The 72089-nt window shown below is 37.0% G+C and overlaps 1 long non-coding RNA gene and 1 other non-coding gene across 2 annotated transcripts; both read right to left on the minus strand.

The window, feature by feature from the left end:
* Positions 1-15668: 15668 nt before the first annotated feature.
* LOC112209383 (U1 spliceosomal RNA) lies at positions 15669-15830 on the minus strand. Its single transcript, XR_002944118.1, has one exon. It is a non-coding gene; the product is annotated as a U1 spliceosomal RNA (small nuclear RNA).
* Positions 15831-17727: 1897 nt separating this feature from the next.
* Positions 17728-44749, minus strand: LOC129144141 (uncharacterized). The gene is made up of 4 exons (XR_008548318.1): positions 44660-44749; positions 43543-43664; positions 18341-18415; positions 17728-18014 (listed from the first exon to the last, which is right to left on the minus strand). It is a non-coding gene; the product is annotated as an uncharacterized LOC129144141 (long non-coding RNA).
* Between the last annotated feature and the right edge of the window lie 27340 nt (positions 44750-72089).

The following is a 72089-nucleotide window of genomic DNA, read 5'->3' on the forward strand; positions in this document are numbered from 1 at the left end:
TGTTCTGGTAATTTGTAGCAAGCCCGAAGAGCTGAGGGCCAAGGTACCTTGCTATTGCTGTTTTTACCCTTCTGCAGATGTGGAATTGAGGAAGATAAATTCCTGGAATTGCTTCAGCTCACAGAGCAGTTCAGCAAAACAACTGGAATCAGGACAAACTGTCCTTGCATTCTCCCTTTCTCCTTTCTGAAGGGGAATGAATTTCTCACACATGTTCAGAGCTTGATTGGATTGGGCATGACAGAGGGTGGTTAAGCACACTTTTTCCCAGGTATGACGTATATCTGCAGCTACTCAATATTAATGTTCTTTCTGAGAATTTACTTCATGCTCTGTAATTTCAGGTCCAAGTAGTTAACATCTCCTTTTACCTTCTTGAGTTTGTCTTAGCACAGTCATAACAATTAAGCTCTTAAATAACAAGAAACTTTAGGAGATTGAAATACAGATTAAAGGTGTTTCCCGGAATTTCATGTGCCAATGGGCAAGAGGCTCCAAGTTCTTTAGTTACGGTGACTAGCAAAGGAGTATCCTGTGGACATAATTATTCAGCTTTCACAATTATGAGAACCATTTACTGTGGCTTCTTTAGCAGCATCTTTGCTATTGTTCTTATCCCCGATGTGTGACACATCACGGGGCATGGCATGGTCTAGCTGTGCCATGTGCTGGAACACTCTGCTAGGCATTCATTTTGATTGGTAGCAACAGTTTATGAAATAATTGCAAGTAGTTTACCTGAATTTCCATTACTGTTTTTGAAGTAACTTTTGCAGATATTTATGTTTATTATATGAATATCTTCAAATGTTGATACCCTGACACCTGACACTTAACTAACCCAAACCTACACTAATTCCCACCCAAAAATCTGTTCTCATAAACCTGATAATTACGGTATAGCGTGTTTTCTTAGTCAGAGTGTCTGAAACTTAACATCATCTTTGAATTCTCTTCTTTCTCAGGCAATCAAATACTATGTTTTGTTGTTTCTGCCTTCTCAATAGTTCTATAATGCTGTGTTTCCCAAATTCAGGTGCATGGAATACTAGTATCCAGTGAGATGTTAACAGGCTTTCCATGTGATCAAATGAATTTGGAAAATGGTGCATTAAAGAATGTTAAATATGCTTCTTTATGGCAAGATTTCTCAGGTCTTCAATATGTTTGTATGCATTTCAAATGTTTAACAGGATAATGTAATAGATGACATTTCTAAAGTTTGATCAAACACAATCCCTCCAACTTGCCATAATATAAATATTAATAATAATGTTGACACTAATAAATATTTAAAGATGTTTATTGGTAAATAATAGTGTTCTGTTGAATATAGTTTGGGAAATACTGCTGAATCCACTCTTTATTTTCTTGACAATTTTCTACTTGAACCTAGTCATCTTGCTATAGGTTTCTGGAGTGGACACTTAACAGTTATCCTTATTTCTAACCTCTTGTCTCTAAATCTGGTGTTTTCGCTGGTAATACCTTTTCTCTTTCCAATAAATAGGTCAAATTATGTTTTCCTTTTCCTGAAAGCTATTTAATTTTTTCTAATGTCTCTAGAATAAATTATTTATATAATAAACTCTTTGGTACACATTCAAAGTCATTGCTGATCAAGCCATAGTACATTTTCTGTTCGATCTCTAAACAAATCTATATTCCTTGCTGATGGTACCCATTAACCTGAAGCAAACTTATATTCCTTTTTAAGATTCTTCTCATGCATCTGTAACCCAAGTATTATCTGGACTAAACTGTTCCAATATGACTTGCCTTCTCCACCTCTAAACATAGAAGATGATGGCACTAATTTTGAGCATTCTGCCTCACTAGATACACATTTCAAAGGAAATATAAAAATCAAGTGCAAGAAAATAGGAATCACACACAATCCTGTCACTTAGTAATAACTGTAGTTATAACTTGCCATATAGATTTATAGTAATATATATTTATATATCCATGTCTGTCTGTATATTTATATCTATACCTATGTTTATCTATAACCATCTTCACACACTTGCACACACACTGACACACATACACACATGAAGGTCATGCTGTACTGTTTTTTCAATTAATGTACATATTAGATGACAAAATCAAAATCCCAAAGGGAGTTTGGAGCATTGTGTTGAATTTAAAAAAATGCATTTAAAAATTGGTATATATAAATGTGTGCAAGTGAACTAAAAATACACAAAACAGAGGGTGCTTTGTAACAATATGTGTAGAAAAGACTTAAAGGTTTTAGTTCAGAGGAGGTAATGTGTATCCAAACGGGTAAAGTGTTAAGTGACTATCAAAAAGTTGATGGGACTTTAGCATTACTGAAAATTTTGTATCAAATAAGAAAGAAACGTCAGTCTTAGTCTAGTTTGCTTTGTCAAAATATACAGACAGCCATGTGTTTTATTCTGGGCCCCAACAGTTAAAGAGATATAAACCAAAAAAGAATTTGTTCATAGGAAAGTGATCAGGGTGGTGCAGAAAAACAGATGAAGGCACTACCAAGGGCAGAGAAGTCCCAAAAGGATGTGAAAACAAACTCTCTTTTAATTTCTGAGGAGCTGCCATGTGAAGGAGACATTAGATTTACTCCGAGTGTTCTAAAAACATAGCGTTTTGGTCAAGTACAGGAAATACTATTAAAATTTAACACACTTAATTTGCATTAATTCAAAGATTCTCATATTTTGCTCTATGTTGAATACCAAAATCAAATAACATATTTCTTCCCCTAACATATTGAATATGTGATATTTCATAGTATTGTTTTGTCTTATTATTGTTTTAATAATATCTTAACATTATATATATTTTTTCAAAATGATTATTACAAATTTACCCTTATAAACACATTCCTCTTGCTCCGTATGATTGCCAAACTTTGATATAGATACTCCTTTTGCTTTTGGCCATTCAGAAGGGTATCAACTGATGTCTGAAAGTGGTTATAATTTGCATTTCTTTGAATATATTTTAATATGTTTACTGCCTATTTGAATTTCCTCTTTTTTGAAGGGCCCATTCAAATCTTGTCCATTTTTAAAAATAGGCTTTTTCTTATTAATTTGAAGGAGTCTTTTATATGTTCTCAATACAGACAAAAGGCAGATAACAACCTCAGAAAGTACCTAAGATTTGATTTTTCTAAAAGCAAGAGGCTTTCTATGGAAGAGTCTAATGGTTTGCTGGTACCTGGGAACCTCTGTACCACTGGGAGTGGCTTTTGTCTATGTGGCTGTCTGTGGCCCTCCTGGTACTTATGACTCTGTCTATGTAGCCAGTCGGGTGTCCTAGACGAAGAGCTGGAGAGACTTCTTAGTGCCATTGCTCATTTCACTTGAGGGTCTGGGACCCTTGACCATGCCTCATCTCTCAGATCTAATCTCCCAGCTAAGATTTTGGGATGTGAAAGGGAGAAGAGATGGGGCTAGGGTTCAACAAAACCAGTATTTTCCTCTGTTTTTGGCTGATGTGTATCTCTACCAAATTCACATGTTGAAGCCCTAATCCCCATTACCTCAGAATGTGAGTATATTTGGAGACAAGGCCTTTAAAGAGGTGATTACATTAACATGAGGTCATTAGGATGGGCCCTAATCCAGCCTAATCTGTGTCTTTATAAAAACGGGAAATTTGGACACACAGAAAGACACTAGGAGTGTGTGAGTACAGAAGAAAGATCATGTGAGAAAAAAAAAAAACAAGAAGGTGATCATCTGCAAGCCAAAGAGAGGGGCCTCAGGAGAAACCAATTCTGCTGACATCTTGATCTTGGACTTCCAGCCTCCGGAACTGTGGGAAAAAAAAATTTCTGTTGTTTAGCCACCCAGTTTGTGGCATTTTCTTATGTCAGCTCTGGCAAACTAATATATCCTCTGATCACTTTCCATGCATATTTTACTACTCTCCATTACCACCTTTTCCTCCATTTCTCCTCTCTCCCTTCCTTCCAGAGATGTTGGGAAAGCACCTTACTCTGTGCATGCCCTATCCTAGGCCCTGGGATCAGAGCAATCCTGCACATTCCTGATGGCTGCACTGTGGGAGGCTACACTGCAGCCATGATCAGCTATGTGCTATGGCCAGAGCCAGTCTAGACATTACTGTGAATGGCCGTTGCTTCCTCCTCATGTGAAACTCTGGTCTTGCCTCTCATCTGCTGGAGATTTACAACTCGGTTCTACCATTTTTTCTCACCTATTGCAGATGACAAAATTCACCCCAAGTGTACCAGCGGATGAGGGGTACTTAGAATGAAGATGCCAACGTCAAAGAATTTTCCTTTCCCACTATTGTGATTTTACTCCCGCTTTCTTCTTCAAAGACATCACGGGAAAATGCTAAGCCCACATCTATTCAGGTCTAAAGAAACCAACAGCAAGCTATCCTATTTTTCAGCTACTGAGAGAACTGGGCGAATTTGGGGGTACGGAGTGGTGGGTGGAGGGTGGGTGATCACTGCTTAGTGAGCAATTTTCAGTACCAGCCTACAACCTTCAAGTCACCCAGTTTGCTGGGAACCTGAAAAAAGTCCCATTTCTTTGACACCAGCAACCCAGGCCACACTCCCAGTGTCGTAGGAGCCACTAAATCATGTCCTACAGCTCTCAGGCTCCCAACACTGAAAATCAGTCATAAATCACGTGAGTGGTTCTGGGTGGATGGAGATCACTCTTTGCCACGACTGATACAGAATATTATCTAAAGGCTTGTTTGACGTTTGTTTCTCTTTCTCTCAGGAGTTTACCTTAGGATCCAGGGTTCTTAGCATGGATTTTATAAATTGGCTTCACAAGTTCTTAAGCCTCCAGAATTCTGTGCATGTGTAGGTCTATTTTTTTTTTCTCTAGAAGAAGATTCTGATTCTTAAAGGGGTTCAGAGACTACCACAATAGTAAGGGTTGTTAATTTTTGATACCCACATAGATTTGACTTAAGCAGAAAATTTTGTACCTGTTTCTCTCCTTTTTCTAGGAGCGTGGGGTAGAGAGTCTGTTTTTACAAAGTTATTCTTGGTAAAACACATGTGGAGTTGCCACATTTGAGTTAAATATTTTGATATTACCACATATGTTTCAAATCATTAACATAACAAATTAAGGACTATAATTTTTTCGGCATTTGTTATTTTAAAATAGTTCCCATAGATCTCCAAATTATCTTTTGATGAATTTTAGTTTCATAATATAAAAAAGATAGTGTTTTCTTAACAGTATTTTTTGATATGATTCCAGGCCCATTACCAAAAAGAAGAGCTTGTCTGAGTCATTCCAGGAGAGGCTGACCAATTTTTTTCATAAGAGTTTTTAGAGTATTTTTAAATTTTCAATTTTATATTTAGCTTTTCTGTTCATTCTCTGCTTATACAACAACTGACTCCAATTAGATTTTATAGAGATTTATAAAGCAGACATGTATTTTTCGTTTTTTGTCTTCTGATATGTATTATCCACTATATACTTCAAATTATTTTTTAACCAAACGAAACACTGACTGCAGAGTCCTGCCAATTATTTCATTTTCTCATAATGCTTCAGAGCACATACAGAATATTTAAATAAAATTAAAAGTAGCAATTTATTTATTTATTTGAGACAGAGTCTTGCTGTGTTGCCCAGGCTGGAGTACAGTGGCACCATCTTGGCTCGCTGCAACCTCTGCCTCCTGGGTTCAAGTGATTTTAGTGCCTTGGCCTCCCAAAATGCTGGGATTACAGGTGTGAGCCATTATACCCTGCCAGAAGTAGCAATTTAGTTGCAATAGGAGACATTGAAAAAATTTCAGATGGTTGTTAGGACTTTGTGTAGCTTTCATAAAACAAAAATTCTTCAAACTGTGTTAAAGGCAGCTTCAAATTAAACACTAGATTATTTAACCAATTTTTGTATTGAAACTACTAGCATCTTTTATGGACCTGCAGTAACCTTTTGACATATTATGCTAACTTTTGTTTTTTTTGGCTTGATTTCAACAGTACATAATTACATTAATGTGGGTAATAAATTATGTGAGAAATATAAAAGAGATTGGAATACATTTTTAACCTAAGTCATCTTTCTAATTTAGTTTTCTTCATTAAATACAACTTTTGCTCTCCTGTTCTTATGTAAAGGAGGAAAAAGTTGGGTTGTGTAAGGCAACTAGAGTGGAGAATTTAGTGTGGTTGGATGTTCATTGGGTTTTCTTAATAACTTCTTCTTTCCCAATTTACGAGTGTCCATTAGTTCAGGAATTGAGCAACCTCTCAGGGGAAGAAAGTCGGGGAAATTATTAAAAGTGATGATCCCTTCTCCTTCCCTTGGCATGACAGTCATTTCCTTTCCACACAGTGTGTTCAAATGACCAACTATGGAAAGTATGTTTAAATAGCCGACTGCTCCCTGTTGAGTCCTGTAAAAAGGGAGAAAGTGTTATCTAAATGGAGCGTTTCTTTATTTAACTGTCAATTATGGATGGGAAGTGGATAAGAGAGAGAGGCAGGGATAACAACTGTGGAGAAAGTGCTCTGCTAGGTTCTTCTAACCCAAACCAGCAGTGCTGCAGGTGTCCAGCATGCCTCCTTCCTCCCTCAGTCTGGATAGGCATAGCTCCTTCCCTGTTAACATCATTAGGCCTCTCCATTGCTCACTGGAATAGCAGAATCTAGGTATGTTTGCACCATCTCTTTGGTTTTCTCTTTTACCTGCCTATGCTTCACCCCTGTTTACTTCCAGAGTTCTCTTTTCCAGTCACTCATTCTAACTCTAAATTCTTGCCAATTTCCCCTCCTCACTGACTTGGGTTTTCCCTTTTTGCAGCATTCATCACTTTCTGGGGAAGTCTTGTAAAAGACTTTGGGGGAACATTTGAGGTTCAGGTAGCAAGAAGCCCAGCAAGGGGAGAGTGTGTCTGTCAACAGAGAGATGACAGATGAAAACCATCTCACTAGCTGTGGGGCATTAACACAGACCAAATAAAACAATGTGCTGTCTGGCTGAGCCTGGTCCATGAGCAGAGCCTGAGCTAAGCCAATTTAAATGACTTGATCTATATTCCTGAATACTTACCAAAGGTGGCAGATTGAAGGTGAGAATCAACAGCTATAGATTTGGCATAATGTAGGATGAATTTGCAAGATTACCTGTTCATTGAAAGTCATTGACTAGGAGACCCAGATTGCATTCTGGCTGGTTCCAGATAAATTTTCCCATTGTGGGCTTTAATTTCCTAACCATAAAACAAAGGCTATAGGGAGAGGTAAAAGCGCTGGTTTCTAAAGTTCTTTTTTTAAAATTTAATTTAATTTTAAATTTTCAAAAATTTTAGGCAAATTTCATTTGGATGGTTTCTAAAGTTCTGAGCTCTAAAATTTCATGATTTTAGGACAATTTTGTCAAAATTTTCTGTTTTGTTAGCTTGCCTCTGTATTTAAAATTCCACATTCAGAGGTGATTTTGTAAAACTTATGTTGGGGAGGGACAATAAATTATGGCAGTATTAGCAGAGGAGTAATTTTTATCAGGAAGCTAGCTACAGAATGCAGCAACGTGCAGGTGAAGCTTGGAAAAAAATTGAGCTCATAAAGTACAGTGGCAGGGGATGATTTCTCTATAATAACCTGAGCCTCAAGGTGCTGGGTGTTGAGAAATGAGTAGAAGGCTGAGAGATGGAAGTCCCCAAGGCCAAACCTATATTTATGTTTTTTCAAAAAGCAGTGTGATGCTGCAAGGAAATGGAACTTCCAGACAAAGTTGCTGTGGCTTAGATGACTCACTTCAAAGGTACAACGATCAGTTTCCCCAGGATTTATGCTACTTCTCGGAAGAGAGAGAATTTGTAGAAAAAAAGCTGATGAAAATTTAGAGATCTGTTCTATAAACCTAAGAGAGGAAGGAAGCAAAAGATGCTTATGATTTCATACTACCTTCTGTAGGTTTCACAGATTTGAAATTTGAATCTACATCAAAGAAGCTGAAAAGAAAAAATTAGTCAAGGCAGATGAGCAGATCATACCACACCTCTGCCAGCAGCACCAGAAAATGAGGAACATTCAAAGTGATACTTGGGCCCAGGAAGAAATCACTTCAGTGGGGGTCAAAGAGGAGAGGCTGTACAGGCAAGGGGCCTGGGCCTGGTATCAGATAGATTGGAAATGAAACCTCGCTCTCCCCTCTTAACTGTGCATTTAGGCAAGGGGCTTCACTTCTGTAAGTTTCAATTTTGTTCTCTGTAAGATAGGGGTTGCTATGTACTCCTTAAAGTTGGGAAGTGAAATGAAATAACTTGAGAAGAACGAGATATCACTTGTTTTCAAAGAGTTGTTACTCATATCATTAGCAGGAAGACCCTGTCCTTAGGTGGACACGTTACATTTGAAAAATGAAAAAGTTATTCCCAATAATACTGGTTAGTGTGAGACTAACACCTCAAGATTGGCTTTGCTAGCTTCAGTTCCCTCTCACTGCCCTCTTGACAGAGGAAGAAGTGAGCCATGAGCAGGATTTGCCAGTGTCTAACGTTCAGGCATGGAGAATTCCACGTAAGGGCCCAGGATCTCTAAGTTTCCAGAAAGTTCTGGGAGATATTTCACAATCTCAACATGATCCCTTGGGCACAGGATTCTCTCTCCCTTTACATGCGTTAGTGAAGTCCAAATTGTGGTCTAATATCACATACATAGGAAATCCCATCATGTGAGTTTTTAAAATGTGAAGGGGCAGAATTCTGAAGAATTATATCTTAGACTATGCACACTTCAGTATGAGTGAGTCGCATGTGACAATGTGCTGACAGTGATGACCTTCCATTTGTGTGCTAAAGTGACTTCCTGTGCATTAGCAAGGTTGGAATTAGATTATTTGAGTTGCACTTTCTAAAGTTCTTTATGTCTTACACATGAATTGATTGTGCTTTCCTATACTTCTGAAGCCATTTACCCTACCCAAAAAATAATTTAAGCCAAGTGTTACTGTCTCTTATTGCAAACAGAACATACGATTTGCACAATGAGATTTTATTGCTTGGCGTACATGACTTTAGCGTGCTTTAGTGTGAAGTAAGTTTTCCAAGCCTAGAGGATTTGGCATGTATAAGAGATTGAAGTTTTCATTTTAGGTACCCCCTCCCCCAAGTGTCTCCAAAGATGAGGGAGATGATTGATACACTAACAGATGTTTTGTTAACGTCACATTTCCAGAACTCTTCTTACTCAGGCTAATAGCATTGCATCTGGTTAGCTGTACTTACCCTTTTCAGCTTGTAATTTTCCTTTCGCTAAATTATTATTGACATCAACAAGAGGCAGACTTCCTCAGCGTTGTGTAGAACACTGAAGCATGCCTAAAACAACACAGGGCATAGAGATATCTTTTCTATTTATTTAAATTTCAATCTCTTTTGACACGAGGTCTCACCTTCAATCCAAAACACTTCAGCCTTCCTGGCTAAGAGGGCTAAATGTGCCCAAGGCAAAGAAGCTGCTGTTTTCTTCTCTTCCGTGTTTCTCACTTCCTTCCCCTCTTTGATTCTATAGTGGGCTTAATGGTAGCCACAGAAAGCTGTGTCTGTGTTTTATGTCTTAATTCCTGGAACCTGTGAATGTGACCTTATTTGGTAAAATGGTCTTTGCAGATGTCATTAAATTAAGGATCCTGGGAGAGGGAGCTTATCCTGGGCTATTCAATCACATGTATCTTTTAGGGTACAGGTGCATAGGAGACACACATGGAAGAGGAGGAGGCAATGGGACTGCAGAGGCAGAGAGGACAGTGATGAGGCCAGAAATCAAGGATTGTCAAGATCAATCAGAAACTTGAAGAGGCAAGGGGAGGATTCTGCCCTAGAGCTTTTGGAAGAAGCATAGCTTTGCTGAGAGCTTGATGGTGGGCTTCTGCCTCCAGAACTGAGAGAGAATGCATTTCTGTTGTTTTAGGCTTCCCAGTTTGTGTAATGGGTTGCAAAGGATAGTAGTATAGCTCCTTTTCACTTTCTTTTCTGCCTCATTTCAGTTTTTCTATCCTTTTCTGCATTTGTCCATTTATCTGTCTCTCTCTCTCTCCCTCTGTCTTGTTGTACCATTGCCAAGACAAAGTACATAACAATAATTAATGCATGTGGGTATGATTGGACTTTTTTGCAAAGTTGATTTTGACTGTTAAGCCAACTGACCATGTTTTCAATATTAATGAAAATACAAATTACTTGGCAGTTTTGTTAAAAATGCAGAATCCCAATGTCCACCCTAACACATTTCTGATTTTACTGGTCTGATATGTGACCTGTGAACCAGTATTTTTTAACAAGAATCTGGGGGATTCTTTTATAGATGGCCAACAATCCATACTTAGGAAAGATTAAAGTAAGGCATGGTTCCCTTTGTCTGCTATCAAGAACTGATGTATATTTGTGGTATAGGGTTGTCAGTCTAAAATCCCATTACAATCCAGGAAGTAGTGCCTATAGAATACCAAATCCCAGGCCTCTGTAAAAATATAAGTAACCTGAAAAAGATTTAGTTAGACTCACATTTAACAATTCACAGTGGCTAATTCAAGGAAATGAGGGTGGTTCCTTAACCTTTGAGTAGAAAGCTTGGTTGGGGAGGGGTAGCATAACATTTCCCAGCATGTTCCTTATTGCCACTGACTGGGAGTGGATTCTAGACAGGCCTGGCAGGCCCACGTTCCCACACACTGGGCCAATTTTTGTTCCTGGCTCAGGGCTGTGCTTACTTAGAGGGGTAATGGCTTTGTCTGTTTTGCTCCTCAGTGGGATACATCTCCCATCTATTTTGTTTAGGAACTCTAAACACAGTCCAAAGGGAAGCTCAGCTGTGGAACTCTGAATAGGATCTGGCTAGAAGCAGCCCCAACACACTTTTTTTTTTTCACTCTTCTCATAGTCGTTTTCAGACCTGGGAGGTTTTTCAGAAGACTTGGTGCTGCAGGCTGTTGCCTGAAACCACTCATCAAGGAGCATGTCCACCTCTTACTTCTTGGCTGGCTGTAAACTCTCGTACATTCAGCACAGAAAGTGGAGGCTGAAGAGGGTCATCAATTTGTGCCTAAAGGAGGCCATTGTTTACCCCTTATGAAAGCAATGGGAAGCAGAGTCTTTTTCTCCTACTTCCCAGAAACAGAGTAAGCATACCCTTATGAATGAGAAATGCTGGTGTGTTAGGCAAGTTTCTTATAAGAACCCCATTTCATCTTGTCTTTACTCTTTCTGGATGCCTTCAGCTTATACTGCCCTTATCTCTTCCCTACCTCCTGATAGCTCTCCTCAGATATTTGACATGGTTTCCTGATGATGGCCTGTCTTGACTCATTGTTTAATTGCTGTGCAGTGCTCAAACTTCTCCTTCAGGCAAACAGAGTAAACACACAGCACATTCTTTACAAATTGATTTAAAGTCTTGGTCTCTATAAACATGCGTGTGCAAGTATCTTTTTTGCATAATGACATATTTTTCTCTGGGTAGATACCCAGTAGTGGGATTGTTGGATCAAATGTTAGTTCTACTTTTAGTTCTTTAAGACGTCTCCACAATGTTTTTCATAGTGGTTGTAATTCACAATTGCAAAAATATAGAACCAACCTGAATGCCCATCAATCAATGAGTGGATAAAGAAACTTTGGTGTATATATATGATATATATATCATATATATATATTACATAGGCTACCAATAAGTGTCTGCTGTCCCCCTAAATTATACAATTACCCTTTTAATTCCTACAAAATAAAGTTCATATACCTACTAGGATATATATATATATGATATATATATAACACATATATATGATATATATATAACACATATATATGATATATATATCATATATATATGATGGAATATTACTCAGCCATAAAAAGGAATGAATTGTATTCACAGCAACCTGCATGGGATTGGAGACTATTATCCTAAGTGAAATAACTCAGGAATGAAAATGAAACATAGTATGTTCTCACTCATAAGTGGGAGCTAAGCTATGAGGATGCAAAGGCATAAGAAGGGCACAAGGGACTTTGGGGACTCAGTGGGAAAGAGTGGGAAGGGGGTGAGGGATAAAAGACTACAAATTGGGTTCAGTGTATACTTCTTGGGTGATAGGTGCACCAAGTTCTCAAAAATCACCACTTACTCATGGAACCAAATACCACCCGTTCCCCAAAAACCTATGGAAATAAAAAATTTAAAAATAAATAAAGTCTTTGGTCTCTTAAGAAGCTGAACTTTAAAGTATGGTGTTTCCTACCTATTCATTAAACAGTGTTTCTCAAACTTTATCGGAAAGATTTGTTATAACAGATATCACTGAGTCACACTCCCTGAGTTTCTGATTATGATTCTGCTAGAATTTGCATTTCTAACAAGTTCCCAGCAGCTGCTGCCAACCGTGGAACCACCCTTGGAAAATCACTGCTTTAGGGAATCTGTCTTTTTTACTTTGCTTTATACTTTCTGATACAAAAGCTTGTATTTTATATCCTTTGAGAAATAAAGATGTCTTTGTTTGCAACTCAATTACCCAGAGTGCAAAATGGGTGATAAGCCAAGCAAATGTGATAAGTACTTCTCTAAGTGTAATGATGCTTTAAAAACAGCCAACCATGACTGAGTGCTCACTTGCAAATGGTGGTTCCTTTGCAACTCGGTAGGCTGCCTCAGGTGTCATGCTCAGCTTTCCATCTCCTGCTTTTTGGCCTACAACTATTTTCCTATGGGCAGGCCCTCAATCTCAAGTTACATGTTCTGACCACATTCCATTTTGTTTTACTCCAATCCTCAGGGAGCTATCTTCAGCATACCATACCTAAGGACTCTCACGGATTTGAGAAAATTTAAAAATCGTCTCTCTTCCTCCCAGTGTCAACTTTAAAACACATGAGTATCATGTGCTTTAAAGTATAATGTATATATACTCATATAGTATAATGAGTGTCTTAATGTGTATTGTGCACTTTTAATTCCAGGCAAGACTCTTCAGGTTAACATTACCTTCTTATTCCTATCCTCATAAGTGTTTGTGAGCTAGATTGCAGAAAACTTGACATTCAAAAGCCCTTGCTCTTTGAAAGAGAAAACGTATTGTGAGAAAATATACATTCATTTTGATGAATGAAGCAGAATTGGATGAGATCAAAAGTTTTGGTTAATCCGTACTATTGTGGGACATAAGTACAACCCTCAAAGTTTCTACTATTTCCAAGTCTTTGTTCCTTGTTAGGCTTCTCAGGGCAAGTTTGATCCCTGGATGAACCTGTCCCCTCAACTTCAATGTTATCTGCTTAATAGATCAGACATTATAAAGTTTCTTCTTTTTCCTGAATTTCTATTGAATCTAATGCCTTTGTCACTCATTGTGCAATGTCTGGCTCTTCATTCTTTGCATGTGGAGACTGACTGGCCTACCTCTCTGCACATAGTAGGCTTCACAGGTATAAATTTGCAAATGTTTAGTTTTTTTTCCCTATCATAAGATTAAAATGATCAAATAATGAGACTAAAAGAAAACAGAGAACTAACAAAGAGAAAGACTAATATTGTAATTAGTAAGCAGAAAAGAAGCAAGAGTCTTTAAAAAAGACATCTTGCTTGGAATAGGTTGTGAAAACAGCTGCTCCAGAAACTACCACTCATATGTCCAGAACTAATAAAACTATTCTTCAGCTGTTTTTCATTGAAAAAAATGAGAAGAGGAGATTGCAAAACAAAAACAAAAACAAAAACAAAAAACTGTGCACAAGTAACTACTCCAGACGAAGCTCCGGGCATTCTAAATTCTTTGAAAGAAATACACCCTAAAAATGTCATAAACGAAATCTCAGCTCCTCTTCCTTCTCTCAAATCCTTTACATCTCAAGATAAAGTAATACAAATTTCAGACTTGTAATGCAGGTTTTATTTTTATTTCTAATCATTTGTAATTAGGGAGATTTTTTTGTTTAGTACAATCTGTCCGGCCAGTAACTTCCATGTGCCAAGCATAGAGTGGCGTCCTTGGGCCTGTAAAAGGGAGTAGTAATTAGAACTGGATGAATCCCATTTGACAGAATGGTCCGATGTCAGGTCCACACCCTTGTTCTTGAAATTCAGAGAAAAGTTAAATTGGTACAAAAATAAATTCTCTTGAAACATTTCCTCCCTGGACTTGACATTTTGGTGCTCGGGTTCTTTTGATGTTTAGCACCGAACATTGAGGAGTAAATAACAATGGGAACCCTTCTGAGAACACCACATAAACATGGTAATTTATAAAGCAGATGCTGCTAAATGCCCAGCAGTCTGACATTTTAGACTGTTGTTGGAGGTTGGAGTGTTCTTTATGCTCTTGGTTTGCAACTGCAATGTTCATCACCTGCTCTGTTAACTGAGGGTCTGGAGTAGTAAAGACATATCCCGTCAAATGTGAAGGCTATCTTACATTTGGCACTGGTTGCACAGTTCACTAACAGAGAGATTTAAACTGTATATGTTTGTATGCCGCGTGTATATAGCTTAAAAATAACAATTACAAATATAATGTGCTTGAGGTCTTCAGAAAAAAAATATTTAAAAAGGAAAGAATGCCAGAGCTGGAACGCTCTTAGAGTTCATGCTTTTTTTTTTTTTTTTTTTTCAGCCAGTCATTATAGGTTAAAAAAAACTGATGTCAAGAAAAGGAAATGATTTGTTCAGGGCCTCACAGTTTTCTGCCACTTTCTATTTAGAACCCCAATGAGATATCAGTGACTTTCATTCTCTGCTGTATCATTGCCAACACTTTTTAAAAATGAGGCAGAAAAGAGGGCCATGAATCAGGCTGAAGAGTCCAGATGAAGAGGATTAGTTGTTGCAGAAAGAGCTGCATGTATCAGAAAGAACGCCTGTAGTAGTGGCACAAGGGTGCCTGCCCCATCCTGCTCAGCTGGAGCCACCACCAGCGATTGCTGGTAGAAACAATCTGCACTGTGTCCAGGGAAGCATTTCTCCTTCATCTCAACCTTATGCTTGTTCCCATTTACCAAGATATCTAAAGTTGTTTTTCCCTCCCCAGGGTCAGAAATGCTTACTCCCATTTAAGATGAGTTTTTAAAAGTTGACAACTCCATGTCCAAGACTAGATAACAAAACTCTTTCCCAAAGGTCAAAATCCAACAGAGCAAATCTTGCTCATGGCACAAGGTGGGATTCTGATTACTTTTTCAAAGACAGTGAACCAAGAGTGAAATGGAGGGAGGAGTCGTGCAAACCAAATGCAGACACCCAAAAAAATAACCAGACTGTCAGAACCACAATGTGGACCTAGAGCTTCATTCAGCACTTTTCTCAGTCTCTCAAACCTTTGACATTTTTTTTTTTTCTGACCAAATGTAGGAAAATAAGTCTCCCAGAACAGAGAGCAGAATATATTTTCCAAAACATTAGATTAGGCAGGCTGACTGGGGATCAAAGCAGCTCTTAATGGGATATGGGATTAATGATAAGGCTCTCTAGTAAAGAAAAAAAAATTAGCTGAAGTTGAATTCAAGGTCAAGATAACCTAACATTATCCTAGAAAAAGTTAACTTCCTCAATCAGTCTTTGTCTGAAAGGTTTTGAATAAAAATAATAGCATGCAATTAGTAAATAGATATTTTAGGAATCCCCAAAGATTTGAAGACATGAAGTTTCTTTTTTATATAAAAAACATTAGGGTAGAGTGCAAACTCAGGCCCCCACTACCATAAATTATGCACTCCAGCATCTCACATTTGGGGGAATATCAGGAATCAGCACCTCGGAGGCAATGGTTAAGCCTCACTCTGGGAAAACCACCTTTGTGATCATGGGATCTCTCCTGCCAGGTAAATATTACACATGAGGTGCCTTGAAAAAAGAAAATTTAAGAAATGAATGGAATCAAGTACCTTATCTCGTAAAAAACTATAATACTATTGAGTGGGAGGAGGACAAGAACTGTGTAGAAAAAACATTCTTAAGTTGGGAATATTTTAGTATGATGGCAAAATATGAATGAAACTTAACCTTGATAAAGAAAATGAAACTACGATAAAAGAAAATATTTTATTTTTCTAGGGTTAGAGTTCACAGAATATAGCAGGCATCTGGGAATATCTTCCAGTAAGAGAGTTCATGGGAAGTATGTATGCAAAGTGATGGAAGTTCCCATTTACTGGCACTTGCTGTGGGTCAGACTCTGGGTTACGAGTTTACAAATGATACCTAATTTAATCCTTAAAACAACCCAGTGAGTCAGGTGTTTTCACTTGTATTTTACAGGTAAAGAAAATAGAGGTTTAGAAAGGTGAAATAACATGTCTAAAATATTACAGCTAGCGAGTATAGGAGCTAGAATTCTAGTTCTTATCTGTCTAGCTCCAAACTTTTTACTTTAACTGCTGGGTTGCTGTGTCTGTATCCCTCGTCTTCTTTAACCATTTCTTCTTTAACCAAGTTCAATCCAAACACCTATCAGAAATATCTGTAAATCTGGAAAGTTAAACCAATTCTTTATTTTATTTTATTTTTGAGACAGAGTCTCACTCTGTTGCTCATGCTGGAGTGCAGTGATGGGCAACACTGCAGCCTTCACCTCCTGGGCTCAAGTGATTCTCCCACCTCTGTTTCCTGAGTCGTTGGGACTACAGGTGCACCCCAATATGCCTGGGTATTTTTCAGAACTTTTTTTTTTTTTTTGGAGAAACAGGATCTCACTATGTTGCCTAGGCTGGCCTTGAACTTTTCAGCCCAACTGATCCTCCTGCCTTGGCCTTCCAAAGTACTGGGATTAGAGATGTGAGCCACCATACCCAGCTAAACCAATTCTTTTACATTTCTCTGGGCTGGATTTGATAGTTACTAATCAAAACACTGTAACCCTGAAATAGATTGAGATTTAAAATACATTTAAATTACACAATGTTTTGCATATATATGTAAAAATATGCATAGCTTACCATTTAAAAAATACAATCCATCTAAATTTTAAAATTTTCTAGCATAAGCATATTTATATGAGATTACTGTTTTTAAAACTATGTCATGCTTTTCATCCAGCTTTAGTGTTTGCTAGCATAAGCATATTCATATTAGATTAACATTCCATTGGGTTCAAACACTTGCTTCAGCTTCAGTAAATGCCTGTTAGTCACATTAGAAATCTGTTTTTGACATTTGCTATTTAACAAGCCCATTATTTGGCAAGTATTTTCTTAAAAGTGGCCAGTTAAAGAACGTCTGTGATTTGGGTAGCTTGTCTGAATAAATGAGGTTATGATATTGCCCATAATCAGCTCAAAACTAAGCTTATATTTTATTTACAAGTTGGCAGTTGACACCAGTCTGATGAGAAAAATGCTTCCATTGGAAAAATGTGGGCCAAATATTGAAGAGAAGCAGTTTTTTGTACATCTCATTTGGATACAGCTTGAACTAAAGGGCTCTCATTTGGCTCTGGTGATGGGGGTTCATGGTTCACCTTTAAAACTGATATGGTCCTTACCAACCTCATATTCTTTACAAAATCTTTGATCAGTTTGCAATCCCACTGCATACTCAAACACATTGGTAAGCTGACTATCATGCAAGTACATCATAGTATTAGAAAGATGGGTGATGATTTGGTCCACAGCAGCGGGTAACTGTGTCCCCTGATAGGTACTGGGTAAAGGATTACAGAAAAGGTGTTATGTGCTCTGGGTTTGAAGGCTTTGGAACACGCATCAGGAGAGCAAAGCCATGCATCAGAATTTACTTTTGAGCAATTTTAATTACGGTTTTTGTTTACTTTTCCAGTAGAAATTAACTGTTATTTGTCCTTTCCACACAGAAAACATTTTATCCACTTTCCCCACTTATAGAATGTATGTTGGGCATCCCCGGGCCTTGTCTCTCAGGCTTTTCATTCTTCAGACATTCCAAGCTGCTGGAGACTTGACTGAGGACCAGGCAGGATGAATGATCTGTGCCAGGAGGCAACATCTTCTTTTCACATGGCCTGATTTCAGGAGAAAAAGCAGATTCTGAAGAACTGGCCCTGGAAGTCAGCATACTGCAAGTGAGAATGATATTGTTAAATCCACTGACAACAACTTAGCTCTCTTTCCATTCCTCAAGTCACTTCTTATCCCTAATGAGCTCACCATAGCCATGAAGCTAGACTGTGGGTACTAGATTATCATGTTTAGCTTGATTAAGCCTCAGAGCCTAATGATGACTGCATACTTCTACCCCACCACTACTGGCAAGGGAGATCCTGTGGGCACATCCATACTCATTGTATTAGTCAGGGTTCTCTAGAGGGCAGGGTTAACAGTATAGATGTATATATGAAAGGTAGTTTATTAAGGTGTATTGACTCACACAATCACAAGTTGAAGTTCCACAATAGGCCATCTGCAAGCTGAGGAGCAGGGAAACCAGTCCGAGTCTCAAAACCTCAAAAGTAGGGAAATCGACAGTGCAACCTTCAGTCTGTGGCCAAAGGCCTGAGAGCCCCTGGCAAACCATTAGCATCGGTCCAAGAGTCCAAAAGCTGAAGGACTTTCAGTCCAATGTTCAATGGCAGGAAGCATCCAGCATGGGAGAAAGATGGAGGCCAGAAGTCTTAGCCAGTCTAGTCCTTCTACGTTCTTCTGCTTTTATTCCAGCTGAGCTGGCAGCTGATTAGATTGTGCCCACCCAGATTGAGGGTGGGTCTGCCTCTCCGAGTCCACTGACTCAAATGTTAATCTCCTTTGGCAACACCCCCACAGAAACACCCAGGATCAACACTTTGCATCCTTCCATTCAATCAAGTTGACACTCAATATTAACCATCACACTCATCTTGTAGATTAGAAGGGCACACTAAGTTCTGGATTATGGTTTGAGAGAAAGATCACTGTTATCCTATTAGGTATATGAACTTTATTTTGTAAGAATTAAAAGGGTAATTGTATAATTTAGGGGGACAGCAGACACTTATTGGTAGCCTATGTAATAAGTTTACAATTTGATTTTGTGATGGAGGGAAAAACATTTTCCAGTTGGGCTTGCTTTTCCTGGCAGGACTACGCTAAGGGATCTCAAAGCAGTTGAGATTTACCTAACAACTGTGGTTCTTTGCCTTTTTTCTACTGTAATACATATGCTCACATATGAAACCATTTCATAGGTGAATGTGGATTTAGACAGTTAAATTACTGTTGGAATAAAATAGATTTTGGATAATGCATAAATGACATCCCCTAGCTTCTAATTTTTTTTTTTCCAAAATTCCTTTGTCACACACCTGTGTATCTCAACTTCCCAGATGAGGAGAGATAAATGTAAAACAGTAATGGTCTTTTTCTTTGCCCACATAGTGTTTCTGGCCTAGTCTGACACAAATTAAAAGATCAAGGACAGATGTCCAGTGACGTAAGTGGAGGAGATAGAGTGGGGAGGACACATTAGTCAGTATGTGTTTTCTTCTTGGGATGAAAGTTTTTGAGAAACTAAAATGTGAGTTGGAGGGTATATTGAATGATGCCTCTTGCTAGGTGTACCCATGGAATTCTTATTGTACATATTTACATATGAGGTGTAGCAGAATAAAAAAGGTGGAAAATTACTATTAAATGGATTTGCTTTACAATGACCATAATCTCAAGTAGTGATGTTACAGTTTTGTCTTTCTGGATTTGTGACAATTTGGGCTTGTCTTTAGTAAACTATTGATGGGTCTGACTTGGTCTTGTGACTGGCATCTGGAGAACAACGTAATTTCAGACATTCATGAGAAAAGAAAAGATGTTGGAATTATACCTAAAAGCAGCCTGAGAGTTTGACATTCTTTTTTCCTGTTAGTACATGGAAGCATAATTATTTGAAGAACAATATTTCAAATATATGGTCCTTTGAGTAGGAATGCTACTGTGTTACCCATAATTTTTGAGATTTTTTAAAGCTAAAATTAGCAAAGCTTTTTGGTTTTTGTTTTCAGCTACTCTGAAGACAAGCTAATTTTTCTCTTTCAACATATATTGCATGTTTACAAAGGCCTTACCTAGTATTGCATAAATATGATGAGAATTGGAGTTGAGAGTCATGAAACCTGAATTTTATCATTAATTTATTTATCAATTATTTATTAAGCCCCTATTATATGTTCTGTATTGAGAAACAAGGATGGATTAGACTAGTTTCTGTCATCAAAAGTAGTAAAACCTTGTGGATTATAATTATCTATAATTGTGAGACATCTGCCCACCTCATATAATAAATAAATATGCATAGGTATGGGTTCATAAACGCAGTTTTGTTTTGTTTTAAGCTTATATAAATAGTATTCTGAATTTATCATTTTGAAATTTTGTTTTTGTACTTATTTTAAATTGCTGTTATTGTTTGTTGTTTAATTATTGTGAATTATCCCCTTATAAAAATATATAAATATATATTTATTTCTTTTTTGATTAGTCGGAATTTTGATTGTTCCAGTTTTTGCTGTTATCAACAAAGATGTCGTGAATATTCTTGTCCATGTCCCTTATGCCTATGTGTGTTAAAGTTTCCAGGAAGAAACTTACGTGGTCATAGGAAAAATGCATTTTCAACTTTATCAGCTAATGCCAAATCCAAATTGTTTACCAAAGAGCATGTACCAATTCACGCTAATCAGTAGCGTAAGAGAAGTAAAATAGCCTCTTATTGTCAGACTTCTAAATTTTTTGTCAGTTGAATGAAAATCAACTAGTGTCATATGATTGTTTTAGTGGTAATTGTCCTGAATTCTTTAAGTTTGAGTTGCGTTTAACATATTTATTAATACTTTTAGTTTCCTCCCCATGAATAATACTGACCTTTTGGTCATTTTATTTGCTTTAGATCACTCTTTTATTACTTATTGATTTGATCCTTATTCTTTATATAGTAATCTAAGTATTAATTCTTTGCAATTTGTGGATAAATATCTTTTCCTGGTTTATTATTTGTCTTTTATTTTTGTTTATAGTTCCCTATCCTACTCGATTCAGTATATTTGAATTTATCAATCATTCTCCTTTGTTTTGTTCTTTTTTCTCATCCAAAAAATATGTTACTACTCCAATTCATAAATTATGTTCTCCTATATATGCTTCTGAAATCTTTAGAATTTTAGTTTATATATTTGTTAATAACTCACCTGTAATATTTTTAATGTTTGGTTTTTATGCTACTTTTTTCATATGTTTTACTTCTACACATATTACAAACTACATAATGGATTATTATTTTTGCTTTAAGTGGGTAATTATTTTTTAAAGAAATTATTAACTAAAGTCTTTCATACTTGCCATTTCTAATGCTCTTCAGTTCTTTCTGCAGACCTGTGTTTCTATCTGGTATCATAACTTAAAGCTGAAGTACTCTCTTCACCAATTTTTATAGTGCCAATCTGCTGGCAATGAAGTCTATCAGCTTTGTTAGTCTGAAAATGTTTTTACTTCACCTTCATATTTGAAGGCTATTCTACTGAATATAGACTTTTAGGTTAGCAGTGACTAAAAAAATTTTTTTTTAGCTCTTTAAAAATACTGTTTCATTGTCTTGTGGGATGCATTACTCCTCATATGAAGTCAGCATTCATTCTTATTTGTATTTTTCCCCTTTGGTGCATTCTCTCTCTCTCTCTCTCTCTCTCTCTCTCTCTCTGTCTCTCTCTCTCTCTCTCTCTCTCTCTCTCTGTCTCTCTCTCTCTCTCTCTATATATATATATATGTTACACACACACACACACACACACACACACACACACACACAGAAAAGCCAATGGTGTAGCTCTGGTATGAGTCTGAACATTTGACAATTAGTTGTGCTGATGGTGTAAGTCCCAGTCTAAGGGCAGGAGAAGACTGATGTAGTAGTTCAAGCAGTCAGGTGTAGAAAGAAAATTCTCTCTTCCTCTACCTTTGTGTGCTATCCAGGCCCTCAGTGGATTGGATGATGCCTATCCACCTGGAGAGGGATATCTGCTTTACTCAGCATACTGATTCAAACATGAATCTCTTCTAGAAATACTCTCACAGACACACCTGAAATACTATTTAACCAAATATCTGGGCATCTTGTGATCCAGTGAAGTTGACACATGAAATTAGCCATAACACATACCCGTTCTCTTTTTCTTCTCTTTGGTTATATTTGAGGGTTTCCTCTTTCCCATATCCAATCTAAATCCCTTCCTTCTTTCCTTCCTTCCTTCCTTCCTTCTTCCCTCCCTCCCTTCTTCTCTCTCTCCTTCCTTCCTTCCCCCTTCTTTCTCTCTCTCTTTCTTTTCTTTCTTTCCATCCTTCTTTTTCTTTCTTTCTTTTTCTTTCTTTTCCTACCTTCCTTCCTTCCTTCCCTCCTTCTTTCTTTCTTTTCTTTCTTTCTTTCTTCCTTTTCTTTCTTTTCTTTCTTTTTTCTTTCTTTCTTTTCTTTCTTTTCCTACCTTCCTTCCTTCCCTCCTTCTTTCTTTCTTTTCTTTCTTTCTTTCTTTTGTTCTTTCTTTCTTTCCTTCTTTCTTTTCCCTCCTTCCTTCCTTCCTCTTCTTTCCCTCCCTCCCTCTCTCTCTCTTTCTTTCTTTCTCTATTTCTTTCTTTTTTCATCTTCTGTCTTTCAAAGGAATTTACCCTGTTGGTTATATTGCTTTTCTTTGAGAATTAACACTTTATTTATTTTATTTATAATTAATTAACACATAATAATTATATATATTTACTAGATACAATGTGATGTTTCAATGCAAATACACATAGTATAATGACCAAATTGGGGTAATTACCACATCCATCACTTTTAACATTTATTATTTATTTTTTGTGACAATATTCAAAATCTCTTCTAGCTATATGAAATAGGCACTGCATTGTTATAGTAACCCTGTTGTATTTCTTAATGATATTCTTACTGGCAGCAATTAAATATCCTCAGATCTATTCAACTCTTTAAAAAACACATTTTACCCCACCACCTCTTCCCTCTGTTATCTTAGTTTTCTCTCATTTCCTAGCATATCTTTCAAGAGAGTTGTATCTACTTGCAGTTGCTATTTCCTCAACCCTCCACTCACTCCTTAACCTATTCCAACCTGACTGGCTAAAGTCACCAACCACCTCCATGCTACCAAATGCAATGGAGATTTAAAATTATTTATAAGTGTCTCAGCACAATATGACATCATCGAATACACCTCATTTATTTAAATGATCTCTTTATTGGTTACTGAAATAATATATCTTTCTGGTTTCCTTTCCTACCTCTTTGGCATTTAGTCTCTTGTCTTCACTGGGGGCACATTCTCTTCATATTGGCCATTAATTACTGGAATTATTTGAATTTCATTTGTAGATCTTTTTTCTTTTCATACTCTTTACTTTTATATTAGAAAATCTCATCTTTTGTTTGTTTGTTTTTTGAGAAGAATCTCGCTCTGTTGCCCAGGCTGGAGTGCAGTGGCACCATCTTGGCTCACTGCAACATCTGCCTCCGGGGTTCAAGCGATTCTTTTGCCTCTGCCACTGGAGTACCTGGGATTAAAGGCAGGCACCACTGCACCCGGCTAATTTTTGTATTTTTAGTAGAGATGGGGTTTCACCATGTTGGCTGGGCTTGTCTTGAACTTCTGACCTCAAGTGATTCGCCTGCCTCAGCCTCCCAATGTGGTGGGATTACAGGCGTGAGCCACTGCACCCAGCTGGGAAATTTTATCTTTAACTATAGCTTCGATTACCATGTACTTATTTTTTATAGCTCTTGGATTTTTTTTCTCCAGTACAGAATTCTTTTCTGAACTCCAGACACATATTGGACTATACACTCAATATTGTCTCTCAGATATCTGAAAATATTCTCAAACTTCAAAGGTACGATATCAGTCTCATGATTTTGTTACATCAAATATAATCCTTTTCAATTATTTTTTATATGATGAATGGGACCATTATTCATCCATTCTGTCACGTCCAAAATCTAGGGGTCTACTTTTATCTTCCCCCTACCCTTCAACATAAATCAAATTTATTACCTAGTTAATTTTAAAATAGATATTCAAACTATAATATCTTTCTGTCCAAGTCTATTTATATCAACAGAAGCTTAGTTCAAGTTGCCATTTTTCCTTGTCTGGACCACTATAATTATTCCCTGACTGTTATCATCTATATGTTTAACAGTATGTACATTGAGACTTTTAATTGTTTCAGAATTTTTGCCATAGCTCCAAAGCTGAGAACAGTAGGTAAAAGATACCCCTTAATTGTGATGTGCTGCTAGTCATCTTTGTAATTTATTAGATAAACAAATTTATGATTCCATATGGCTTATAAAAGAGAATTCTGGAGTTTACTGAGAAAATTTAGAGAAGAAGAGAATGTTTCCAAGGCCCTGGTACCTTCAATAAGGGGACATTTCCTATAGATTTTAGGGTTGATGAATTCTCAGTACATTTAATCTGGCAGGGACACTGCAGATTTTTAAATGACATTGTGGTTATTGTAGAGCTAGTTTTATTTGCTTACCTCTTTCCTGAGACTCTTGCCCTTTCCTTTGACGTTAGGCTTTATCTGACACTTAAAGTAGAGATTTTGCTGAGTTTCAGCTTCTGAATTGTCAGACATTTCTGTACAGAGATTAGCATAACTTTACAGGCAAAATTCTGTAGCCCTTTTTCACACAAAAGTTCCCGTATCTTCCAGAAATAATTTCAAGTATTCTCCCTCCAACTATAACAGATATGTACGGTTATGAAAGGAACTAAGGGAAGAAATCCCTTTCAATGTTTCAATTCCCTTGTACATGAGCTGTCTGGCACTTTGCCTATGGGAACTGCCAACGCAGCTTGTTTGCTGACAAAATATAACTTTGCAGAATTATCACACAGTTTCATGGTTTAAAAGTCAGATTGAAATACATCTCTTCTGTACCTAATTGCATTCTTGTTGTGGTTACTGATCGTTTGACAATATTAGCAAATTTTTCTGTCATCCATATTTCCAGCAGGGCCTCCAATGTGAAGCTAGATTCTTAATTCCACAAAACTCTCCCAGATAAAAAGGGTAATGGTCCAAAACTACAATTACTTTTGCACCAATCTAATATAATAGAATACAAAAGACCTACACTTTAGCAACCCCCTACACTTTATGTTATAAATGAAATAATTAACATCTGTTTTATGTATATCTGTTAACAAATTTTGTATTTATAGTTATTCTTAATACTTTTGTCTTTTGCTTTTATACTAAAATTAAAAGCAATTTACATACCAACAACAACAACAACAAAAAGGGCAAAATGAGATACGCCAAGCAAGAACAAAAAGATAGAAAATTAATGCTGATTCTTTCAGATAGCCTGTTCTTTTTTTATCATCTCTACTAAGCCAAGTGATATTTTGTGTCAGAATTTTTCAGAAAGCGCTAGTATCAAAGACATCTACAGATGTGGGAGTCTGTAACATGATTGTAAGTGTAACTTTTTCCATCCGTAGAATTGTTCATAAAGTGTAATAAAATACCTCATGGAGTGTATTTTGCTGAAACATGTCACTTTTATAAGGGTCTGTTTTATATTTATTTATTTATTTATTTATTTATTATTATTATTTTTTTGAGACAAGAGTCTTGCTCTGTAGCCCAGGCTGGAGTGCAATGGTGCGATCTCTGCTCACTGCAAGCTCTGCCTTCCGGGTTCACGCCATTCTCCTGCCACAGCCTCCCAAGTAGCTGGGACTACAGGCACCTGCCACCACACCCGACTAATTTTTTTTTGTATTTTTAGTGGAGACGGGGTTTCACCGTGTTAGCCAGGATGGTCTTGATCTCCTGACCTCATGATCCACCCGCCTCGGCCTCCCAAAGTGCTGGGATTACAGGCGTGAGCCACTGCGCCCTGCCTAAAAGGGTCTGCTTTATAAATTAGACCACGTCAAGTACTTTGGGAGAGACAATGGAGAATGCATTTCAAGTGTTATTTTGGCTACCCAAAGGTATTGTTGAAAGCATACAAAACCAAAAACTCTTAAGAAATTATTTTTGTCTTCCAAGAAACTTATGTGATGTGTCAGAACAGAGCAAAAAGGCAAACAAAAGAATGTATGGATCCATTTCACTGCCACAAGAGGTGTTGCCTGAAGAAGATGAATCACATTACAAATTATCTAATTTAAAGCAATTCAGAGATACATCAGTGTGAAATTTAGTATATTTATAAATTTGACAAATGATTTATTATGAAGTCTCTCATTAATTAAAATAGTGCCAATTGAAATTAGAATACTGGATGTTTTTTGGGAAAAAGACATAATTTCATCAGCTAGGTTTTGCTTCTAATGAAGAAACAACTATGTAAATAATTTCTATTAATATTTTAAAATAGCTTTTATATTCTTGTTTTTGTAACTGCAAAAGAATCATACTTCATACTCAATTTCTATTAAGTCTTTAGCTCATGCTAGGTGCACAGTAAACTATTAACTAGAGATTTTAGGCAGCATAATTAGAATAATAATTTGTATCTAGAAGGGGAGGGAAAAACACTTTTCTTATCAATCATCAAGGAAATTTAAATATTTTTTAAACCTGAATCAAGACAGTTGGGGAATTTAAAACTGATCATAGGACTTTAGTGAAAATAACAGATTAAAGATTTTTGAAAATTCTCTCTTCCATAAAAGCAAGGAGAAAATTGGCAAAAACTTGTTAAAATCAAAACTTCCAGAACTCTAAAAACTAACAAAAGGCTTGCAGCAACATGAAGTGCATTCCCCGCCCCCCTACCCCACCCCAGGAAAAGTGACAGAATCTCAATAAGAACAGAAAGCTTTGCGACATTTTAATTTATCATAGTTCCACTTTCTAGCATCCAGCTCTGTGGTAGCCTTGAAAACTGACAGTCTGCATCAGAGTGAAAACCGGCAGCCTGGCTGCAACTGGAAGTAGAAAGGGTTTGGAGCTTCTTCAAAGACCCTTGCCAGAGCATTGCCATTACTTGTCCTGTTTGATGGTTTACTTAAGACCTCACTTGCAAGGCTGTCTTTATTTGACCTCAGTCAGAGCTACCAGTGCAAAAAGCCTCTTCTCTGAGGGTGTTTGCCAAAAACAATCACAGGAAATTGCTTAACTTCATGTCTGACTGAAGCCATGAATGACTGTTGAGGCAAACAGTAGACAAACCATGAAGCTAAAAGGAAAAATCAGGTAAACAAAAATTCAGTAGGAGTTTTGGAAAAGCCCTAAGATATTTCTGGGATTTTAAAACACTACAGGCATGCATGTGACTGTAAGCATACTCAGAAAAAAAGTGAAAAGTCCTTAAGCTCTTACTTCTCATTGATTTTGCGACTCTGTGCAAACAGAAAATGAAGACTAAGAAGGGGTGATCAACTATATGACCAAGTATTGAAAAATGTTATGGGAACCTAGTGAGAATTAGAGCCATAAAGAAGGTGCCACCTGAGGAGAGCTTTAACCTCCCTTTAGCCAAACCTAGCAGGAAGCCAGCTGGTAAGGGGACCTAGGATTGATGCAAAATCTAAGAAAAGAGAACCCAGAGAAGTAGGTCTAGCTCTTGCCTTGAGAGTAGTTATTTATCAAGAGAAAATAGTGGCAAAACTTCTACTGGAAGATTGTCAGGGCCCAGGGAAAAATAATAAACATTTCCAGAGAAATAAAATGATCAGTGGTTTCCAGGGGCTCGAGGGTAGGAGGAGAGAGGTATGATTGGTTACCAATAGACATAACGAACTTTTGCCATAAGGAAAATATTTCTTATCTGGATGTGATATTAGTTAAACAGGTGTATATTAAAACTAATTCAACTCTACACTTAAAACAGATATACTTTAGTGTATATAAACATAACTCAATAAGTTAGACTTAAGAAACAAATGCTTCCTGAATCATAAGACAAAGATAAACAGCCCAACTAAAAATAGGCAAAGAAAATTGAAAGGCAATTTACAGAAGAAAGAACTTTTGTGATCCTTCCTCGCCCACCAGAAATAAGGTGCTCAAACTCTGGAAAATTTAGTAAACTATAAATTTATGTAACACCAAGATAAATTTATACAACACCGATAAAAATATAAATTTATACAACACCAATAATTTATACAACACTATCCTCCTGTAGAGATATAAAATGTTTCTACAGTGTATGTCTAGAAATGAAATTACTGGGCCATACAGAATGGACTTGTGTAACTTTCAAGACCTTCTTATATTGTTTTCTAAAGTTGTTGTTACAGATTACATTCTTACCCTGAGGTCTCCATTTTCCCACATTTTACACAACAAGTGTTTAAAATTTTTGCCAATAGAAAAAATCTGTTTTATTATTTATTATTTTATTATTTAGAATTTTTTTCTAAATCTATTTTTTTCTATTGGCAAAAACTTTTTCCTCCTAAGGCACCATTATAAACATGCAGTCAAATAGCATGCAAGGCTACTAAGTTTGTTCCTTCCCTTTTGAAGGAATTGCAATCTTCCACCTCCTGTGAAGCCACAGCGACACAGGGATAGTGTGGAGAATGCTTCTGTGGGCATCTGATGCTCTATCCTACGACTCAATCCCAGAGCCTAGTATAAATTTAAATAGTCACAACTACACTCCCGTTGACTCTCATAAAAGGGGCTCTATAGTGAATTATGCAATGATTTCCAACCTGCAGAAAAAACTTTATAAAATAAATTATAATGAAAGTATCAAGTTGTTATAGTTTGATCTGCGATTGTTTTAATGCTCTAAGGAACTGAATGCTCTATAGACATTGATGCTGAAATTAGAGTTGTGAATGAGTTTCGAGTCTTGTGTGTCTGTCATTAGCCAATTAACAGAAACTCCTTCGTATGTGCCTAAGCATGCTGGATCATAGTTAAAGGACAATGAGTCTACTAAAAAGATTAGCTGTTCCAAAATAAGTTTTTCAAGAGGCTTTTGAGCCAAGCTAGAAAGACAGGACAATCTCACTTTATTGTGAAATAATATTCCATTAACTAAGGACTGAAGCAAAAATCCAACCATTTCCGAGCTAAACATATTGAATGAATCAAGCCTAGATTATCCAAAATGCAACAATTATTTTTAAAAGATGTTACTTTTAAAACTTGTCAGGAAGTCAAGGCATGAACCCTGAGCAGAATGCAGTGGGCAAACGTCAGAAGGTTGGATTCTCAGTCCTAAGTCTGACCACAAGCTGACTGACTCTTGCAACCTGTTTGTCTCTAACAAGCTCTAGCTTCCAATAGGAGTTTGATTGCACCATATGTCTTTGAAGACCTCATCCAGCTCTCAAGTTCTATTAAGGTGTACCATATAAAATTGCAATATTTGATCAATTTTGTCTTCAGAAATGGTTAGGTCTGTGGTTAAACCTAAAAAATTCTAATCCGAGAAACTTTATGGATGCTTGTAAAAACCTATGAGATTTTTTTGACAAAGAATATTGAATATCCTGATTTCTGACTACAAGTAACTTCAAAATATCTGACTGGAATTTTGGCATATTCAGTCCAATAAGGTTATTTTTATTGGAGAGAAAAGCAATCAATTAAGCATGTTATTTAATTGATTCAACTGAGCAATTGAATCAAAAGCCACTCTACTGCATAGATTATGCAATTCAAACTATGTGGTCCCTCCCTCATTAGGTGCTAAAATACACATATCATATTAAATAGATTATTTATCCACATATTAAATCTCATTGGAAGTTTTATATTTTACTGCTATACCTAACAAAAGCAAAGAACCATTTTTAAGTGAATATGTATTTTTTCTAAATAGACTGAAATATTAATATGTACTAATGGAATTCTTATCAATCTCTTGTAAGTATAGCTATCCTCAGGGGTGCCTCATGAGCAGCAACGTGATTTGAATGGAGTTCATATTTTTTCCCATTTAAAATTGTCCTACTTCATCAGATTAAATATGTAGCTTTTTTCCTAGAAACTTGTTTTTAAAATGTACATTTTGAAGGAGTGGGGAAGATAATCCATTTAGTTCTAAACTCTTGATTTGGTTTAGTTGTGGGAGCATGGAATTGGGAAGGTGTTACTGTGATCCAGCCTTCACCCTGAAACCAAAATCATCTGCCCTACATTGCTTGGACACTGAGAACCAAAACTACCTAAGTCCTCATCCCCTCCAAAACAAAACAAAACAAAATAAAGCAAAACAACTAAACCTTACTGTCTATCTTACTGGAAAGATCTTTGAATCTTTTGTGCCAACATCTTTACCTTGCTATTTCCAGCAGTCCTGAAAAGTTGTTAATTCTTATACAATCCTAATCAAGTCCTCCCTTTCACTTTTCCTCCATCTTACACAAAATTTCCAATTCTTAATAAATTCTGTCCTTGCCCTATTCCCTTCATGACACTGCTGAAACTTTGTGGAGATAGATGGTGTTATATATTATATTAAGCAATAAACTAAATGTCTTAACAGGTGGTGTTAGTGATATTTGAAAGCTGGCACTCAACAGCCTACTTTACAAATTCACCTGCATGGTTAGGATTACATGCTGAACATTCCTGGCCTCAATTTGAAAAGCCATAAAATTCAACCAGAGGATTGTAATCTTGCAATGCAATTATAAGTTATAATTTCACTAATTTGTCTTTATTTTGTAGGATTATTAAGAAAGTCTACTTAAGGACTTAGGTAGACTTTATGTTTATTCATTAAACATACAGTGTGTAACTAATTTGAGGCAAGCATTTTTCCAGCCTTTGGGGATTTAGTGGTAAACAAGGTGGTTATGTTCTTAGTGTTCATGGTGTTTATATGACAGGGGAAGGAGATAGATAATGATCACGTGAACAAGTGAATAAGCAAGATCACTATGTGCTGTACTACTATAGAAAGGAAATAAATAGTTGAGGACCTAGCAAGGACACCTAGGATCAGACAGACTGAATGAGAAAGACTTTGTTGGGTAGGAGACATTTAAGCTGAGGTCTGAGGGAGGGAGATCAGCCATCCATTGAAGGGCTAGAGGAAAATCTTTTCAAGTAGGGAGAATAATGGGAAAAAGGGGGCTTAGATTATTCAAGAATAAAGAATGGTCTCTTGGTTGAAGTGCCAAGAGAAAGGAGTAGAGAAAGATGTGCATTTATTGAGATATATTTTCAAGTCAACACTAGTAGGGTTAGGTGAGAAGAATGAGGAAATAATTGGGATTCACGCCTGATGGTCCCTGCCTGTCACCAAGTGGACCTCTGGAGGAAATGGGAACTCATCATTACCTGAATCCGGCACCTTTCCACCTGATTCTCTACTCATTCATACTCAAACTCAGCCTCACTTCCTCCAGGTTAGTTGCAATATTTTCTCCCTTGGGTCAGGTAAGATAGGAGTTATTTTATTTTTATTTATGGGCCTTCATTAAGAAATAATTTAGCTAGCAAAAAGTACAAAGCCAGAAGCATCACAGCACCTAACTTCAAACTGCACTACAAGGCAACAGTAAACAAAAAAGCATGGTACTGGTACAAAAACAGACACATAGACCAATGAAACAGATCCCAGGTTCTGGGTTCTGGGTTAAAGAACCCAGAAATAAAGCCACACACCCACAACCATCTGATCTTTGGCAAGCTCAACAAAAACAAGCAATGGGGGAAAGGATTTCCTATTCAATAAATGGTGCTGGGATTACTAGCTAGCCATATGCAAAAGATGAAAACTGAACCCCTTCCTTTCACCGTATGCAAAAATCAACTCAGGATGAACCAAAGACTTAAATGTAAAACCTAAAACTGTAAAAAACCCTAGAAGAAAACATAGGAAATACCATTCTTGACACAGGTCCTGGCAAAGATTTCATGACGAAGACACCAAAAGCAATTGCAACAAAAACAAAAATTGACAAGTGGTACCTAATTAAACTAAAGAGCTTCTGCACAGCAAAAGAAACTATCAGCAGAGTCAATAGACAATCTACAGAATAGGAGAAAATATTTGCAAACTATGCATCTAACAAAGGTCTAATATCCAGAATCTATAAGAAACTTAAATCAACAAGCAAAAAATAAGCAACTCTATTGTCAGGCCTCTGAGCCCAAGCTAAGCCGTCATATCCCCTGTGACCTGCACGTACACATCCAGATGGCCGGTTCCTGCCTTAACTGATGACATTCCACCACAGAAGAAATGAAAATGGCCTGTTCCTGCCTTAACTGATGACATTATCTTGTGAAATTCCTTCTCCTGGCTCATCCTGGCTCAAAAGCTCCCCTACTGAGCACCTTGTGACCCCCACTCCTGCCTGCTGGAGAACAACCCCCCTTTTCCCTTTATCTACCCAAATCCTATAAAACAGCCCCACCCCTATCTCCCTTCACTGACTCTCTTTTCGGACTCAGTCCACCTGCACCCAGGTGAAATAAACAGCCTTGTTGCTCACACAAAGCCTGTTTGGTGGTCTCTTCACACGGACGCACATGAAATCTATTAAATAAATGAGCAAAGGACATGAACAGACACCTCACAAAAGAAGACATACACGTAAGACCAATAAGCGTATGAAAAAAATGGTCAACATCACTAATCAGTAGAGAAATGTAAATCAAAATTATGATAAGATACTATCTCATGCCAGTCAGAATGAATATGATTAAAAAGTCAAAACATAACAGGTACTGGTGAGGTTGCAGAGAAGGGGGAATACTTACACACTGCTGGTGGAAATGTAAAGTAGTTCAGCCATTGTGGAAAGCAGTTTGAAGATTTCTCAAAGAAACTCAGAACTGCCATTCGACCCAGCAATCCAATTAATGGGTATGCACCCAAAGGAATATAAACCGTTCTACCATAAAGACACATGCGTGCGTATGTTCATCACAGCACTATTCACAATAGCTAAGACATGGAATCTACCTAAATGATCACCAATGGTGTACTGGATGTGAAAATGTGGTACATATACACCATGGAATACTATGCAGCCAACAAAAAAATGAAATCATGTCCTTTGTAGTAATGTGGATGGAACTGGGGGCCATTATCGTATTAATGCAGGACCAAAAAACCATATACCATATATTCTCACTTATAAATGGGAGCTAAATACTAAGTACACATGGGAACAAAGAAGGGAAGAGTAGACACTGGAGCTTGCTTGAGGGTGGAGGGTGGGAGGAGGATGGGGATTGAAAAACTACCTATGGCATTTATGCTCATTACCCGGGTGATGAAATCATCTGTACACCAAAGCCCCATGACACACAATTTACCCATGCAACAAACCTGCACATGTACCCCCGAATCAAAAATAAAAGTTGGAAAGAGGAATCAAAAGAAACAATTTATCTTTTAAAACTGTATATGTGGATGCCATTTGGAAAGAAGCCTACTTTCCCTGAGATGTTGCCACAAAAATACTTGTCCTCCCTGTACCTGTTGAAAATCCAGGCTGTCATAGCCAAAGGGGTACTTGGCTAACTTTCCCAAAGCATCTTCATTTATATTAATTTACACATTACTTAATATTCCATTTCACTAAGGACTTGCCTCCTTTGGCTTAATACTATTAAACCATCAAATAATGTAAGTAATGTTCTCCAGTTTCATCCTAACCAAGCCACTTTCAGAGTATTATTTGGTTTCCCATTTAGAATGAATACTGAGTATTTAGAAGACAACAAAATAGCCCTTAACATCATCATTTACTTTGTGTGAATTTTCCTACTTAGTAATTCTGTAATTTGCATGAAAGATGTGTAGGTATATATACATGTTTTAGTTCTGGCTGCTATGACAGTCTTAGACTGGGCAGCTTATAAACAACAGAAATTTATTTCTCACAGTTCTGGAGACTGGAGTCTGAGATGAGGGTCCCAGCATGGACTGGGTCTTGTGAGCATTCTCTTACAGGTTGCAGGCTGTGACTTCTCTTTCTTTGTATCCTCACTTACAGAAAGAGAATGTTACCTATCTGGCTTTTTCTGTTTTTAATTTATTTTAATTTTTGTGGGTACATAGTAAGTGTACATATTTAGATCCCATCATTTGCAATACCCTGGATGGAAATGGAGAGTGGACTATCTCATGAGATAGTTTGATACAGGCATGAAATGTGTGGTAATCACACCACAGTAAATGGGGTATACATCAACTTAAGCATTTATCCTCTGTGTTTCAAACAATCCAATTATACTTTTAGTTATTTTAAAATACACAATTAAATTATTTCATACTACAGTCACCCTGTTGTGCTAGCACATACTAGGTCTTATTCATTATTTCTGTGTTTTTGTATCCATTCCACATCCCCACTTCCTCCCTGCCCCCACCCCCCACCACTCTTCCCAGCCTCTGGGAACCATCCTTCTACTCTCTACCTCCATGAGTCCAGTTGTTCTAATTTTTAGCTCCTACAGATAAGTGAGAACATGCAGTGTTTGTCTCTCTGCCTGGCTTATTTCACTTAACATAATGACCTGCAGTTCCATCCACAGTGTTGCAAATGACAGGATCTCATTCTTTTTTATGGCTAAATAGTACTCCATCGTGTATATGTATATGTACTACATCTTCTTTATCCATTCTTGTATTTCTAGGCCTCTATGTGGCTTCCAAATCTTGGCTATTGAGAATAGTGTTGCTAAAAATATGGGAGTGCAGCTATATCTCTGATATACTGATTTTCTTTCTTTTGAGTATATATGGAGAAATGGGATTGCTGGATCATATGGTAGCTCTATTTTTAGTTTTTTGAGGAATCTCTAAATTTTTCTCCATAGTGGTGGTAATAATTTACATTCTCACCAACAGTTTATGAGGTTTCCCTTTTCTCCACAGTCTAACCAACATTTGTTATTGCCTGTCTTTTTGATAAAAGCCATTTTAACTGGGGTGAAATGATCTCTGGTAGTTTTGATTTGCATTTCTCTGATGAGAAATAATGTTGAGCACCTTTTCATGTACCTGTTTGCCATTTTTATGTCTTCTTTTGGTAAATTTCTATTCAAATATTTTGTCCAGTTTTGAATTGGATTACTATATTTTTTTCTATAGAGTTGTTTGAGCTCCCTATATATTCTGGTTATTAATACCTTGTCAAATGGATCATTTGAAAATACTTTACCCCATTCTGTGGGTTGTCTCTTCACTTTGTTGATTGTTTCCTTTGCTGTGCAGAAGGTTTTTAACTTGATGTAATCCCATTTGTCCATTTTTGCTTTGGTTTCCTATGCCTGTGGGGTGTTACTCAAGAAGTCTTTGCCCACTCCAATGTCTTGAAGAGCTTCCCCGAAGTTTTCTTTTAGTAGTTTCATTGTTTTAGGTCTTAGATTTAAGTCTTTAATCCATTTTTTATTTGATTTTGTATATGGTGAGAGATAGGGGGCTAGTTTCATTCTTCTGCATAATGGATATCCAGTTTTCCCAGCACCATTTATCAAAGAGACTCTCCTTTCTCCAATGTATGTTCTTGGGACCTTTGTCAAAAATGAGTTCACTGTGGATGTATGAATATAGCTCTGGGTCCTCTATTCTGTTCTACTGGTCTATATGTCTGTTTTTATGCCAGAACCATGCTGTTTTGGTTACTATAGCTTTGTAGTATAATTTGAAGTCAGATAATGTGAGTCTTTCAGTTTTGTTCTTTTTGCTTAGGATACCTTTGGCTATTCTGGGTCTGTTATGGTTCCATAGAAATTTTAGAATTCTTTTTTTCTATTTCTGTGAAGAACATCATTGTCATTTTGATAGGAATTGCATTGAATCTGTGTATTGTTTTGGCTAGTACGAACATTTTAACAGTATTGTTTCTGCTAATCCAGGAACATGGAATATTTTTTCCTTTTGTTTTGAATCCACTTCTATTTCTTTCATCAGTGTTCTATAGTTTTAATTGTAAAAATCTTTTACTTCTTTAATTTAGTCCCTAAGTATGTAATTTTATTTGTAGCTACTGTAAATGGGATTACTTTCTTGATTTCTTTTTCAGATTGTTTGCTGTTGACATATAAAAACGCAACTGATTTTTGTATGTTGATTTTGTATCTTGTGACTTTACTGAATTTGTTTATCAGTTCTAATAGTTTTTTTTGGTGGGGTCTTTAGGTTTTACCAAATATAAGATTATATAATCTGGAAACAAGGATAATTTGACTTCTCCCTTTTTTCTTTCTCTTGTCTGATTGCTCTAGCTAAGACTTCTAGTACTTTGTTGAGTAACAGTGGTGAAAGTAAGCATCCTTATCTTATTCCAGATCTTAGAGGAAAGACTTTCAGTTTTTCCCCATTCAGTATGATACTAGCTGTGGATCTCTTGTATATGGCTTTTATTGTTTTGAGGTATGTTCCTTCTATACCCAGGTTTTTGAGGGGTTTTATTATGAAAGGATGTTGAATTTTATCAAATGCTTTTTCAACATCAATGAAAATGGTCATATGTTTTTTGTCCTTTATTCTGTTGATGTGATGTATTACATTGATTGATTTATGCGTATTGAATCATTCTTGCATCCCAGGAATAAATCCCACCTGGTCATGAAGGATGATCTTTCTAATGTATTGTTGAATTCATTTTGCTAGTATCTTGTTCAGTATTTTTGCATCAATATTCATCAGAGATATTGGCCTATAGTTTTCTTTTTTAATGTGTCTTTGTCTGGTTTTGTTATCAGGGTAATACTGGCCTCATAGAATGAGTTTGGAAGTATTCCCTTCTCATCTATTTTTAGAGTAGTTTGGGTATGATTGTTATTAGCTCTTCTTTAAATGTTTGATAGGTAGAATTTATCAGTGAAGCCTGGGTCCCAGGCTTCTATTTGCCGGAATACTTTTTATTACAACTTGAATCACATTGCTTGTTATTAGTCAGTTCAAGTTTTGAATTTCTTCATGGTTCAATCTCAGTAAATTGCAAGTGTCTAGAAATTTATCCATATCTTCTAAATTTTCCAATTTATTGGCATATAGTTGCTCATAGTAGCCACTAATGATCCTTTAAATTTCTGTGGTATCAGTTGTAATATCTCCTTTTTCATCTCTGATTTTATTTATTTGAGTCTTCTCTCTTTTTTTTTTTTCTTAGTCTGGCTAAAGGTTTGATAATTTTGTTAAACTTTTCAAGAAACCAACTTTTTGTTTCATTAATTTTTTGTTTCATTAATTTTTTGTATTGTTTTCTTCAGCTCAAATTCATTTATTTCTTCTCTGATCTTTATTATTTTTTCTTCTACTAATTTTGGGTTAGGTTTGATCTTGCTTTTCTAGTTTTTAAAGATGCATTGCTAGGTTGTTTATTTGAAGCTTTTCTTCTGTTTTGATGTAGGTATTTATAGCTATAAACATTCCTCTTTGTACCACTTTTGCTGTATTCCACAAGTTTTGGTATGTTGTGTTTTCATTATCATTTGTTTCAATAATTTTTTTGATTTTTTTCTAAATTTCTTCATTGACCCACTGGTTATTCTGGAGCACATTGTTTAATTTTCATCTATTTGTATAGTTTGCAAAAATCCTCTTGTCATTTTTGTTTTTTTATTCTATCGTGGTCAGAGAAGATGCTTGACATTATTTTAAATTTTTGAATGTTTTCAGGCTTGTTTTGTGACCTAACATATGGTCTATCCTTGAGAATGATCCATGTGCTGAGAAAAAGAACATGTATTCTGCAGCCTTTGGATTAAATATTCGGTAAATATCTATTAGGTTCATGCGGTCTATAGTGCAGACTAAGTCTGACGTTTCCTTGTTGATTTTCTGTCTGGAATATCTGTCCAGTGATGAAAGTGGGTTGTTGAAGTGTGCAGCTATTATTGTATTGGGATCTATCTCACTCTTCCACTCTAACAATATTTGCTTTATATAACTGGTTGCTCCAGTGTTGTGTGCACATACATTTATAATTGTTATGTCCTCTTGCTGAATTGACTGCTTGATTATTATACAGTGACTTTCTTTGTCTCTTCTTACAGTTTTTGTCCTGGAATCTGTTTTGTCTAAGTATAGCTACTCCCACTTTTTTTTTTTTTTGATTTGTTTGTTTCCATTGGCATGGAACATCTTTTTTCATCACTTTATTTTTAGTGTATGTGTGTCTTTACAGATGAAGTGTGTTTCTTGTAGCAACAAATCATTGTGTCTTGTTTTTCATCCATTCAGCCATTCTATGTCTTTTGATAGGAGAGTTTAGTCCATTTACATTCAATGTTATAATTGATAAGTAAGGACTTACTCCTGGCATTTTACTATTTGTTTTCTGGTTTGTTGCGGTCTTCTCTTCCTTTTTTCCTTCCTTCCTGTATTCCTTTTAGTGGAGATAATTTTCTCTAGGGGTATGATTTAATTTCTTGATTTTTATTTTTGGTGTATTTGTTGTATTTTTTTAATTTCAGGTTACCATGAGGCTTTCAAATACTATCTTATAAACCATTATTTTAAGCTGATAACAGTTTAACAGTCTTTGCATAAAAAACAAATAAGCCAAAAAGAAAACTAATACAAACTCTACACCTTAACTTCATTTTCCTGCTTTTTAACTTTTTGTTGTTTCTATCAATATTTTATTGTTCTATGTCTTGAAAAGTTGTTGTAGTTATTATTTTTGATTGGTTCATCTTTTAGCCTTTCTTCTTAACATAAAAGTAGTTTATACACTATAGTTACAGTGTTATAATATTCTGTATTTTTTCTGTGTACTTACTATTACCAGCGAGTTTTTTTTTTACCTTCACATGATTATTACTCATTAAAGTCCTTTCTTCCTGATTGAAGTACTCTCTTTAGCATTTCTTGTAGGAAAGGTCTGGAATGGATGAAATCTCTTAGTTTCAGTTCATCTTGGAAAGTCTTTATTTCTCATTCATGTTGGATGGATATTTTCACCAGATATACTATTCTAGGGTAAACATTTTTCAGCACTTTAAATATGTTATGCTACTCTCTCCTGGCCTGTGAGGCAGCAAGTTCTCTTCTGGACCAGAGTGTGTCTAGATATGCTGTCTGGGAACTACAGCCTGGAATCCCCGGCCTCAAAACTCTGCCTGGTACCCTATCCTACTGTGGCTGAACTGGTATCCAAGATGTAAGAGGAAGTCTCTTTGCTCTTTCCTCTCCTCTCCTCAAGCAGAAGGAAGGAGTCTTTTTTGGAGCCATGAGCTATGCAGACTAGGATTGCGGCAGGGGAGTCACAAGCACTCCCTTAGCCATCCTTTCAGGTTTCTCAGTAGGTTGTGTGCCCTCTCAGTCCACTGGCTTTGAGTCTAGCTCAGCAATAGAATTCTCCTAGGAGTTGCAGTCCTTGTGGCCTAGACTGCCTTTCAAATGTATTCAGAGCCCCACAGCACTTTAGCCTGTGGTGGCATGGCTTGCCAGAGCTCAAGGTTCAACCACTGGGATGGGTAATTTCCTTCTGGCTAGACCCAGTCCAAATGCTCCTTCTGTGGATGGGCATCAGCTAACTACAGCTCAGTTCTGCTTTCTGCTGTGACGGCAGAACCAAGTTCAATGCAAAGTCTCACAGTCATTGTGTTCTTCTTCCACAAGTGCACAGGTTCTCCATATCACACAGCCACAGGGGTTAGGGGGAGGGGTGGCTTTAGTAATTCAAGACGGCTTTTTCTCCCCTTCTCAGTGCCTCTTTCAGTAACATGAAGTTAAAACCAGGTACTGTAAGTGCTCACCTGATTTTTGGTTCTTAGGAAGGTGCTTTTCTCGTGTAGATAGTCATTAAATTTGGTGTTCCTGCATGGTGGGGACAATCAGTGCAGTCTCCTATTCTGCCATCTTGCTCCACTTCTGGTCTCTTCTTTTAAGCTCCAATGTCATGACCCAATTACTTCCCAAAGGCCGCCTTCTAAATACCACCATGTCACAGGTTAGAATTTTAAAATAAGAATTTTGGGGTCACACACACACACACACACACATATATATATACATATAGATGTACATTTATAGTCAAAATTCATTATTCACAGTTTCTATATTTACAAATTCACCTACTTGCTGAAATTTATTTATTTGTAACCCAAAATAAATGCTTGGGACACTTTTGAGGTTATTCACAGACACAAGTAGAGTGAAAAAAATTTGACTTGTTCAATGCACATATGCCCAGCTGAGGTTAAACAAGGCAGCACTCTGCTTTTTTGTTTCATGTATAATAGTGTAAACAAGGGTCCTTCCATAGTCTATTTATTGCCGTTGTTTTTACTCGTGTGCTTCTTGTTAGTGATCTCACCATTTAAAATGGCCCAGAAATGTAGTCCCAAAGTGCTGACTAGTGTTCCTAAGCACAGGAAGGCTGCAATGAACCTCATGGAGAATATATCTGTGCTTGATAAGCTTAATTCACATATGGCCTATAGTGCTGTAGGTCATAAGTTCGATGTTCATGAATGAACATTTATTTACTTAGCAGTTCTTGAGTCAACCTTTAAGAAAAGGTATCTTTATACAGAAACATTCATAAAACAAAGTTATATATTGATCTGTTGATAAAAATGTGACTAGAGGCTTATAGGAACCTCTTCCTGTCTTTTCTCTAGGAAGAATGTTTCAGTATTTACTAATTCAGTGCTCACAGCATTTTTGTAAACATAATTCCATGAATATTGAGAATTAACAGCATAGATTACATCCGTAGATATATAGTAATTCTGTGAGTTGAAAGGAAGTTTCTATCTATCTGTCTATCTATCTATCTATCTATCTATCTATCTATCTATCTATCCATCTATTCATCCATCTATCTGACATCAGGTGTGGGATATTTCGTATTAATAGAAGCCAAGCACATATTTCCATAAAGTTAAAAACCACTGAGATCTAAGCACTAGCATAGACTTAGCATAAGTCTTAGCCAGTTTTGTGTTTCCATGTGTGTGCTATTTTTATTTTTAAAATACATTACTTGGCTGTATGCTTTACTGCTCTCCTTCTTTTCTCCCCATATCTGGTATCTTAGCCAAATGTGTCTGACTGCATATCGTTGCCTCACACCCATAGGGTATTTTGTTTTGTTTTGTTTTGAGACAGAGTCTCACGCTGTCACCCAGGCTGGAGTGCAGTGGTATGATCTCGGCTCACCGCAACCTCTGCAACCTCTGCCTTCTGAGTTTAAGTGATTCTCGTACCTCAGCCTCCCAAGTAGCTGGGATTACAGGCGTGTGCCACCATGCCCAGCTAATTTTTGTATTTTTAATAAATACAAGGTATCACCATGTTGGCCAGGCTGGTCTCGAACTCCTGACCTCAAGTGATCCTCCCACCTCAACCTCCCAAATTGCTGGGATTACAGGCGTGAGCCACTGCAACTACCATCCATAGTGTTTTTCGAGTTTATGCTTAGCTCCTATTATTCTTTTTACATCAACTACTTTGCTCTCTTTACATGCACAGACCTGAACTATTTTCCTTGAAGTATTCCCCCATTCTCACTTCCCTACCTCCAGACAGCTATAATCTCTCACTTCTATAAATACTATGGTCTCTTCATCTCTGTGGCAGTAGCATATTGTACATTTGATTTTGATGATTTGGGTACTTGTCTCACTCATTTTGTGTTTCCCACTTTGCCTAACCCAAGGCCTTGTTCAACATATGTTTACAGAATAAAAATATTTAGTTCTCAACAATTTTAGGTCACAAACCTCTGTAAAAATGATTAAAGCTTATTCTCAGAAAAAAAATGTAGTACAACTTAAAAGTTGTACTGCATTTCTGAGTATTTGAAGCTCTCTTCTCCATCAACATCACCTCTCCAAGTCCACAAAGTCTTTGTTAAAAACTTCTTATTTACTTCAGTCTCCTCAGAATGACAATGGAAAGTTGATGTCCACGGAAGTCAAGTAACTTGTCTCAGGCTAGTGGGAAAGCTAAGACTGGTGTTGGCGTTTTACAATTTTCCGAATAGAGGTTTTTCTATGTGGGTGACTTAATCTTGACCATAATAATGTTCTCCCGTTTGCTCCAAATGAGGAGACAGACAACTAAAGGAAATTTTGTTCACTCTTAACCACAGACTACTGTGCTGATGGATGCTGTTGAAGTCAACAAGGAAGTAAGTATTATGTAGAGTCAACAGAAAGCAGTGGACAGAGAAACAGGAAATTGATTACAACCCTCCAAACCTGCCATTTACCATTTCTGGGTCTCTACCTCAGCCAAAAAGTTTTGGGGAAATAGAGTCTAATTACCCCAGGGAATCGACATGTGTTCTTCAGAGGAGGTCAATAGTCAAACACTAGTCTAGTTGGTTTCATCCTGTAGCAGAAAGTCAGGTAAAGTAATTAGTCTCAACATCTCGGGGGTGCTGACTCATTTCCACTTCCTTTAGAGGAGCCACTCAAACTCTGTCCACGTTTTTTCTCCATAGAAATATGATAAAGATCACTTCTCTGGAAGCATTCATATTTCAAGAAGCTCTGTATGATATACATTAAGGTAAATATTCCTAATCCTTGTCTCTAGGGTTAGAGAAGGTTGGGCTGTACTTTGCTGTTTTTAAGCCAGCAGCCATACTGAATTCACTGTTTTTCCTCAACTCAGCATACCAGATGACCCTTGGTTGCAGCCGTAACCAATCCTTTCTCAAGGACCAAATCACACTTTCCTCTCTTGTCCTTTCCAGGCTCTGAGCTAAAGTCTTGGCATCTTTCTTGTATGCCCTCCAAGTATTAGTCCAAAAAGATACCAAAACTCATATTTTATGGAAAAAGATGTTTCCTGTAATATCTTTTGTCTTGGCTTTAACAGTATGCATTTTAATAAAAATATTGACTTAAATATTGACTTAAATTTATGTGTTTGTTTATGTTGCTACTCACTGAGGACTTGCTTGATTGGATTAGGCAAATTTTTTTCCAATTGGATTGAGGTACTAGAATTTCAGGAAGTCTTCAGTTTCTTTCTTTTTTTTTTTTTTTTTCAGCAGCAGAAATTTTGGGTCAAAATGTCTAGGCTCTCTAGTGCTCAGTGCTGTAGAAATTAAAACATTTAGATGTTCTGGATGACCCAACTTTAATTGTGATAAAATATATGTTGGATATATTTTGACATTTTTTCTTATCTACTGAATTTTATTTTAACTGTTTAACACAAAATCTCCCCTATTGATTGAGAATATACAAAATTATAGTTTTTATTGGATTGAGTTGAAATATATTCTGATAAAAAGCAGAATTTAAATGTTATAGGTTGCCAAGAAGGGTAGAATCACAATTTGATAATAAACCTAAACGTAAATTTAGAAATTAAAACATTAAAAAGTTAAGAATAAATAGAAGTTTTTTTTGTCTTTTGTTTTCTTCCTTTCAAGTATAAAACACTTCACAAATGCACTGCTATAGTAAATATTTAAACCGTATAAAAGTATATAGATAAAAATAGCAACATTTTCTTTTTCCTTCAAGTATCATTCAGTTCTCTAATTTTAACCAGTAGGTGATATTAACATTTTTAAAGGCTAAAAATAAATAATACTTAGAGTAAAGGGGAGAATAAATTTTCTAATAGAAAAAAAGTGATTTTAAATAAAAACTGATGTTGAAATCAATGAAAAAATATTGAGAGCATGAAGATAAGGGATAAACATTAAAGTAACTAATGGCGGGCACCTGTAGTCCCAGCTACTAGGGAGGCTGAGGCAGGAGAATGGTGTGAACCCAGGAGGTGGAGCTTGCAGTAAGCCAAGATCACACCACTGCATTCCATCCTGGGCGACAGAGCGAGACTCCGTCTAAAAAAAAAAAAAAAAATGAAAATACTAAAACTTAGAAGTCATTAGAATTTATGCAAAAACAATAATATACACTAAAAGATATATAAATTGATAGATAATATTCTGATTATATATTTTTGTGAAATACATAATTATACATAATAATAATACATATATCTGTATACTATAAAACCTGATGACTTAAGCAAAACCCATATATTACATCTCACAAATTCTAGGTTATGAATTTGGGAAGTGTTTAGTTGGCAATTCCTTTGTTCCACATGGCATTAATAGGAGTTACTTGGTATTCATCTAAGGCCAAGCTGGTCAGGAAGGTCAATGTCAGACTCAATGATATCCAACATTTTGGTAGGGATTACTGGAAGGCTGGGTTCAACTGGATCTCCCCTTTTCCATATAGTTTCAATTCCTCTCTATATAGTCTCTCTAGAAGGGTAATTGGACCTCTTGTATGACTGCTTAGGGCCCAAGAGAATATGTGGGCCTGCCCAGAACTGGCATAGTGTCAGTTCCACATTCTGTTGATCAAAGCAGTCATAATCAGACCCAGATTCAAGAGGAGGGTGAATAGATACCACGGCTAGATGGGAGAAGTTTCAAAGAATTTGTGGCCATCTATAATCTGCCACAGATGGTAAAGTAAATGTGTAAAGTGTGGCAAGAATGTAGAAAAAAAATAAAAGGAGATGAGCAAATGGAATCAAAATCTTCCATCAAAGCGGAACCAACAGTAGTTTAAAAAATAGAATATCCGTATCTTCAATAACAACAAGGAGCTCAAATTCATCAAACAAACAAAACTGTAACTTAAACTAGCCAAATGGCATGGATCCTCAGTAGAACTAACTGAAGAGAAACAACATGGCAAGGCCAACAACCCAGGACCTTTTATTTGTTTTTTATATGAGGGTATATTATTGTATTAGTTATCTATTGTTACCTAATAAACTAACAGCCCCCTGCCCCACCAGAAAAAAAAAAAAACTTACCATGTTGCAGTTTTTGTGAGTCAAGAATCTGGCAGCAGTTCAGCTACGTGGTACTGGCTCAAGATTTCTCAAGAAGTTTCAGTAAAGACTGCCAGCAGGGTTGCAGTGTCATCTGAAGGCATGACTGGGGAGGGTCACTTCCAAGATGACTCATGCAGTGCTTGGCAGGAGGTTTTTGTTTCTGGCTACATGGGCCTGATCATAGAACTACTCATGACACAGCTTCCCCCAGAGTGGGTGATCCAAGGGCAAGAAGGTGCTCATCTAAATAGGAAGATGCAATATTTCTATAATCTGATTTTGGAAATGACATATCATCACTTCTCCTGAATTCTATTGGTTACAGTGACTGACCCTCGTACAGAATAAGAAGGGGGTAAACCAGGGTGCAAATACCAGGAGGCATGAATTATTGGGGCCTCTTGAAGGCATGTAGAGGAGTATCCAAAGAGTAAGGGAAACCTTTGCCTTCACTCTCATGTCACATCTGAAAGCTCACATCTTTTGCAAGAAATAGTTTTTTCTACAGTTTTATCTTAAATTAGAAGATGCAATCCCTCTTGGAAAGGAAAGACACAGGGGCTCTTAAGACAGACTGTGCATACACAACTTTTTATTCTATGCCAGCTTCATGGTATGGTTAACTGCATTCTACAAGTGCCCACTGCAAATACTATCCTAAGAGAACAATGGACCGGTAAATATCCAATGGCTTGCTCTTTATGAAGATAAAAGTATAATAAAACTTGCAGTGCATTGCAAGTGGGTTTTGGAAGACATTTCATTATGGCCATAAAAAGTATACAAAATAGATTTAGATAATGCTTTTCACTCATAGCAAAAATACCAGCTTACAAAAGATATAAAAGAAAATGAGGTATGTATCACATCAATATTTAGGCCTGGAAGTAAGATTTAAAGGTCTGCTAGCCTAATACTTTTCAATTTGCTAACTTTGTTGAGTTATTTTTAATTGCTAATTTGTATACTATGAAATTTTCTTTGTGGAATACAGTTCTATGGCTTTTGACAAATGCATAGAGCCATGTATCTACCACCGTACTTGTGATATGGAACAGTTCCATCACTCCCAAATTTTTTTGTGTGTGTGGTCTCTTTGTTGTTAGCCCTTTCCATCCCCCAAACCCTGGCAACCATTAATCTTCTATCTGTCCTTGGAGTTTTGCTTTTTCCAGAATATTCTATAAATGAAATAATAAAATATGTAGTGTATTGTGGCTGGCTTCTTCTACTTTACAAAAAAATTGAGATTATTCCATTTGTTGAATAGATCAATAGTTAGTATCTGTTTGTTTTTATTTTATGCCAATAAAATCAGTTCTGGCCTTCTGATCTCTTTTGCACTTCATTGTCACTAAAGTAGTTTTTGATTTGGCTTTTCTCCCCAGTTTTGGTCTTGGTCTGTTTCTGGGTTAAAACACCTTGGTTCTGTTCAGGAATTTGGGAAACCTATGTTCTTAACAGTTGTACTAAAAGGAGAGATGGATAACTATTGTCCTGTAAATGATCCAGTATATATTTTTGTGTCAGATCCACATTTTGTTGATCAGGTATTGCCACAATAATGCTACATAAAAAACCACTCTAAAAACAAGTGGCTTACAGAAACTGTGTTCTTTCTTATGCCCCAGGATCTGTGCATCAACTGGGGTTTGGCTGATCTGAAGTCAATTAAGCCAGGTGGCTCTGCTTCAGGCTGAAGATTGGATGTTTTTTTCCAGGCTGTGGGTTGGATATAGTTCTGTCCCCTTATGTTTTCTTCTGTTTTCCTTTCTAGTCTGAAATAAGTTGCTGTCTGGGACATGTTCTACTCATGTCGGATCACTAGAGTCTAAAAGTCAAGCCAAGTCATGCAAGCATGTGAGGGCTGTACTTACATAGTGTCTCCTAACATTCTGCTGGCTAATGCAGATCTCGTGGCCAAGTCTAATATCAGTGGTGCAGGCAGATATGCTCTAAGCAGAGTGGGAAGGAGAGGTAGAATGAACTTTTATTGAACAATAATCCTAACTACTATATGTGCTCAGCAGTGTACCTAATTGAATTGACACAAGATAAATCAGAATTCTGTATTTTCCCGGACTTAATATTTATTTGGTACAAGATCACAAAGCAAGTTACTGATTCAAGACTAAAACATTACACAATTATTCCAAGTTTTTGTTTGACTCATTGGCTACCTCACTTCAACACATTGACTCTAAGCAGACACAACGGGGCAGTGAAACTAAGAGTTCAATCCTGAAACCACTGTCTTTGAGAACCATCATTACATATGCACTGGACTTTCATAGGCTGCCTGATGCCAGTTTAGGTGCTGTGATGTTATATAATTTAAATTGGGAATTATTACTTCTTTTGGGAAGTTTACACTCAGAACAGACTAAGATGTCTGTTCTAAGATGGTATTTAGTCACACAAATCAAATACAAGTAGAGAATAATAAAATGTACAGCTGGAAGGAATTTAAACCACTACTCTAATTTCAAAGATCAGAAATTAGAGACCCAGAAAGACTAAATAATTTTCTGAAGGACAGTTGATGTAAGATTTAAGTCTAGAGTGTGGAATTTTTTTGTACTGGTGATTAGAAGGTGAAAACAGCATTCACAGCTATCAGAATTTATTGAAGGCTGGGGAGTTCCATGCCCTTAGTTATTTTTCTAAGTGGGGTAAACTATTTAGCAGTTAAGGCACACTTGCTACACTGACAGAAGATTTCAGACAATGCAAAAATGGAAACAATATGTCTGAATGTTCAGGTACATTACAAGAACTCATAGGCCCATTCACTGAATTAGTCTGTAGCCATGCTTTTGATCAGGGGGCTAAACTGGGTCCGTGGGATACAGTTTATTACAAGTAACAATGGCAGAGAGAAACTGAGATTTGTGGTATTTTATCATAGGAAGCAGATATATTCTCATGGTCATGAGGGCATTCTTAGCTTTTGGAGTGTTTGTGAGCGAGCTGGGGTGCTCTTACTCTCATTCTGATACTGCCAGCTTCTAGATTGTTCTTCCCTCTCTGCTGCCACTAATTATGAGCCCAGGAGAGGGAACTCAGAAACTATTCCTGAGTAACTTTGCTCTAAGAAAGACCAGTTGTGCAGACTCCTGACTACCTTCTTCAACCAAGTTTAATGTCTTTCTTGATCAATCCAATCAGAAGATTATAAGTAAAATAAGCACTCATGTTCATAAATGAAAAAATCAAAAGAAATAAATATGCCTCACACAATTTTGGGGGCTCTCTATTATTTGCCATGTATCATAGTAATTGATTCAAATGTGCAGTTGACCATTTACAATCAGCTTTTCAAAAAGCACCAGTTATTCAGATTGTATTTTCATTGCTCCATTGTTAAAAAAGACAACTGTGTAAGAATTCATGAATATGTATGCAAATTCATTCTTTTCTCTTTTTTCTTAGCATTGTCCCTGATAATCTTTATAAATTATAACTTACAAATTTAGTTCTTTCCTTCGTCGATTTGAGATAAGAGTTCTTAAACTTATATTGAAATCAGAAAGAGATTGTACATGATATTAAAATGACCTTAAGAGCACTTTTCCCATACATGTATTGTTGCTTTTGTGGTTTATGTCCTGTATGAGGGACTTGCTTATGTCCCTCATTGTTAGGTCTTTTTATATCTTTAAATATTTTGTGATTATTATTCCATTGTGCCCTGTAAGTCTTGTGGTAGCTGTGCTTGTATGGAAAACAGAAACAGATGTATGTACCAAACTCAATAAATGTCCTTTCACTTGTTCACAAAGATTAGCTTAGTAAAATTAATTGGGATTTGATGGAAGTGCAACTTGGTAAATCAAAGAAGACTTCCAAAAGGATATGGATTTTAAACTATTTCCAAGAAAACCAGAGGAACATGGAATTGCAAGAATGGAGAGAGTCAAGATGAGGGTGAGAGCCACAATTAAAACACACACACACACACACGCACATGCACACATGCAATAGTAAACATAAAAAGGAAGGAAATAGAGTGATTATAATTTTTAACAAAGTATTATTTGACTGATAACAATGGTAAAATTTCCATTCTCCAATTACATGCTGTCTTTATCTTAATAATAGCATCTAAATGTAGTGTTGGTTAAAGTGAAATAAACAAAAAGTCGTTTGGGAACACGTGAATACAAACCACAGGATGATTCATTTATATTTACATACGGGGCTTCACTTACCATAGCAGGACTCCAGAATTTACCAGAAATCTTCTGGAATTTTATAGTTGTGGACTACTCTAATTAAAAAAAAATGTTTTCAGCAAGGGATAGGCCCTATCTACATGCCTCTTGGAAATAGTATGAACTGTATCTTCATTGCTAAATTACTCTACTAAAGGGAACATGTCTTGGCTTCTAGTGTATAAGCTCCGTGTAGTTTTGCAGATTTTGAACACAGAGGGCAAGTGATGCCCTTTGCCTGGTGGTTCCTATCTTGAAACACTCAATGTAAGACTCTAAATGTTGAACTAGAGGTCACCTGGTGTTTAAATATTAGGTTGATGCAAAAGTAAATTACAGTGTTTGCATTGAAAGAAATGGCAAAACTGCAATTACTTTTGAACCAACCTAATATCTTAATACAAAACTCACCCTACAAGGTAACATTGGCCCAGCAAAATCTAGGAAATATATTGCACTGTTTGCTTTAAGATGTAAACGAAATTCCGAATGTCTCATAGTTTGTACAACAGCACAGCATTTACACAGGAATGAACACCACCGGAGAACCTGAATCACAAAAAACGTGCATCAAATAGAGTCCATTCAGAACAAATAACATTACTTGTGAGTTCTTTGTGACCAATATTTATTGATTATGCTCCCTCTGTCACTGAATATAAGTAGGAGGGCTTGTTCTTGGGATTTAGCTCTCAGTTTTCTGAATGCACTGAAGGGAACTTACTAAAAGTGATACCACCCTCCAGAAAGCAAGGAAGGTAAAAATCATTTTCTGCAGGCTCTCAATGCTGCAAACCTCACCTCTGCCCCCATCTGGGGCTTCCTGAATCAGATCTCTGAGGGAGGGTAGGGGCGGTGGACTGAGTTGTGCAAGCTCACTGGCCACCTTGTTGACAAAAGAGGTTTATTGTTTGGGGACTGTTGTCAGTTGGCAGTACCAATGCCCAGACCCAACTTAGAATTGAATGGTCCACTCTGTAAAAGCTGGGAGCTAGCATGGTGAAACCCTGTCTCTATCAAAATAACAAAAAAAATAAAAAATAAAAAAAATTAGCCGGGCATGGCAGCATGCACCTGTAGTCCCAGCTACTCAGGAGGCTGAGGAAGGAGAATTGCTTGAACCTGGGATGCGGAGGTTTCAGTGAGCCAAGATCGTGCCACTGCACTCCAGCCTGGAGACAAAGCAAGATTCTGTCTCAAAAACAAAAAAACAAACAAAACAAAGCTGGGAATTTCTCCCAAGTTCTACGCCATGATAGTACTTTCCAATAGAACCTTCTACTTATTCTATGGGGAAAATGTTCTATAATCTATGCCATCCAAATAGTGTAGCCACTAGTTACATGTGGCTATTGAGCACTTGAAATGTGTGACTGAGGAACTGAATTTTAAATTATATTTATTTAATTCTAAATGTACACATCCATATATGGATAGTGGATACCATATTGGAGAGTGCAGGGCCAGGCATGGTGGCTTATACCTGTAACTCTAGCACTTTGAGAGGCTGAGGCTAGAGGATTGCTTGTGGTCAGGAGTTCTAGACTAGCCTGAGCAACATAGTGAGATGCCATCTTTACAAAAAATGAAATAGAATACATTGGCAGAGTGTGGTTGTGCATGCCTGTAGTCCTAGTTACTAGGGAGACTGAGGCAGGAGGATTGGTTGAACTAAAAAAATCAAGGCTGCAGTCAGCCAAGATTGCACCACTGCACCCTGCCTGGGTGAACAGAGTGAGACTGCCTCTAAAAAGAAAGTGTAGATTTTTCATAACACCTTGACATCCACATGACCCTGACCCAAACTTACTGAATATTGTATAGGTAGAAACATTGTGCTTTATAGTAAAAACATTAGTTAAATCACAAGCTTTGTAAAGTAATTTGGACGTTGATATAAAAAGATTTATTTGGGAAGCAAAGCACTGACAAAGAAATCTACAAGAACAGATTCCAAATATTAATTCATTAATTACATATTTACTGGGAGGCCATTAGCAGGATGCTGTGGGCTATGTGTTAAAAATACAAAGATGGGAGACTTTTTGCTTTTAATAAGCTTCCAATCCAGTGGGAAGAAAGAGACAAATAAGGGGATATTTACAATATAATGTGATAAGTGCCTGGATGGAAGAATGAACTGCAGCTAAGGCAAAATAAATGACTTTCATGATGTAGGGTGTTCCATTGTCTATTGTGTAATTATTAACAGTTTGGACATAAGTATTAGAATGCAAGGTGTTAAGTTCTATTAGGATGCAAAAATGAATGAGCTAATCTATGCCTTCAAGAAGTTTTCACTCCAAATCCTCACCAGCTGCAAGCTCCTTGACCTTGGACTTCTCAGCCTCCAGAACTGTAAAAAATCAACTTCTTTGGTGTATGTGGTATTCTGTTACAGCAACATAAAATGGACAAAGACAACAGGTTAGATAAGTTCTGCTCAACAATTAAATTGTGTGAATGTGTGATTTATGCTTAGAATAACTTGTAAGAATATATTACCATGTGTGCATCTCAGAATATATCCTGAATTTCTTCATTCTTCAGTGTCCTAGGATGTTCATCCCCACAAGTAAACTGTATTTTTTAAAAAGTGAAATCTTTCTTATTGGGTATGACCCCTATCTGGATGGATAACATCCTGGTTTTAGCAAACCAAAAAAGACATCATTTAAATGTGAATTCATTATGACCTCATCCATTCATGAGAAGGCCTGACCAGAAAGGAAATCAGTAAATACTTTTGTGGCCACTTTGATTCTTTCAAGAAGCACTTGCATGTTTTCATTTTTAAATACATGAAATTTCTCTATCTCTCTTCTTTTCCCCTTTTTCTTCATTTTTCTTGAGAATGTCATCCCACTTTTTGTAGTTATTATTGTTGTTGTTGCTTTCCAACAATTATAATAATCTCATTCTTTTATCATTCTTAGTGGCCCCCAAATTGATAGATGGCCATGTGTCTACTTACTGATAGCAGCCTTCATATCTTGTTTCAGAAAATCTGGCACAGACCTGCCTTCTTCTTTCTCCATTAATATTTCACTTGCTTTGAACAGGAAAAAACATTATCCAAGGTTAATGAAGTGATTCTAGCCTTCTGGAGATGAAGACAGGATCACGTCATCTGCCACTTCCATCTGCTTCTTAAATTCAGTGGCTAAAGAATTTATTTACTTCTATTGAACTAGAAATTTAAATTTCAAAATAAGACATTTTTCTTAGTCAAAGTCAAGAGTTATCACTGAGACCAAAATGGTGAAAGTAGCAATAAGGTTTCTGGGTAAGTTTTACTCTAACAATCCACAAATACATATTAATACATTTTATATACATTACAAGCAACAAATAATCCACACCTTATTTCCTCCTCCCAAATCATAATTCATTAAAATGTTTTGTAGATGACTTTTAGCCAATTCTTTGCCTAATACTTTTTCCTGTAAAAATTGAAGGATGTGGTGGGGCGCAGTGGCTCATGCCTGTAATCCCAGCACTTTGGGAGGTTGAGGTGGGCAAATCACGAGGTCAGAGTTCAGAACCAGCCTGGCCAACATGGTGAAACCCCATCTCTATTAAAAATACAAAAAATTAGCTGGGCATGGTAGCGTGTGCCTGTAATCCTAGCTACTCGGGAGGCTGAGGCAGGAGAATCTCTTGAACCCAGGAGGGGGAGGTTGCAGTGAGCTGAGATCACACCACTGCACTCCAGCCTGGGCCACACTATGAGACTCCATCTCAAAAAACAACAACAACAGCAACAACAATTGAAGAATGTATTTTATGGCTTATTTTCATTTCTTTCCCTATTAAATTATGCATTCTAATTTTCAGAACTATTGTAGCTTTTAAAAAATTAGTGTAGTGAAAAATTTTATCTAAGGAGGTGTGTGCATGCGGATACAATGTAAGTGTTAAGTCTTGACTAATACTAACTTCAGAGAAGTAAAAAGATGTGTAAGAATCAAACTAAGTAATAAATTCACCAAGAGCTGTCTTCGTAAAATCTTCTGATATGGAGTCAAAGGAAAGACAGAAAAAAAATGTATCTACATTCATTTACGAAACATTGTTTTTCAGGTTATACAGATAACATGATATAAACATAAAAATTAAATTTTTAGGATCTCACTGTATATAAAATTAGAAACTTGTTTAATATTTTCATATGCTATCATTTTTACTTAACATTATAAGAGGCATAAACTTTACAAACAATTTTTAGATATGGGTCTCACTCTGTCACTCAGGCTGGAGGGCAGTGGTGTGATCATAGATCACTGCAGGCTTGAAGTCCTAGGCTTAAGCAATCTTCCTGCCTCAGCCTCTTAAGTAGATTGGATTAAGGGCACACACCACCACGCCACAGTAATTTTTATATGCTATTATTATTTCTATCATATAGACTTTTAAAATATTATATAGTTTTTAAGCTGTGCTATTACTATTTCTATTACTATTACATAGTTTTTGTGTATGTGTATGTGTGGCTTGTTTTTGGTATTGTTCATGGTATGGTTTTGTCGTGTTTTGCTATGTCATTCCCAGGATGGATATTAAGATGGCTTCTTCCTTCCTTGCTTTTATTTATTATTAATTAGACTCTCATGATATCTCTCTACATAAATATTTGACTACATCTCATATTATTTTATTAGAAAACATTTCTAGATGTGGGTGTCAGGAATCAAAGTGTTCAACTTTTTATGGTAGTTGATGCGTGTTGCCAGATAGCTCTCTACAAATTCCTTGCTCCCAAGAAACCTGTTACTGCGTTCATGTTACTACAACTTCACCAATATTTAGTTTTCTTCTTTATCATTACCAACTTGATAGGGTGTCCCTTAAACATATTTTATTGGTTAATTTGCATTTCTTTATTAATTAGGTTTTAACATTTTTCACATTTCAAATTTATATTTCTGTGGCTTTTTTATGATTTCAATCTATTTGTGTGTGAGCCTCCATATACTTCCTACCAATTTGTAGGCTCTATTCCAACTCTAAGGAAATTGTAGTAAAAACATTTTAATCATGTGTCATGATTTCTCATCTGGCTTCATTTTTTTTTAATTCCTCATTGCTATATATGGTACTTTATGTCATAGTCCTTTTAACTTCTAGGAAGTTTTGATGCCTCATCCAGAAGAAATCAGCAGATACAGTGTCAGTACAAGAACAAATGACTAGATTTAATGACTGTAGTGGCATTAAACCACATAGGCAAAGTCACACAGCTGGTTTAGAATGGAGTTATGGCTAATATCCAAGTTTACTAAATAATGTTTGTTCATGTGTTGGTGGCAGACTCAAACTTCTTACAGAGCCTGTACTTCATAAAACAAAATAATGATGTGTCAAATATGATTAGATCAAGTACACACTACTTTACTATGGAAACTACCTCATTCTGCTTTTCTTTTCCTTTTTTTGAGATGGAATCTCGAACTGTCTCCCAGGATGGAGTGCAGTGGCGTGATCACAGCTCACTGCAAGCTCCGCCTCCCACGTTCATGCCATTCTCCTGTCTCAGCTTCCTGAGTAGCTGGGACTACAGACGCCTGTCACTATGCCCAGCTAACTTTTTGTATTTTTAGTACAGACGGGGTTTCACTGTGTTAGCCAGGATGGTCTCAATCTCCTGACTTCGTGATCAGCCCACCTCGGACTACCAAAGTGCTGGGATTACAGGCATAAGCCACCACACCGGGCCTGGAAATTACCTCATTCTGAATGTGTCATCTTTTTTCTAAGATAATCATTTTTCTTTTATTCACGTTGTTTTAAATAGAGTGCTTTGGATACAAAGACTATTAGGAACTGTTCATAAATTGTTGGTTTTGAAGTTTGAATTGTGCTGTGAGTATATATTTGTTACATATATATAATTAGTAATACATATCATCAATTACTGTGTAAAAAATTACAAACTTAGCAGCTTGAAACAACAAATGTTTATTTTACAGTATCTGTGGGTCAGGGGTATGGACATGGCTTAGCTAGATCTTTGAAAGCCTCTTATGAGGTTGCAGTCAAGTGGTTGGCCAGACCCATAGTCATCTCAAAGTTACACTGACAGTAGGTCTTCTTCCAAACTTCCTCACATTGACCTGTCCACAGGGAGGCTTCAGGAAATGGCAATTGGCTTCCTCCACAGTGAACCATCCAAAGGGATAGAGAGAGCACTCCTGGAGAGAACAAGAGAATGCCCGAGACAGAAGCTGCAGTCTTTTTGTAACCTAACCATGGCAATTTCCACCAGGTGTGCTGTATTTAATTCATTAGAAGCTAGCCATTCAGTCTGGCCCACACTCAAGGGCATAAAAAGCAGGAGGTGGAAATGACTGTGGAGAGGTCATCTAAGTGGTTACTTGCTCATCTGTCATTAGCTTACTTCTCTCCATTGACAGATAATCACTCAAACTCTCTCTCATACACACACAATGTGAGAGGCACATAAAGAACTATCTACAGCCCAAATGATTTATACTTCATAAATCTCATAAAACCCGATAAATGATTTTTACATTAGTTTGGCAGTTTGCATAGATTTAGACCATTCAGATCCCATCATTCTATCAAATTATCACTTGGCCTGGCTAAATGGAGTTTTCCTGAGATGTTTTGTAACTTTTCAGAATACACGCAGCCTGGAAGAAAACTCCAGAGCTCTTAGACTCCTGATTTATTGCCTCTGTTCCTGTTATATTAGGGAGTACTAGAAAAATATGGCCTGGTATTTGTAACAATGTCCTGCAGAAAGCCATATGCTGTAATGTGACTGTTGTGTGTATGAAAATCATAGCTATTTAGGTGGATTCAAGATGTTTTGTTTTCCCTAGCCTCTCTATTAAAAATAAACATCAAGAGTGTTGGCTTGGTGGCTGGGGAAGGAGTAGGGAGGGGATGGGTACTGGTTAACATTTAACTTGTGTAGCAGCGTTACTGATATGCCACTGGGAGATGGTGGTCCTGCTCATACGAACACAGGGAAATACGGTAAATGAAGACCCTATAGGAAATAGGTAATAGTTTTAAGATATAGTCTAATTGGGGCTTGACAGGTAGAAAGCCAGAAAAAAGTCTTTTGAAAGTCTAGGCAGCTTGAGAAACCCCAAACAGAAATTACACAGAGGCTTCAGACTGAGCAAGCGTTAGGCTGAATAATGGTCCCCCAAAGATGTCCATATCCTAATCCCAGAAACCTGTGAATATGTTGCTCAACATAGCAAAAATGACATTGCAGATCTAATTAAAGTTACAGACCTTAACATAGGGAGATTATCTCAGATCATTCAAGTGAGCCCACTTTAATCGCAAATATTTTTTTAAATTTGAGGAGGCAGGAAGGAGATGCAGCAGAACGAAAAATCAGAGAGATTCCAAGCATAAGAAGGATTTGGTGCACTGTTGCTGGTTCTGAGATGGAGGAAGCCATGTGCAAGGACTGAAGAGAGGCCTGTGGAACCTGAGGATGGCCCGCAGCTGATAGCCTGCAAAGAAATGGAATCTCAGTCCTATAACTGCAAGGAATTAGACTCTGCCAACGTCAGTGAGCTTGGAAGCAGATTCTTTCCTAGAGCCCTAGTCAGGGACACAGCCTTGCTGATACCTTGATTTTAGCCTGGAGAAATCTGTGTGGGACTTCTAACCCACAGAAGTGTTAGATAATAAACGGATGTTTTTCTTAGCCGCTGAACTCGTAGTAATCTGTTATGGCAACAATAAAAAACTAATACAAAGTGTACGAGATACAAATCTCTTGTGTTTCTTTTTTTTTTTTTCCTAATACACAGGCGTGAGGCAGGCAGCTGGTTATGGTGATAGGTGAAATGCTCCTTAGGAACCAATATGTGAGGGGAACTCCAAGGTGTCTAGAAGGCTCTATCAACCTAAGGAATTTAGTGCACACAGAAAAGAGCAAGAGGGATGTCCACAGAAGGCACTAACTCATCCCCCACATAATGTGAAGCAGGCTGCTCAGCTGAGTCTAGTTTATACTGCACCGCCCCCTGACTCCACCACCACCCCTTTCTCACAGACTTGGGAGAGTTTCAGCCCAGCCCAGCCCAGCCCTCAGGCCCCTACATGGATATTGAGAGCAGCTGGGAAGGGGATGGAACAATAAAGAGCTGACATTTAGGTAATAAAAGAGGGTAAGCATAGAAGCCAATAAACTAAACAAGAATAGACCTCATCAATTAACCCCCACTAAGGCAGAGTCCCAGCATGAAAATAGATTCATCACAGAGGTATATAATGCATGAGATAGGCAGAAAACATTTAATAAAGCAAAAAGAAAAAAACTCCACACTATATTAAAGCAACAGGTGCTTCAAATTAGTGATGTAACAAACATATTCCTTAGCAAAATGAGAGTCATTCTCTATTAATGTATCTTATGTTTAACATTACCTTAGCAAAGAAGGAAAAACAATTCATAAGATTCAGTTGAGACTGGAATTTTTCTCTAATATGTGGTGGGAAACTTGGAAATTTCTATTGCAATGGCCCAACAGTTGTGTAGAGTGATGAATGAAAATGTTTCAACACTGTTTATATTTGAAATGTTTCTTCTAAAAATGCGGTTGGCTTTTATCTCATGGTTATTGTGTATCTTGGAACAATCATATTGCCTCATTGGGTCCCTGGGATGCTCAGAACTAAAATACCAGCCTATCAATGAGGCTTGCATTTCTATCCCTAGAGTCACCCGGTTTTCTCACCTTCATTTTGATCCTATACTGATTTCTTCATCTATTTATTTCTGTTCTGTTGCATTCTGTGCATTCGGCCATGGATTTCAGACTCCTTTTGGAATGAGAGAGTAAAGGAGAAATGGAAGAGAAGGGAATGGAAAAAACATACAGGCATTTATTTCCCCTAACAGATGGCTGGGCACAGCCTTAATCTGGGTACATGTCTGCTATAGACATAACAGGAAAAAGTTCAAGTGTGTTAATTCCTGGGTGTACAGCCATTCGTAAATATTAAAGGTCATTGACTGGTTTGAAAATTTCAGCTGTGACATTTCTGCTCCTTTGGCTGACTGAATTCATTTGTTGATCTGGTGGAAAGTCTTGCTTGACAGAGCAACTGCCCCTATTGGCTTTCTTCCTAAGTTCTGTGTTTTGAAAATGTTCTATGCCTGGTAGCAAATCAGGCACATCAGGTGCTCCACACATACTTACATTTTGAGATGGTCTTTCCATCTTTTTGAAATTTATGCAATTAGCCTATGGTAACACTAGTAAAAGTGGATAGTAATAACTTTCTTTTTATCACATGTATAGCTTATAATATGCTTTCAAATACATGATTTTATTTGATCTAAACAGGCTTAGAATGAGGTATGTTTAACAATTTATAAATCTGAATCACAGCCAATGAAATTTCTAGCCAAATACGTTCTTACATCTTAAGAGCTCCAAATTTCATTTTTCTCATTTTCCTTTCCTTTTACTTACTCTATTTAATACTTTTTTATTCACTCACTGATTTTCTTATTTGTTTATTTTTTTCTTTCAACTTTTTTTTGTGTGTGTGAACAAGCTTACTGTGCTTTAAAATGAAGGAAGTCATTCTCCTATACCCCTTTCCCTTCCTGTTTCATGGACTAACAAGAGGCTGGTGCGGACATCTACTTTCTGTTTTTCCTTTTTGTGGCGAAAGCATGGTGTGGGCTTCTGTTCTGTCCCAGGTAAGAGGTGCAAATGCAGTCTTTCTTGGTATGTGTTTTTGTCACATCCTTCTCACCCTGATGACTTGCATCAGAGCAGCCTTTGTCCAAAATGCAAAGAAAGAATTCTTAGTTACCTTGGGAGGGGAAAACCATGATAAAACAAGATATCACCACTTAATCTCCTATTGTACTCTAAGACCTTCACTGAAAAACTCTGCTTTTGGCTGTTTAGGGCACTTGCCTACTGATTTATGAGGAAGAATATTTTTAGGTATTAATTGACATCCTCTTCTCACAGTTTCTTGCATGTATCTTGTGACTGTACTCCATACCCAGGAAACTACGGCAGTCCACAGTTAGACTTCAGGGAATAAAATGAATAACACTGCTGAGTACTACTGTTTACTTGTCTGGTCTTACCCCTTGACCATCTCCTACTTCCTTGCAATTTAATCTTCGGTCAGACTGAATTATACATACTCTCCCTACTTCCAAGGTCACTTGCATAAGCCATGGCTTTATTAGGGACACCATCTCACTCCCATCTCCTTCATTCTTACCTCAATAATTCCTGTCCATTTTCTAGAATAGGTGATACTTTCTCAGTGTCACCTTTCCTAACTGTTCAAGCTGAGTTGATTGGTCCTTCTGTGCATCTTTTCATGGTCCTACACATCTCTCCTTCTTGATGTAGATGTTAGAGTTTTACTGTCTTCATGGAGCTCTTTGTGGCTTGTGTCCACAGCCTATTTCTACTGCCTCTGGTCCCAGGATCAAGTGATGTAGTAGCAGAAGGTCTAAGTGCTTCCAAAACCCAAGATCACACAGGTTTACAAATTAAAACCCAGAGTTCCTAACTTGAGTATTGGCTTCTATCAGACTAAAATAGAAATGTGTGTGTCAGTGTGTATGACCAGCTAAATATTTTTCCAGGTCTCTATTAGATTATATGTATTAGAGGGTGATATGGTTTGGCTGCATTCCCATCTAAATCTCATCTTGAATTGTAGCTCCCATAACCCCCACGTGTCATGGGAGGGACCTGGTGGGAGGTAATTGAATCATGGGGGCAGGATTTTCCCATGCTGTTCTCATAATAGTAAATAAGTCTCATGAGATCTGATGGTTTTAAAAAGGGGAGTTCCCCTGCACATGCCCTCTTGCCTGCTGCCACCTAAGACATGACTTTGCTCCTCCTTCAACTTTCACCATGATTGTGAGGCTTCCCCAGCCATGTGGAACTGTGAGTCCATTCATTAAACCTGTTTTTCATTAAAAATTACCCACTCTTGGGTGTTTTTTTTTTTTTTTTCTTTTTTTTGACGGAGTCTCGCTGTGTCGCCCAGGCTGGAGTGCAGTGGCGATCTCGGCTCACTGCAAGCTCCACCTCCCGGGTTCATGCCATTCTCCTGCCTCAGCCTCCCAAGTACCTGGGACTACAGGTGCCTGCCACCACGCCTGGCTAATTTTTTGTACTTTTAGTAGAGTAATTTTTTGTATTTTAGTTTCACCGTGTTAGCCAGGATGGTCTCGATCTCCCGACCTCATGATCCACCTGCTTTGGCCTCTCAAAGTGCTGGGATTACAGGCATGAGCCACCATGCCTGGCTAGGTGTGTTTTTACTAGCAGCGTGAGGATGGACTAACACAGAAGAGGTCCTACAATCTAAGTATTGTAATAAATGTTTCTGGAAATGGATAACACTAAAAATTCACATACTTAGAAATTAAGTTCACTTTACCCATCCTGTCCTGGTGTCCTTAGAAAAAGAAGAGAATTTGAGAAGAATGAGCCTCTCGGGATGGGAGGAAGTTTTGGCTTGCTTAGCAACAACATGACTCAGCAGTGAAGTTAAGCTTTCCAAAGGGCACCTGTGACTTGACTGAAGGCATCATACAAGGACTCAGAAGAGAAAATGAAGCAGACAATTCAACCTCTCATCAAGTATTAAATAAAACATAATTTTCAACAGAAAACATAAAGTGCAACCAAGATTTCAAAACAAACCAGAAGAGTCAAAATTACCCAAATCACATAGTTTGGGTATAAATGAAAGTGTAAGAGTTATAGTCTCCCTATGTAGTGAGTAGAGTGTGTACGGAGTGCATAATGTCTGCCTACGCCTGTGTGAGGGGCATTCCATTAAGATTTCAGAGAAACCACCATGCAGTGAATTACTGGATATATACTGGCACTGTGTTCTCTCAGCTGCTTATATTGAGTTGGTAAGATATGAGTCACCCTACTATACAGTTGATCATCGGAAGACCTCGTGCCACAAAAGCAATGAGACTGGGATTGTTTCTAAGTGAGTATATGGTCCAAAAAGGGATGAGATGCGCAAACTACAATATGGCAAAATGCTCCACCAGCTGCAAACATTAAGCCTCAACCAAGATACTTAGGAAGTGGGGCAAGTCATTAAATTGTATTTTGTGGTCAGCTGTGGCTAATGTGGAAAATCCCTTTTTGTTTCAAAAATGTTATTCAAAGTTCTTCTGAAATGCATTAAATCACTCTCCTGCCTTTGAAGCTTATGTCTTTAACACAGAGCAGAATCAATGCAGAAGCTTGGGAGACTACTCTGAATGTATTCTCATCTCTAGATTTATGCTGGAATACGCTTTTTTGAGTCTTCTAACATGGTCTGATTTTTTTGCTTTCTTATGCCCCCCTCCTAAAAAATAAAATACTAAAAATACTATTAGTTTAGGGATCCAGCACTTTAGGTTCAGTTAAATGAAATTTTACTACATTATGTTTACACGGTGAAAATACTGTATGTTTTGAGAGGCTTGCAATTATTTTGTAGTTCAGGCTTGTAGGTTTGTTTTTTTAAAAATTTATTATTTTTTTTTAACACTATGACTTCCAGTTACTATAAAACCATCATTAGTATTAGGTTTATAAGTTGGCTATATTCTCCTACACCCACCAATTCAGATTCCCCCAAATGAATTAAATCAGGGTTATAAGCAGCATTTTTGTCTATGTGATTATGCTTTTTAAAAATATTATAATATTATATTAAACTACTTAAGTATAAACATCTAAGGAGGCTATACTTAAACAGAGAGTAAGATCTAGAGAAACAAAAGGCTACAATCAGATGTCTTACTCACTGAATTCAACTTGTTAAAGTGTTACTTGATCTATTATTTCCTCCACCCTTCCCCCATTTCTTCTTAGGCTTAAACAGGAACAACATATCCAAATTCAGTTCCTGGTAGTGAGAGTGGGGGGAGAAGATATTTGATTCAAAAATGAAACATGTTCATGTGCTTATTGTCTTTGAAACCTCTAATAATTTAATTATCGTTATATATTGTGATTTTTAACTTATTTCCCCATTGTACATTGAATACTTAACAGAGAGTATAACTGGGAAAGCCCTTCCAGAAATGTCCCCTCAGGTGGTGCAAATCCTTTTAACTACTTCCTACCAGACAAGATCTGCTCTGAGTTCTATTTTCACAAGGCCAGCTCTCTGCTAGTTACAGTTAATTTAAAAAAACAAAGCTGGAAGATAGCTAAGCTAGAATATGAATAGAAGCTGAGGCATGAAGGTTTTATCAGGACCAGACATAATTTGTTTTAGCCACAAACTTTCTGGGTAACTCCAAAGCAGCAATATTTAATTAGGGGAATCAAAACCTAGGCTGGGAGCAAGGAAGAAGTTTGAGGGCAGGGGATCCTTGCAATGCCCATTATCCCACGGCTTTGCATGCGGTTGACTCTTGCAAACTCAACAACTCAGGATCATTTCCATGAGGAAACTATTAGAAAAATAATCATACTTCCCCAAAGAAATCTCTTCCCAGGCCGGGTGCGGTGGCTCGCGCCTGTAATCGCAGCACTTTGGGAGGCCGAGGTGGGCGGTTCACGAGGTCAAAAGATTAAGATCTTTCTGGCCAACATGGTGAAACTCCGTCTCTACTGAAAATACAAAAAAAAATTAGCCGGGCATGGTGGCGCATGCCTGTAATCCCAGCTACTTGGGAGGCTAAGGCAGGAGAATCGCTTGAACCCGGGAGGCAGAGGTTGCAGTGAGCCGAGATCGCGTGGCTGCATTCCAGCCTGGTGACAGAGCAAGACTCCATCTCAAAAAAAAAAAAAAAAAGAAAAAAAAAATCTCTTCCCAAATGATAACAAAATCATGCTTTATACTAATGAGGATAAGATTAAAAAAAATTGGTTTTATGATTTGTGGTCTCCTAGACTCTTTGTTGTGAAGTCAAAAATAAAAGCCAACTTTGGTGGGTAGAGGTGGCTTCTATGAGACAGTAGTTCTACAGTAGTTCAGGAAAGTCTGCTGTGACCGAAGAACTTTTCCCAGAATGCCTCACCAAGGGAGAAAATGGAGGGCAGAGTTCTATAAAAAGAAAAAAGAGCAAAAATTCTTTTTGTAGGTTTCCCAAATAAGAACCACAGCCAGGTTATGTCATCCCTTTGCAATTTCAACACCACAACCAAAGACAAGTGATTCACCGTGATATAATAATGTCGCTCACATCCATGTCATGCCTGAGGAATTAGGCTCAGGAGTCCCTGGGAGAGAGAATTTCCCAGAAACATGGCTGAACAGTGGGATAAATGCTGAGATGGGATTTAAGGAATACCTGGAAGACTCTGCTTCTCCACTTCACTTGATTAATTCCCTCTATCCATGAAATCTCTGTTTCCTCCCAGAAGCCATTCCTGATCCTCAGGACTATGTTGGATGCTTGGTCCAGGTGCTTCCATGGCATCCCGGGCTTACGTTGTGTGTAATTTTAGTTATTTGTCTTCACCAAAAGGCCATGTGCTCCTTGGTGGTATGGAGTATGCTCTTCTTTACCATTTATCTCCAGCAAAGGCCAAACTGCTTGCCACATACTAGATGCTTAATAAATACTTGTTAATGGGGCAAACCATTTGAGCAAAATAAGGTCATTTTGGCTCAGTAGCATCACACAGTATCACATGTCCACACTGATTAGTAGTGGCTACCCAAACGGATGGGTTGAGGACTTTAAGGCTGCAATGAAACTTTGTGGTAAATAGTACCAGCCTCAAATAGTGATGTCTGAGGTGTTTGCTCTGCTCTGAAACTTGTCTTTTGATTTTGTTCTTCCTGAAACACTAACGTTGAATTCTATGATGTAGTTGCTTATTGTTTACGCTAAACTCAAAGCCATACTGGAAGTAACAATAAACAAAGAAAACAATAAACAACAACAAATTAAACTTCAAAGAGGACAACTTTGAGGAAAATTTTCACTTACAGTGGCAGCTCAGTTATGTATAATAATTCTCTCAACTTCTAATTAAAGACCTATAAAGACACATGCATGCACACACACACATACATGCACCAAGGTTGACAGCAATATTGAAGGCTAAAGAGAAAACCATAAATGTAACTCATAGGGATTTGAGGATCACAGCTTTGATGGGCTTGACAGAGTAGCCGAATCAGGGAAACAAAAGAGCTGAAAGATAACATGAAGTGGCTTTGGCTTAAGTACAGTCTTTGACCACTGATAGAAACTCAAGCAGCTGACTTCTGAGCTGGCCAGAGTCCTGCCTTATTCTCCCATCATATCCCAAACTACATGGCTCTTTTCTTTTTCTCCCTTTTGAAGACTTTACATCTAAGTAGGTAGCACAGTGGAGAGGAAACAATTGTAATGACTGTAACTCTTGGATTCGTAGTGAGGGATCAAGGAAGTGCTTAAGGAGCAGGGCATTTGTGAGTGTAGTAGTCTTTCTTTATACACACAAAAAAGTACTCTGCTCTGCATCTGGCTTGCTCACACAGTGGCAAAATTCACAGATCAGGAGACAATGCCATTTCATGCTAATACAGCCATATGTGGCAGAGACTGCTATATCTTCATAAAACCCTGTTTCCTTTTCATCAGGGACAAAGAGCTAGACCACATTTTTCCAATTTCTCACAGGTCGGTGCAGCCTATGACTATATTCTGGTCAATGGAAAGGAGTCAAAAGTGATGTAAGCCACTCAAAGGCTTAAGTGTCAAACCTTCTGCACTATCTGCTACCCTCCCTCTGTTTCTTGGCCTGCTGCCCAAATGCAGAAGATCTAATGAAGAATTTCAAGCACTAGCACATTGAAGAACTGCTAGATGAAAAGAGCCTATAGTGCCTAACAGACTGTGTAGCAGAGATACTTTTTCAGAACTTCATTTGACTGATATGTAAAGGAGAAATAAATATTGTGTTAAATGAGTGAAATTTGTGATTTCATTCCAGCAATTAGCCTGTACCATAACAGATCATTTTTGTTAGCCAGCAGAGATTAAGGAGGTATTCAGAATCCTGTGCATTGAAAAGTATTAGACCCGGTGTTCTGGTAATCTGTTGTTTTGATCTACCATGTATTACGCCAAATTTTAGGGATTTATAGCAACAATCATTTTATTATATTTCATGATGTTGTGGGTCAGGAATTCAGGCAGGCATTGGTTAAGCGAATCTTCTCCATGTGGCATAGCTCAGGGTCACTCACCACTATTTAGCTATTTAGCTGGAGGCCAGAAAGAATAGATTGAAATAAAATTGAATGAAAGGTAGTTAATTGCATAATTAAAGAACGCCCTCCCGAAAAGAAAGCAAAAAGAAAACCCAAAATGCAATTGCATGATTAATAGCCTCATTAGTCACATTGAATATTAGAAATGATAATGGAGAATATCTAATTACTTCAGGGCATGTAGATGAACAGGTTCTATCATCTGCTTTTAAGCCTAGTTTAACAGAATTCATTTCTGAGTACTTCAGGACAAATTATCCCTTATTTTCATTATTTCAGCTCTTGTAAGATAAGATCAATTAACAAAAATGTTATCTAAATCTCTCCAGTCTCTACTCCTCCATAACAGCTCCCAAAAACATAATCTACCATTTGTTCCTTTACCATTCACTTGTAGACTATAAAACTCATGTTGTCAATGACTTGAATATTGGGTCTTCAATGAGGTGATACAATATTCTTTGTCCCCATGAATCCTTTCTGATGAATGATGATAACATGAATCTATTATTCTATTATGGAAAGCAGTTTATTTGAAAATAATGAGATCTGGAAGCAGTCAAAGTAATCAAAGAGTGCTTCAAATACTTTCCTTCTCCACCCATGGGAAAGAAAGATGACTGGCCAAGTTACCCAAACTAAGGCATTTCTGTCATGTATTCACTATCAATAAAACTACAGACAACCTGCAGAATAGGAGAAAATATTTGCAAATTATGCATCTGACAGGGGACTGGTATTCAGAATTTATAAGAAACTCAAATAACTCAACACAAAGGACATAAATAAGCCCATTAAAAAGTGGGCAAAGTACATGAACAGATATTTTTCAAAATAAAACATATAAATGGTCAAAAAATATATAAAAACATGCTCAATATCACTAATTGTGTCAGTCCATTTCACATTACTATAAAGAAATTCTTAAGACTGAATAATTTATAAAGACAAAAATTTTACTTGTCTCGTGGTACTGTAGGCTGTATAAGCATGGCACTAGTGTCTGCTTGGCTTCTGGTGAGACCTCAGGAATCTTCCACTCATGGCAGAAGGTGAAGGGGGAGCTAGTGAGTCACAAGTCAAGAGAGGGAGCAAGAAAGAGAGGAAGAGGCACCAGGCTCCTTTAAATAAGCAGCTCTTGAGTGAACCATGAGAGAGAACTCACTCATTACCATGAGGAAAGCACCAAGTTGTTCATCCACCAGGCCCACCCTCGATACTGGAGATCACATTTAAACATGAGATTTGGAGAGGACAAACATTCAAACCATATCACTGACCATCAGAGAAGTGAAAATTAAAATCGCAATGAGATATCATCTTACACCAGTCAGAATGGCAATTATTAAGAGGTCAAAAAACAGATATTGGCAAGGATGTTGAGAAAAGGGAACACTCCTACACTATTGATGAGAATGTAAATTAGTGCAGCCTCCTTGGAAAAGAACTAAAAACATAACTACCACTCAACCCGGCAATCCCACTACTGGGTATCCATCCAAAGGAAAATAAATCATTATATCAAAAATATACCTGCACTCGTATGCTTATAGCAGTAATATGCACAATAGCAAAGATACAGAAACAAACTAAATGCCCATCAGTGGAAGAATGGATAAAGAAAATGTGATAGATAGATAGACAGATAGATAGATAGATAGATAGATAGATAGATAGATAGATACATAGATAGATAGATAGATAGATAGATAGATCAATCCACCATGGAATACTATTCAGCCATAAAAAAGAATGAAATCATGTCTTTTGCAGCAACATGGATGGAACTGGAGGCCATCATCTTAAGTGAAATAACTCAGAAATGGAGTCAAGTACTACATGTTCTCACTTATAGAGGGAAGCTAAATAATGTGTACACATGGACAAAGAGTGTGCAATGGTAGACACTAGGGACTCAGAGGGGTGGGTGGGCAGAAGCAGGGAAGGTGATGAGAAATTACTTAACAGGTACAATTTACATTAGTTGGGTGATAAATACATTAAAAGCCAAGATTTCACCACTTAGCAATATATGCACATAACAAAATTGCACTTGTACCCCTTTAATTTTACCAAAAATCCCTATGGTAGTGCTCTTTTATTTGTGGTTTCACTTTCCATGGTTTCAGTTACTCACAGTCAACCACAATCTAAAACTATTACATTTAAAATTTCATAAGTAAACAACTTATAAGTTTTAAGATGCACGTCATTTGGAATACTGCGATGAAATCTCTCATCGTCCTGGTGCGTGTCCATCCATTTGTACAGCATCTCCAGGCTGTAAATACTCCTTGCCCATGAATCACTTGGTAGCCATATGAGTGATCAGATTGACTGTTATGGTATCACAGTGCTTGTGTTCAAGTAACCCTAATTTTACTTAATAATAACCCCAAAGTGCAGAGTAGTGATGATGGTGTTTCAGGTATACCAAAGAGAAAATGCTTCCATTAAGTGAAAAGGTGATAGTTTTCGACTTAATAAGGAGAGGGGAAAAAATTTATTTTGAGGTTGCTAAGATCTATGGTAGGAAGAAATTTTCTATCCGTGAAATTGCAAAGAGCGAAAAAGTAATTTGTACCAGAGTTGCTGTCACACAACAAAATACAAAAATTACAGCCACAGTGCATGATACGTGCTTAGTTAAGATGGAAAAGGCATTAAAGTGGTAGGTGGAAAATGAACAGAAACGTGTTCTGATTGACAGCCATTGGGTTTAGTACTATCTGCTGTCTTGGAAGATCTCCCCGAGGATGGGGGGACTACTGTAATTTGACTATGAAATAACTCCCATTGTAATGAAGGTTAAGAATGAATAAACATAACAGCTACCAACACATAGAAATGCAGTCTATAGTTTGCCCATGCACCTGGCTGATTCTCCTATTTTGCTTTTTTTGGAGAACTTACATTTAAGCACTGACGGTGCCTGAATTTGTCTCTTGAACTCCACTAAAAAAATAAAGTGTTATTCCACTTAGCATTTGAGTGCATATACTTTTGTAATGTTTTCCAGTGGTTTTTAAATGTTTTCATTTTATTTTTCTAAGCAAATCCTTAAAGGCAGGGACTTTGTGAATTCTCAACATTTATCCCAATTCTTGGCAATCAGTAACTAATTGCTGAATAATTGAGAATTAAAACAGCAAATGCCACTTCCAATCTTCGGTCTTGCAAAAGCTATACTTGGAATGTATGACATTATTGATTAAAATGAGGTTTGGGGACATCTTTTTCTTCTCATTTTCCATGCTATTTTTATTTTCAAGGAGGCAGTATGGTATAAGGCTAAAGATTGGCTACTTGAGCCTGGTAGGTATATGTATCAGCTTCACCACTTTCTAGAATTCCAACCTTTTGTAACTCAGTTTCCTCATCTTTACAATGGAAAATATAATGCTATGTACTTTACTACCTAATCTGTGGTTGGCAGATTAGCTAAATTAATAAAATAATTTAGAAGAGTGCTCAGTACATATTAAGTGTTTTTTTGATAGGCAGAATAATGACCCCGTGCCAAAGACGTCCACATCCTGGTCCCTGGAACCTGAAATACGTCAGAGGGAAAGAAATATTGCTAGGGAAGCAGAAGTTGCAGTGAGGCAGGACCATGAGCCAAGGAGCTCAGGTAGCATCTAGAAGTTGGAAAAGGCAAGAATTTGATTCTCTCTTAGAACCTCCAGAAGGAATGCAATTCTGCTAACACCTTAATTTTAGCCCAGTGAGATGCACTGTGGATTTCTTACCTTTAGAACTGTAAGATAACAAACTTGAATTGTTTTAAGCCACTGAATTTGTGGTAATCTTTCATAGCAGCAAGAGGAAACTAATACAATACTTAATAAATGTACTATCAGTAACCCTCACAACCACAAATAATTGAGGAAGTCTACCTGAGCAAGATGAATATACAAAACTACACCAGAACAGATTACAAAGCACACAGCTTTAATTACACTTTGCTGTGAACGGTACAGCCTCATATATCAAGGCAAGAAAACAAAAAGAAAAACAAGAATTGTAATAAATATTCCAGTTTCCCTGCTTTACTTTTGAAAAATAAATGTTTTTGAAAAAATAAATCAAGCATGTAAAGTTCCCTCAATTCCCACTTTTAAGCAGAGAATGCCCATTAGTGAGCTTGTGGTTATGCTGTTTGTATATTTTCCCCCTCTTGCTAAGAATCTTCATGTTCCCACGAGAATGTAGAGGTACCCAAGTCACATGGTGTTCTTCCTGTAATATTTTGTCCTGTACAAACAATAGGATGCCAATTATCCAGGGTTAACATGAAAAACAATAAGAAATTACAATGATTTTATTCCTGTTGAACTGATCATAGGAAATTAGAAGTTTTGACAGAACTGTATGCCTGAAAATCATCCAATTTCTCATCTCTTTTCAGAGGGTTCATTTCCACACCAACCTTAAGCACCCAAGAAATCAACTTTTTTTTTTTTCCTTAAGAGACAAGGCTATAATCTACTTCAGAAATTCTGCTTTCTTTCCAGTCTTCCTACTTCCCTATACCCACATAATTTTTTTTATGTGAACTAAAACTCGAACACATGATGCAAAGGCTTAAACATAGTTTTTTCACTACATTTTAAGATAGTTTATTCTTTATCCTCAAAGAAGAAATAATGTGGGCACTTTTCCTGCTTCTTCTATTACAGATATAACTATGCCACAAAATATATGGTAGGTAGAGGAAAGGACAGGTAGTTGATGGAGAGTCTCTCCTCAATGGCCTTGTGTATAAGCAGAGGGATATAATCTATTCTTTAATTTTAGGTTTTTCTTCATTTGTTTTCAGTTGGCAACTGTGACATACCTAGATGATGCTTCCATTAGATATATACAAATATGTATGTATGTATATACACAGAAATACTTACATCCATATGTTCTAATAATGCCTCTATTTCCTAAAAAATGATTCAGGCTGAAAACATGTGGCCAGGGAAGCTATCAAAGACGGCTAAGACTCTGTCAAAAGGGCTCAGGAGCCAACATAAATAGGCTTCCAATAATTCATTAATTCTGAGCATCGAAATGGGTTATAAATAAATAGGTTAGACACAAAGATTTTTTAATCCATTAATCCATAGTGATACTTAAAAATATAAGCCATTACTGTTGTAGGATGCTAGTGAACTAACTATTATATTTTGAAAACCTGTAAATAAAAGAATCACAATTTTATTCTGTCTTTTCTATGTGAACTATCTCTTGGAGTGGTGGCCAAATAGTGGCGAGAGGAATTATAGAAGCATTTCAGTTAATAAATGATGAAGCAATGATAAAATTAGAATATAACCCCTTTGCGACTCCTAATGGAATAATGGATCTAGGCAATAGTCACTGACGGCTGCTAACGTCATGAAATAAAAGATTATTCCTCCTTATTGACCTCCTGGTGGGAGCACGTCACAGCCTGTAAAGGACTCGCCAAGGAAATTGAACCTGAATCTCGTGAAGCATCCATATCTAACTACAAATACACAATAAGCAATATGAATGGAGGGATATGCTCAGTACACTGTAGGAAAACAGGCAGTAAAATTCAAAGTGTAGAAAGTACAGGACAAATAACCTGGCTTTATAAGGAAACTCTGTAAAGAAAAAGCAAAGAAATGAAAAGAAAACTATAGGTTGAAATCCACATTCTTCTACTTTTTAATTATAGTTTTTTAATTAACAAGTAAAAATTGTATATATTGATGTTGTACAACATGATGTTTTGTGGAATGGCTCAATCAAGCTAACTAACACAAGCATCACCTCACATACTTACTGTTTTGTGGTGAGGCAGTTTTAAACCTGTAGTTTAAGAGACACTTGGTAGATATATCAACCGAGCAAAATATATGACTTTATTTAAATCACATTTAAAATTATTTTTTAAAACCTCCAAAATATAAAACATTTTTAAGACAAATAAATCTGAATACAACTGGATGTTAATTTTAATTATTGCATTTATCAATTTGGGAATATACAATTCTTTTTCTGAGGAAACAGATTTCAGTTCTCTGATTAAATTTTCATTTTTGTTGTATATATCCATGAACATATTGATCATGATTATTTTAAAAGACTGTTTTTAGTAACACCAATATTTAAAACACCTGTGATCCTTTTTCTTTTTTGTTTTTTGTCATTTCTTGGCATGCCTGGTAATTTCTAATTGACTGCTTGATATTGTGCATGGAGAATTATAGATACTCTTTCTTTAGAGAAGAGATACCCTATGCTCTGGCTAAATACAGACAGATCACCCTAATCTAATCAGTTTACCTGTGATTTATCCCCCGTTACAGTGTAACCCTCTGAGGTTCTGACTGAGAGCCTAGGTTGTTTATCAGGGTCTGATACAGCCCTGGACTCCAGCTTTTTTGACTCCCAAGCATTGAAAGCTCTGCTTTTAGCTGCTTTTTGTTTGAGCTCTTGTTTTGTTTTGCCTTCTTTTTTTTAACTACACATCTAAAGGTGTGGCAATTACCTCAAGCGGAAAATCAGCAGAGTGTTGGGGTCATTTTCTTGTGACTCTCTTTAGTCAGGGATTTTAGCTTCTCAAGCCCTGCTTGTCTTAGCCAGGCTAAACTCCAGCTCTTCTGTCTCCAGATGCCAGTGCGTACTGGCTTTTTGCCTCTTAATAGGGGCACACTCCCTAGCTTCTCAATCTCTCACTTTTGAGGCTGAGGAACTGGCAAGTGCTGCAAAAGAAATAACAACGTAAAGAGTTTCAAGCTTCCTTCCCCCTAGGATCTTGACATTTCAAATCCTTCCTGCCTCAAAAACATCTTCAAGCATCAGAGTTGTGTCTCATTCATCTTTTCTAGTTCTTGGATCTGTCTTGTTCTGTTACAAGCTACATTGTTGTAGCTAGAAGTAGAGGTTTTCATTGACTGGATATTTGATATTATTAAGAAACTCTTATTTAAATAATTTTAATATTACTATTAAAA

This window comes from Pan troglodytes, chromosome 4 (genome assembly GCF_028858775.2).
Source record: "Pan troglodytes isolate AG18354 chromosome 4, NHGRI_mPanTro3-v2.0_pri, whole genome shotgun sequence".
Lineage (NCBI taxonomy): Eukaryota > Metazoa > Chordata > Mammalia > Primates > Hominidae > Pan > Pan troglodytes.